This window comes from Columba livia, chromosome 1, assembly GCF_036013475.1.
Source record: "Columba livia isolate bColLiv1 breed racing homer chromosome 1, bColLiv1.pat.W.v2, whole genome shotgun sequence".
Classification (NCBI taxonomy): Eukaryota; Metazoa; Chordata; class Aves; order Columbiformes; family Columbidae; genus Columba; species Columba livia.
In genome coordinates, this window is record NC_088602.1 from 109,994,107 (window position 1) to 110,065,523 (window position 71,417).

At 41.0% G+C, this 71,417-nt stretch overlaps 3 protein-coding genes across 7 annotated transcripts in view; all 3 read left to right on the plus strand.

The window, feature by feature from the left end:
• The first annotated feature begins 2,825 nt into the window (after positions 1–2,825).
• Positions 2,826–37,660, plus strand: VEGFD (vascular endothelial growth factor D). Of its 2 annotated transcripts, XM_005510771.4 has the most exons (7): positions 2,826–3,603; positions 22,803–23,013; positions 26,872–27,062; positions 29,124–29,272; positions 30,564–30,652; positions 35,334–35,529; positions 36,999–37,660. In XM_005510771.4, the coding sequence occupies exons 1-7, from the start codon at positions 3,514–3,516 to the stop codon at positions 37,123–37,125; spliced, it is 1,053 nt and encodes a 350-aa protein (XP_005510828.1). In that variant the 5' UTR covers positions 2,826–3,513; the 3' UTR covers positions 37,126–37,660. The 2 variants fall into 2 exon arrangements, with proteins under 2 accessions (XP_005510828.1, XP_064928744.1); XM_065072672.1 differs by lacking the exons at positions 35,334–35,529; positions 36,999–37,660 and adding an exon at positions 31,925–32,280 and having other exon boundaries at positions 2,907–3,603.
• A 12,632-nt stretch (positions 37,661–50,292) lies between these two features.
• On the plus strand, positions 50,293–59,568 carry PIGA (phosphatidylinositol glycan anchor biosynthesis class A). The gene is made up of 6 exons (XM_065072681.1): positions 50,293–50,449; positions 50,719–51,383; positions 51,938–52,070; positions 53,199–53,331; positions 54,742–54,948; positions 56,384–59,568. Exons 1-6 carry the CDS (start codon positions 50,409–50,411, stop codon positions 56,645–56,647), a joined length of 1,443 nt encoding a protein of 480 aa, XP_064928753.1. The 5' UTR covers positions 50,293–50,408; the 3' UTR covers positions 56,648–59,568.
• Positions 59,569–62,487: 2,919 nt separating this feature from the next.
• The window catches only part of ASB11 (ankyrin repeat and SOCS box containing 11), a 19,684-nt gene continuing 10,754 nt past the window's right edge, over positions 62,488–71,417 (plus strand). Inside the window, exons 1-4 of one of the 4 annotated variants that reach the window (XM_065072707.1) lie at positions 62,488–62,583; positions 63,575–63,628; positions 66,556–66,635; positions 69,480–69,587. In XM_065072707.1, coding sequence (XP_064928779.1) covers positions 69,498–69,587 — 90 coding nt within the window. In that variant the 5' untranslated portion in view covers positions 62,488–62,583; positions 63,575–63,628; positions 66,556–66,635; positions 69,480–69,497. Of the gene's footprint in view, positions 62,584–63,201; positions 63,629–64,815; positions 64,990–65,855; positions 65,936–66,555; positions 66,636–69,479; positions 69,588–71,417 lie in introns of those variants that run through there. The other 3 variants (XM_065072718.1, XM_013369825.3, XM_065072697.1) reach the window with 3 other exon arrangements.

The following is a 71,417-nucleotide window of genomic DNA, read 5'->3' on the forward strand; positions in this document are numbered from 1 at the left end:
TTAACAGTATTTACCCTTGCTGATGCCAATGGAGTTGCTTATTCAGCTACAAAAGTAGAGTCATATAAATGGTCATGAAAATTTTATTCAAGTACTTTTTTATACAGTGCTAAATTAAAAAAAAATTATACAAATCCGAGCCATGCACAAAACTGAGCAGGTGGTTCTACAATAGCAAACTGAGATAAAACAAGAAACTAGAATGTGAGTATTGTTATACTCACATGTATTGCGTTCAGATATTAACTGATATTAACACAGGGCATAGCCCTAGGCGGTGTCTGGTCAGACAAGCAAGTCTGTTTACTGCTGTTGCAGGCAGCCTGCACGTATAATCTCAACATACTTCTGAGTTTTCAGCTCCATTGTAAAAGCATCTAAATTGTTCTCAGAGCAGCACTGAGCATGAAAAATGGTAAGAAAGCTGTGGGAGGAGCAGGGTTGAGATGATGCCGGAGAGAGCACCAATTTGTATACTGAATTGGAGGGTAGAGAAAAGAGCAATAGGGAAGGGGATGTGGCCAGTGGTGCAGATGGTGAAAATAAGCTTTTTCCCCAAAGTCCATCATCAGGCTTGCTCTGCTGTCCTGCCAACTGATTTCTCTTCCTTCGGCTTTGCTTTCATCAACAACTTTAAGCTACATTTAAAGTTCACTGCCGTTAACAAAAGGTTTTTTTTCTTTCTTTGCTAGTTTTTGTGTTTCAATCCTGAGGGAGAGACTAGGTATTTCTTGTCTTCTGCCGGCAGCATCTAATTTGCTATTGTTAACAAGTTTGATCCTGTGCCTGAGGGTCAGTTCAGCCTTCCTGCCAAAAATCCCACTGAAGCCAGATGTGGGTGGAGTTTCTGATGAATGGTTTGCCTCAGGAAAGAAGTAAGTTTGGTCTTTCCAAATGTGTTCGCAATTCAGAGTTGAATTTGGTATTGGTACGTAACAGTGATGAACTAAAACACACACAGAATATTACTGAGGTGTTTTCCTTCCAACATTTCCAAAACAGCCTTGCTTTGTTAGTCCAGTATTGCTAAGAGTCCCTTAAGTATGGGTCTTTCAAGGGCAGAAAGACAATCACCACCCTCATTATGAGGCTGAGACTCCTTGGGTTTGAATTGCTTTCCTTCTTGATTTATAGCAGAGCCCTGTGCTATGCCCTTGTTCTTAGCAACCTGCCTTCCTTTCTGATTTGCAGAACATACCACCACAGGTGCTTTTCACTCTCCTCAGAGAAGCTGTTTTGCTTTGTGTAAGCAGTTAATGCTTGCTGGGCTGATGGGAGAAATTCCATGGCGGGTATTTAAAACCTCAGTGCCACTCCTGGGCTTTCCCTTGCTTCTGCCAACACATAAAGTGCAGAAGTGGTGCTTGTGAGAAGGACAGAAGCAGCCTGGCTGATGAATGAAGGGAAGAAAGGATTGCTCCAGCTTCCTGGTCTGGCTGGTGAAATTTTGCATTAGCCCTTCCAGACGAACAGAGCAGTTCATCCCCAAACTGTGCTGGAGAGAGGCTGGATAAGTATCCCACTCACAAGGCTTTAAGGCATGTATTACTTTATGCCTGTTTTGTGAATCTAGATTTGTCTTTCAAATAATGATCCCACGAATGAGATATATTGATGGTCAGGTACAGCCCTCCAGTCGACTACAGGTCAATAGAAAGTATTTATCATGCAGTCCTGAGAGCACAGTGGTTATTTTTAGTTTGATTCCCTTATGCTGAAGCAGTACATCTGTGGCTGAGAAGTACTAATTTAGTTTAGGAGGCTTTCAGTTCCCACAAGTAGATGTATGTTAGTATCAGGGAGGAAAGGGAGACATTAAACAAGGTGAAGGTTACAGCACAAAAGCATTAGATAATAGGGTTAATTTAAAATTATGGATGATACAGTTTAAGTATTTTAATGGTAAGATACAGTACAGACACAGAATGTCCCTTGTAGTGTGGGACCTGTGGATTTGCGCAAATATCACTGGTCACCTGCATGTAGGGAAGGTATCGGGGCAGAAGCAGGTACACAGAGGAAGGAGCTTTTTCACATCCACTTTGAAAAGGTGAAATTCCTGCTGTCCTTGTATGAACTGGTGTGGTGTGAGTGAGGGAGGAAACCAAAAAATGAGAAATAGATTGCTTTCACAAAACATGACGAAGCTAAAAAAAAATACAGTTACATTTGTTTTTAAAGTGTAATGACTCAGTTAACTGACAACAGCTGGAAAGACTGGATTAAAATAATTTTCTCTCTAATGTCCATTTGTCATGAATACTTAAGAAGAAATTAAACAAACTCATGATAGTTACAGAAGTGTGACTTGTATTTAAGAGAGCTACTGCTTGGACATCAGAGGTAAGAAGCCAGTGCTCTGAAATGTGTCTGTTTTATGTTAACAACTATAGAGTTTGATTCTGCAAACCCTGAGCCATGTAAGAGTGGAACTACTCTCCTGAACACAATATATATTATATGAGTACAGCAAGACGTATTTAACATGCATAATTATCAGAGCTTTTGTCTATTTTGTAATTTTAAATGTTAGATCTCCATTTTCATTTTAAACCAAATGAAAATATACAGTGGAAATAAACAATGAAAATGCATGCACATCTTGGGGCAGAAATAATGTAACCTCATGAGCTTTCATTAAAAAAAAATCAAAATCCTGTTCCCTGTCAAAGATAGTTCTTAGCTTTCCTTTTTCAAATCTATTCAGAAAACCCTATACCACATAAAACAGGACACATTAAAGACAGTGTTTTTCTTTTCTTTCCCTTCCCTCTCTCTCTCTCTTTTTTTTTTTTTAAAAAAAAAAGAAGTAACCTAAAATATGTGTGCTGTGGAAGAGCGTGTGCTGAAGTTTCATGTTTCAGGTAATCTTCTTCAAAATAATGGGAGTCTAGATTGCATCAGTTAGTTTAAAAACTGCTGTGCTATTGGTAGGGACAAAATGGGATTAGAGCCAAAATTTGACTGTGTTACTGCCAAAGTCTGTATCAGATTTAAGACACATGCTTCTGCAAGCTTCCATGAAGGCTGTGAAAAAAGTTTTAATACAGAGTTGGATTACAGCTCTCGAGCTCAAAACATTGGCCATTACACTACCATCTTAAAAGGCTGCTGTAACACAGAGCACAGAATAGAGCAGATTTCTCACAATTTCTGCACCACGGATGGATTTTGAATGCCTCTTTGTGTTTTGATGGAAGATATATTAACTTAATTAACTGGAATCCATACCTTTATATATACAGATACACATTTATTTAAATCCTTATCATGATTTTCTTCCAAATGTATCTAAAAGCTGCTTTAAGAAATTATATTCTCTAGATGGACTCACAATTCTCTTGAGCAGTAAAGAGCCAGATATTTACTCTCTTATGTTGGAATTCTCTGTGAGTTTATAAGAGAAACTCTGGAAGCTTTTCTGTATTGCTGATAGAGAAATGCATTTTGAAACAGACACCTCTAGCTATATGACGACGACTGCATAGCAACCTGTGGATTTTAAACATCAGAATGTACAAACCGTGGGCAACTGTGAATATTTTCATAGTTTCTTTTCTACATCTGTTGCAAGGATCTGATTATGAGAATGGATCTATGAAGGTAGGTGATCTTTATTTGTTGTTATTCTTAATAATTCAAATTGCCAGAATTACATATGTTTCATGTGCAAGGTGGTGGTCTTTTTGCTGGTTTGCTGTTTGTGTTTATTTTGTGATGGTTCAGTTGCACAGATCTTTAGCAGCCGTAGAAGAAAGGATAATCTATAAAGAAGTTAAATCCATAGTTGCTGTTTAATATTTTATACCTTTTTACTAGTTATTATTAGGTACTTGTACACTTCGCCCTTAAGTGAAACTTTTATTGTCATGCATGCAAAATAAAAACAAAATCTAAACAAAAATGCAAATCAGAGCATTTAGAATAGTTGTTAAATACAGTTTTTAATTTCAGGTATTTAGAGTGGCAGGCGTTAGTATCCTAGTATTGAAAATTTTTCTCTAAAAACACGTGTTCATCAGTTGTTCACTTGTTTGATAGAAATCAGAGAAATGTTTTTCTATTTTATTTTTTTTTTTTAATTAGGAGAAATTATCCAGGACTTTAAAATAAGTAGCAGATAGTAACAACAGAGCACATTGCCTGAAAATTAACCTTTCTTTTGAATATAGTGCATGCAACAAAATTTAAGCTGAAACCTCACCTTGAAAGTAGGATTTTTCAGATCTGACTTTCTGTGACAATGTGAGAACATCCAGAACAACAATTCAGAAAAATCAGAACAAAAACTGGAACAAGTTTCTACATGTGAAGTGTTCCCAAAAATGATTAATTCAGTGTGTGGTCCAGAACAAATTATTTGTTTTTCACTAACAGAGCAAAACAAGCTAATGCTTTTGTTTTCAGTTCAGAAAACCTCCTGCTTGCAAGAAATGACCACACACTAGTCTGTGAACTGCAAAGCACGTTGACCTATGTTTTAGAAAAGAAATGCTAAGTTCTGTGCTTAATTGCAGACTGCTGTTGCCAGCACAAGAAGGCAGCAGTAGTGAGCGATGTGTGCCTCAGGATAACTAATGACCAACCCCTTTGCCTGCTCACCATTCACAAGCTTTTAATTTACAACCTCAGCAATCAGTGCTTTGAAGGCATTAGGACCAGCATAATCAGTCTTGTATATATTACCTTTATGAGCTGCATGACAAATCACTGGTTTCTTACATGTAAGAATCACTTTATTTAAATCAGAAAGTGCTTTCTAATATAGAATACTAACCATTGCATAATTGGCAGAGATGATGATTCTGTTCCCACATGGGATACAAGTTTATTCAGCATAATAGTAAACCACTAGTTAGTCTTAATTAAAAAGACTAACTAAATTTTGAAACCATATCCACTTTGCATGGAATAAATGCGAGAGCTCTTCTTGCTAATTTAAACTGGTTTATACATTATTCATTGTGATAGCATTATCTGTCCAATATCTGTACATCTATAATTGTTTTCATTGTAATTTGGCTACCACTCTCACGAAGTCAGCCCAGCCACGGAGTATTGTATACAATAACCAATCACTGCTAGTTTCCAAGACTATCCTGAAGGTATCATGTAGATCACACTAAAAAGCATGTTTCACATGCATTGGCCACCAATTGTCACAAAGAAAATACTTTTTCCACTTGTTATGGCTCTTTCTGTGTAGAGACTTTTGGCTAAGCTGTTGACAATTTTTCTTTTAATGTTTCACATGTATGTTAGATTTCTGCGTTGTTTTGGCATGCATGACCTGTAGGCTTTTATCTGTGTATGTATGTAGATATACCCCACAGAAAGTCCTTCATGTGACAGTGTTTAATGATATAGATGGTTATGCCTACTCTTGCTGATTGCACCAATCTGAATCTGCAGAACACAGAAATGATGTATGGCATTTATCTACCATACCTTATTTTTTAAAAAAGTTCTTTAAGATTAATGGCCATATTGCCTGAATAAAAACCACAAGGTTGGGTTGCAGGAAATACACAATTAAGTTGGCCCAAGAAGGGTTCACCACCAGCAGCCCACTCTGCCCCTGTTATACGAGTTCAAGTAGCTGAGCTCTGCCCAGGACGCTTGAAGTTGTAAACCTGTGGGTGGTTTAAACCATCAGCTGGTGTCAGTGTCAGGATTTAAACTTTCCTCTTCTGGAAATATGTTAATTAATCCTGAGAACATTAAAAATCTTATATACAAGCTGTCGTGGTTCACTGAGTATCTCCGTTGTGCTTGGCTTTTTCCAACCCTTCCAAAACATCATCCACTTCTGGGCACAGGAGTCCTTTTTCTCCCCATGTGCACACCAAGGCCAGTTGTCCCCTGCCCATCAGTCCAAGCCCCTCCTTCCTCTCTCCATTCCTGACCTGTTCCAGTCCTAGCGTTTGACTGGTTTTCCCTCACCCCCAGGACTCAGGGTCTCAGCGTCTCTATAGGTCTCCCATTCAAGCTCTTCGTGTGCCGCCCTCCATCCCACTTGCGTCCTTCTCGGGGGGGATGTCCTGCTTCTCCCTCAGACCATCAGGAGGTCTGTCCCAGTTCCTCAGAGACAGTCCTACTGGACCCTTTTGCTTTCCAGTCACATCTGACCATCCCTAGCTTCTTGCTCTGTCTCTGTGGCCACAACTTCCCAGCTTTCCTTTTCCTGACTCCAGTTTTCAGTTCTGGTCTCCTCAGGTGCTCTCAGCCTCCTTGGCCACATCTTGCCTTCTTCCATAAGTGTTCATCTTCTTCCCCTTCAATAGGAAAATGTGGCAGTTTGCTGTCCCTGGTTGCCCAATATCTGTGGCCTGAGGGAGAGGAAGGGCAAGTCCTCTGCTTTCAGACCCATGGGCTGGACCAGTGGTGGCCCCACGTCCAGCTTCGCTCCTGAATGGAGTGGGGTCAGCACAGACCCCATTTGCTGAGCATCTAGCTGCTAAACCCTGGTAAATCTCTGTTGTTGCTCTCAGAGGTTCTTATGTTTGAGTAGATATTTTCAGAGATAGATGTAGATACATCTGGGCTAACAAAACTTCCCCAGGTGTCAAAACCTCACATCTGTGATCCACAGCAGAGAAACACCAGACATTTGCAAAGATGAGCTTGCCAGAAAATGTTTTTACATGGACAAGGAAGGAGCTTCATCCTTAAGTGTGGTCAAACCATTTTGACAGACAAACCCCCCCAAAAAAAGAAAATTGTTTCGAGGCAAACATCTGGTGTGGAAAGTTTCAGCCTGAACATCTGATGTCTGTCAGAATTATAAACAACTGGAAAACAGTCTCATGATGGGAAGTGGTGGGCAGCCTCTGACTGGGAGCGTGCAGCTGCACAGGTGTCGGGCAGGGCTTCTGAGCTGAACTCACGTCAAGGTTGGCGGCAAGCCCTCTGCCTCACACATCCATTGCTTGGTCCAGGCTACCAGCCTGACATATGAAGTCCTCAGTGAACAACCAGATTTCCACATGGGTTTTCTGAAGACTGAGCATTATGTCTTTTTTTTTTCCTTTTCCTCAGGAAATGCTTAAAAAATTCCATGTTGAAGTTTTATCCTGACAGTCTCTTACGTTTTGGAACCACTCAGCTAGAGAACCACAAACTTCGCTGTCTCTTTTCCTGTCTCTCCCCCACATATTTTTCCTCTCCTAGAGCAATGACAGGCATAGACTACTTTTTCCAGCATTTTAAAATTAGATGCAAAGAGCTATGTCTTATATTCATCAGAGCCGAGATGATTTTTTTTGCCAAGAAAAGCCAATGACCTGTCAGAGCTACTTCTACCTTCCAACACTAAAACTGCCTCTCTAATGAGGCTGCAAGGTCTTGATCTCTGAGAATTCGAGTCCCAGCACTCCCTGCCCTATTCTGCCTTTATGTTATTAATACAGCATTAGGGGGAAGGTGAGAGAAAGGGACAATTGGTCATGCCCAAATTATAACTGACTCATAGCTTTTTCTTTTTGCAGAGGTCTTCTCCCCATGGTGAACCCTCCTTTGGTTCATTAGAGCAAAACACACAGTCAATAGGCCTGAGGAGTATCATTGAACTAGAAATCCGCTTTCTGACCGAGGGTTTGGATATGCTTAGCTCGGGAGGTAAATACGGCTGCTCTCTGTTACATACACTACATTTCCGCAGCTAGACCTTTTGTACTTCTCCATAAAACATCGATACGGCCTTGAGTAGTCATTTTTACCCTAACAGATCTTCTTAGATTCCACAATCTTGTATGGCCACTGTGAGCTGGACAGAGGTGGAAGCCACTTTCCAAACACAGCTGGTACAATCCATGCCCACAGGTGAAACAGCACTTCTCCATGACCCCAGGCTTTGGACCACCTAAGTGGAGAATGTCTTGCCTTTGGGAAGGCATGAAAATACCAAAGAGCCATCACACAACGAGCGGAAGGAATCAGGAAGCTCTTTGCGTCTCTCACTTCCCACAGCCAGCTGCAGTCTGTCTGTCTGCACAATCAAAACCGAGCTCTGTAAAGAAACCTGAGCAGCAGAGCAGTACATAGGATTTTGTCTCTGTAAATACCACTGGCACTGTTTTTCAGACAGATCTGCACAGCTCTCTAACTGCTTGCAAATGTTGCTCAGTTTCTAGAAAAGGGAGATTCTAACAAACCTTCTATCTCATGGGTTATCTTCCTCAAATCAACCCCTGAAAGTAGAGCAAACTGCTCAACAGCTAGAAAAAACAACTCTAAAGGCTGTTGGAAACAACTTGTTTAAACAAGGCTTTTCATCCTCACATCCAGCTTCCTTTCAAAGTTAGAAAACTCTTTTAAATAAAGATTATGAAACTGTGGTTTTCAGAAGTGTTTTATTAGCCCAGCTTTGTCACTACTGCTTTTGTTTCTCAGTGATTGCCATCTCTGATAGGCATGATAAGCTAAAAACATGTGAAAATGTACTTGCTGCACTCCTGCAGAAATTTTTTTTTCCTTCAGGAGCGCAAAGCTACCAGGGAGACTGTGAGGAAAGCCAGCTTGTTCTGACTTATCTGCTACTGCTCTGACAAGGTACAGTGAAGGATAAGAGAATAATTCTGTGTTGTTGCCGTACCAAATGGCATCCGTCCTTGGCTCTTATCAATTTGGAAAGGAAACTAGTAACTCACTGCTACTTTATCAAGAGCAGTTCTCTCTCATGAGAAACAACAAAAAATTCCCTCCCAGCTGCTGTTTCAGTCCTATCCATCTCAGCTATGGCTGTAATGTCTGAGGATAGAGCAGAGATCTGAAAAGTACATGAGGCTGTCCAGATTAATCAGATGCAGCGTTTGAGAAATCCATTCTGTTAGTCAGCTGTTTGAAATGAAGACAGTGCTAATTTAACTTTGACATGAGTCGTGGCTCACATCTGAAACTCTGTGAAACCAAAGGAAGGCAGGAAGGCAGGTTCAGAGGGCAAGTGGAACAACTTTCTGTTAATTTGCGGTCACAAGGCAACCAAAACAAGCAATCAGCTCAGGCTTAGCAAGTGTTGCTGGTTTCTGCTGTATGTTCCCACTTGTGCTTTCTCCCTCACAGGCATTCGCGTTGTTTGTAACCACTGATGTGGTGGTATTGATGCAGGCTCCCACAGGAGGCAAACAGAGAAACAGCCTGCTTGAAAATGTGAAAAAAAACCAAACCAAAACCAACAAAACTGGTGCAGCCTCTGGCATGTGAGACCTCTGCTTTTGTCTCTGCAAATTTTGTTCTGATCACTGCTGTCCCTCCTCCAGACTAGAGCTGAGTAAGGTTCACTTGTGTCATATCTCCTACGGACACCATATCAGTTTGGGAAAAATATGTAAGGTACAGTTATTGTAGGTGGTAACTCATTTATTCTTATTTCCATTAAAAACCTTGTACAGTAGTTTTTATAGTTACCACTAAATGACTGGAATCTGTCTTTCTTTTAGACCTTTCTCTCTCAGGGCAAGTAAGCTGTCACAAAACTGGCCATTGCTGTTTCTTGAGCTTGGCTTTGAGATGTAGCCCCAAGCTTTGCTGAGGAGGGGTCGCCCCAAGATATTCTGCTGCAGTGAAGTAAACTCAACATTATACCTTTCCTAAAGAAACCCTTATTCCTCAGGAATTCCCTGTTTCTCCCACTATGTGCCGATTCCTTATTTACTTCTCTGTCTGCTCCCTACGTCACCAGCATATTTTCGAAATCTTCATAGTTCTTGTTGGGATTTAGGGAATGGGGACAAAATGCAAAGTGCCCCCACTACAGCTGCAAGAGACCCCATTCACCCATGGGAAGACCAAGCAGAATTTATTTTTCTTTTGATGTCCTTGTGAAATAATTATATCTGTATCAATGAATAGCAGAATAATTGTGAAGGGTATTTTAGTTTGCTCACATTAGGAAAAACCCAGCTTCCTGAAGGACACCTGCATATTTTTTTCTATTTTCCCCAAAGCGTGTGACCACTCAGCTAGAGATAGAACGCCATCTAGGGTCCTTGCCACTTCAGCAGCGTCACACTGAGTACAGCAGACATGCAGTTGAACACATGGGATTTGGCAATCCAGTGTGTGTGCCACATGGGTTTGCAAAGTGGTGGCTGCTCTCCTTATTGTCAGGATATCAGAATGGCTTTGTCTGAGCTGTGCTTTCAGACGGGAAGCATGCTGGGTTAGTTCTGAGAATTCATTCTCACTATTTGCATGCAGTTGGGGAGTGAATTCTATTAGAGTCGGGTTGAATTGCAAAAAAGTTGCATCATGTTGCTGTATCATATGTCATGTTGCACATAGAGAATGTGCCATACAAACAGGCAAAACTTTTCACTTTAATTAGCAATGTGACTCAGAAACCACGTTAGGATACTTTCCTGAACGGCTAGGGAAATATTACTTAAGAAAAGTTACAATTCCAGGAAAATGTGTGCATGTGATTGGGGTAACATAAGTTCATTCAGTATTGGCAACGGCTTCGCTTTGTGAAATGGCATTTTGAAACCTGGCTGTCCAATTGGCTAGTCATACTTCCAAAACATTTATTAAAGTGTCTTGGGGCAAACCCAGAAACCCATTAAAGCACTAACTGAGGGAACCGTCATCACATTAAAAAATATCTTCAAGTACTGAAAGAATATATAGTTGCCTGATTTCATTTAGGCCTCTCGTAACTCTGCCACTTCAAAATCACCATCCAAACCCCTGTGACTTCCAAAGAATGGACAAATATCAAAAGAAAGTGACTACAGTCTGGACACAGTCTTTGTAAACACACATAGTATGCTATTTTTGACATGTGTACCCTGTCACAGTGTTAGACTAGCACCTACGTGTATGATGAAGTAAGTGGTGTGTGATGTTTCTAGCTGTGCTCTGCACTGAGCATCACAGCTGCCTGAACAGATTGCAGCACCACAAGATAATACAAACAAGAATACAAATAAAGGCTCAGAAAACATACTGTGAGACTGCCAAAGCTGTCAGTAGCATTTGGGATACATCAATGAGTTACCACTCTGGATATTTATGACAATCCATCTATGTCCTTTCACTGACCAAAGAAATATACTTTGCCTGATCACTGTAGGAGAGACCTAAAGGAAACCTCTCAAAGTAGGTGACTAGGCTTGAACAGAAACTCCATACCATAGCAGACCTATGCTTTTCTTCTATCGGCCTGTCTTTTCCATTACTGCCAAAAAAATGACACACAGTGAATGTTGTTACCTTCAAAATCGCACTTCAGCTGCTGTGAGGGTGTTTCCCATGAGAGCCAAAACACTTGGTTGTGGGAAGAAATATTTGTTTAATAAGAGTTGTAGATGATTGTCAAAATATTTACTGTCTGGGAAAAAAAAAAAAATTAAAAAGAACAAAAAAACCTCACCAAAAACCTCTCTCATTTTGGTGTAAAGATCTAACTGGCCAAAAGTATATAGTTGTGAGAGGTATTTTGATAAAATATCCTCAGTCTCTGATTGCTTTGGACATGAAAAAGAAATATTCTGAGACTCATGCTTTCATAAAATCATGCACAATTCTGACGTTTTCAGTTCTTTACTTTGAATATTTTCGTTCATTCAAACCAAGAATACAGCAACCAAAATGTCTCATCTCTGAGGATTTTGATAATGTCACCATGCTATTGAAGTGCAAGAGGTCTGATTTGTTTGCTGTAGCACCATCAAAGATCTATTATAGTTCAAAAGGCCACTCAAAACATAGAGTAGCTGTTCTCTTGAAGCCATAGTGTAGCTATTATGATTTACTTGCGAAAACACATTGTCTTCAGCTGAAGTAAGAACTGTTTTATCACTACCTTGACCACTAAGTTTAGGAAAGGTGTAATTGTCTCCTGTCTTCACTGAAGGTAAGACTGGAGCCCAAGGAGACAGATTCCAAGGAAGGGAGTCTGGAGGGAACATTTTACTACACCGAATGTCAGAGGTGTAGCAGTCTAGAAATTGCATCTCCTCCAGTTTTGGGTCTTGATAAGATAATGTACTCACAATGTTTTAGCAAAAGAAGCCTTCAAACATTACATCTGTATCAGTGAGAAATGTGACAGTCTCAGATAAATATCTCCCCGTCTGCCCCCTTATACAACATCTGGTAAAACTATTAGGTTTACCATTTTATGTTCCTCCCAAACCCACAAGTAACTTATCTGCCAGTCTTTCTTTCTGTGCTCTGGTAATTCTCCACTGCTCTTCTCACAAAACAGGGCTTTATGCAGTCATGACACACAGGACTTCAGGGTGAAGTGGGGTGATTACAGTCACCCTTTTCTGAGAGGGTGCACAGCAAGGCAAATACTCTTTAACTCTTGGGGCAGAAAGGGTCTCACCTGGGCTGTGCGTGTGGGAAGCAAGAGGTTTTTTTCCAATGCCTGCTCTTCAGTCCTTGAGCTTTATCTGAGCAAGCAAGCACTGACGAGGCTAGAGGTGACCTTCAGGTTTTCCACTCAGAGCACCCTTTCCTCCTCCGCAGGCACAGAAGGAGCAGCTGTCTGGGCATTATGGCCAGGAGACGCATGTCTGACACACCGATATTTCTGGGGGTGAGAGTAACATGGACTCTTCCTTCAATGAGGCGCAGAAAATACTGTAGTAGTGGGTACAGCTGAAAATATTAGCAGGCAAATCAAGGTATCAATTTTCTGAGGGGGCTTTGGAAAACAAAAAGTGCTACCCTGGCACTTTGTCTCTGAGCTCCAAAACCGCAGCTTGACTATCTGATGCAACTCTAGGGTTTCTCAACTGTAACACAGTTCTTACTGATTTTGTATTTGGGAAAAGAGTGTTGAGGCCATTTTCAACCTCTTGAAAAAGAAATTCAGCCCAGTTGCATACTTTTTCTATATACTTGGACAATATAGCTGTACGCTTTCAATTTTCACTGGAGAAAGCACTGTGCTAAAAATGTGACAGCTGGAAATCTGCCTCACAGGACCTAAACTTGTTCCCACAAGTAGCATGTCCCTCCAGGTTATTAATGCTGTAACTGTGATGATCAAGTAACTGGAGAAAGCAATGCACTGAGAGAGCCTAAACTTTCATTCTAAGTATTAGAACAGAACTTATTTGCACACTAATAATAAATAGATAATCATGTTTCTACAGGGTATACAGTCAAGGATGGGAATTCTTGTATCAGAAGTTCACAGCTGACAGAGAACCAAAATTCTGATTCTGTTTGAGCTGTTGAAAAGTAGATGTTCTTTCACTCCTCAGAAATGAAATGCAACGGTGATGATAAAATTAGTGCAAACTAGTATGTGTCAGACATGTGGTAAAGTTAGACGCCTCATGCTAGATGTTTATAGGGTGATGCAGTTGTGTGTTGATAAGGCAGTAAGTCATTCCTGCAACCCTGATGTTTTCAGTCTGCAGAAGATTCTCTTACTATTGTATTACCCATTGTGCAACACCCCAAGGATACAAGATTCTGTATTATAGACAATATTTGTTATGATAAAATTTAGCAATGGTTGAGCCTCTGTTATCTCAAAATCATGGCCCATCACTCTGAGCAATATTTTCTGCATTTCTTCAGTAGTCCCTCTGCATGAATGCCTCTCTGTGTTTTCTGTCATTTTCTACTTTGGTTGTAGATGCCACATTAGGGATTGTCATCTTATTTTGTGTTTTTACTTGACACCATACTCCTAGGAGCCACAGTAATGCTAAATATTCTACTAGTAATTATGAAAATCCCCAAAAGGAGGTCCTCTTACTGCAGAGACTCCACATAAGCTTGTTATCTTTGCCAGGAAAATAGTCAAACAGAAGGCCTTCAGACATCATGTAGATCTTTGTGTTGGCTTCACAGTGGCAGAAGCCACCTTGCTTTCCTGCCAGGAGGGAACAGGACTCTTCCACAGCAGCTCCCTTGCAGTTCTCTGGCCACACCAGTTCACAGTCTATGTGCTGTGAGCCACAACACAGCTGGGCAGCTACGTCATGGCTTTGAGGCAGGGAACGAAGTGCTTTCCTTCTCTGGCCTTCCGTCAGTCCCAGGTCCTTCAGGTCTCGGTGGAGCCACACATCCTGGTTGTTTATATTTGTGTAACTGAGAAAAATTGACTGCTGTCCCCTGTACATTACCTGTGCTTTGGATAAGGAGAGGAGATTTCATCTCATTTGACTTCTCTCAGTTGAGTTGGATTTGGGTCATTTAACTACAGCTGAGCTAGTGACCTGCCAACTCCTCCTTTAGCGTCAATAAAAGAGGCAGTTTGGAGGCACAGTTTATCCAAAAGTCTTTAGAATGAGATGAATGTGCACCCAATGGACCTATTTTTCTCCATTAACTATAACAGGCATCTCAAATAACTAGTTCCTATTCAGTCAGGTGAATGATTTCCATAGGATCAGATTTTTTAATTTTTATTTTTAGTCATTGTTGTGTGTCAGGGAGCTGTAGGCACCACGTCTCTGCAAGTTGAGCCCATAACAATGACCAGCTGATACACTGTCATAAAAACACCTTGGCAAATGCACTACAGAAGAAAGGAGGTTATTTTCCAGTGTAGCATACATAGCAGCAAAGTTCCTTGGTAATTCCTGCGGTGATGAATCATATACTGAATATTTAAACGGGTTTGGGTCTAGTTCTGAGAATAGCCTTCAGGCAGCACCAGAAAGGGGGAGAAATTCAATTCTGGTTGCATTCATTCTTTGTCTTCAGCACGACTCCCCTTGAACTGAATTGAGGTGCTACTGCTGCATTAAGCACACCACCTTCACATACAGGTCCAAAATGTCCTCACATACTGCCAGTACTTCTTGTCGATGTCCAAGAGCCCTCCTGTTGTGATGAAAACTCCTCCCTGGACTGCTTAATTTTGAAAGGTTTATTTTGAACTTAGCTTAAACCTGTTCGGCCATGTTTGTGAAACAATGGCATTCAAAGAATCATCACTTTGTGTTATGCAGCTACAATCTGCTTTCCCTGGCAACATAAAGCTGTCACCTTCTTTTTGTTGCTTAACTTCGGAAAGGGTGGATAATAAAAAAAAAAAGTGTAAGGTTATTGAGAGGTTCCTTAATCATTTGTCCTGGCTCCAGATGCAGTGATAATGTTGAAGATTTCCATTGGTATTTATGCAGTGTTTGCCACAATAGTATCTGTGACCCTAACTCAGAAAAACATTCCTTTTCAGAAGAGCCCTTACATGTGTTTAGCTTTAAGCAGAGGCTAGTGTTCCATTGTGGATAGTGACTGTTAGGCTGCGGCTTAAGGGAAGTAATAATCTATGTAATCTTTCAGGATGTCTGTCCTGGGTCTGTGGGTGTGCCTGAGTACAGAGAAAAATGCAAGCAAGAATTTTCTCAGATTGAGCAAAATATGGATTTTGATCAACCATTATTTTTGCCTTCATATGCACACAAAATATTATTCACTGTGCATATGCTTTATTAAATAAAAATAATGATATTTACTGATGGCTTTGAAAATAATTAATTTTGAGTCCTAGGCATGTCTTTGTGCTATAGATCCTCAAATAAATTTAGAACTTCAGTGGGCCTTTCTTTTACTACTGAATTCCACACATATTTCCTCCATTGTTCAAAGCACCTTCAGGAGATCCTGAATGGGCCAAACACAGTATTAATGCCAAGGCCATTCATGACAGGCTGGAAAGAATGAAACACTCAAAAGAAAAGGGTTCTGCAAACTTGGTTTCTGCTGACTCACTGAAGCATCAATTTGAAAAGGGTAGGGTCCTTTTCTTTAGGCAAGAAAACCTGAAGATTGTCAAGCAGGGAAAAAAGGTGCAAACTTCTGATAGGAGACTGCCAATACTAATTTCTCAAGAAGGGGCTCTGTTTGAACAGTGCAGACCATGTGTGGGATTGTGCATCTGTATGACATGATGAATAAGTCAAATATTTGACTAACATAAATCAACAGGGTAATGAACTCAGTGTCTGATTAAGGCAGATTCCAAGATGGGGAAGGCCACTGAACGTACCACCACTTTTTCTCTTGTTCCTTTCCAATGCTAACTACTTTTAGGGTTTTTCTGGCATCTGAGATTGCTAGGAAGAAGACAGATAGCCCATTACGGTTTCTTTTGGAGGAACAGAAGTTGTAATTATCCAAAAATCACAATACTAACCCACGTTATCATTTCCTGATGTCAATGATGTTGCTCATAGCCCAAATACAAGAAAACAGTTGAAGAAGAATTTTGGAACATTTGAAAGGTCAGTGTTATGAAAAACATAGAACTTCATTTAGATGTGAATCTGTTTTTTATCTCTGGGTATGGGATCAATTCTGACACTTAGAAAAATTACATTAAGAGTAGTAGTAAGCTAAAGAGATAAGAATGAATTACTTAGACATTTGTTACTGAACGTAATTTTTTCTTGTAGGAAATAGCTTAATGTAGCTGGTTGACTACAGGGTGCACATTTATGGGTACTGAAGGTTTAGGACATATGGAGCTTTCCAGTGATATAGCTCCACAGCTAATTTGTTCATTTTTGGAGCATATAAAGGACATTGCCTTGGCCATTTGCCAATGGCTCCTTCTCTACTTTCTTTCTCTCTCAAGCCTTCTTTGCCTCAGTCTTTAACAGTAAGGCCAGTTGTTCTTTGAGTACCTAGCCCCCTGAGCCAGAAGACAGGGATGGGGAGCAGAATGAAGCCCAAATAATCCAAGGGGAAATGGTCAGTGACCTGCTACACCACTTGGACACCCACAAGTCTATAGGGCCAAATGGGATATACCCAAGGGTGCTGACAGAGCTGCTGGAGGTAATCGCTAAGCCACTTTCCATTATCTGTCAGCAACCTTAGCTAGCTGGGGAGATCCCAGTCAACTGGAAGTTGGCAAACGTGACACCCATCTACAAGAAGGGCCAGAAGGAGGATCCAGGGAACTACAGGACTGTCAGTCTAACCTTGGTGCCAGGCAAGGTCAAGGAGCAGATGACCTTGAGTAACATCACACGGCACATACAAGACAACCATGTGATCAGGCTCAGTCAACATGGGTTTATGAAAAGCAGGTCCTGTTTGACCAGCTTGATCTCCTATGACAAGGTGACCTACTCAGTAGATTAGGGAACGGCTGTGGATGTTGTGTACTTAGACTTCAGTAAAGCCTTTGACATCATATCCCGCAGCATTCTCCTGGAGAAGTTGGCAGCTCACGATCTGGATGGGTGTACCTGTGATGGATAAAAAACTGGCTGGAGGGCCGGGCCCAAAGAGTTGTGGTGAATGGAGCCAAATCCAGTTGGCAGCTGGTCACGAGTGGTGTTCCCCAGGGCTCAGTATTGGGGCCAGTTCTGTTTAATCTCTTTCTCAACCATCTGGATGAAGGGATTGAGTGTACCCTTAGTAAATTTGCAGATGACACCAAGTTAGGTGGGAGTGTTGATCTGCTGAAGGATAGGAAGGCCATACAGAGGGATCTGCACTGGCTAGATCAATGGTCTGAGGCCAATTATATGAGGTTTAACAAGGCCAAGTGTCGGGTCCTGCACTTGGGTCACAACAACCCCAGGCAGCGCTACAGACTCAGGGAAGAATGGCTGGAAAGCTGCCTGGCAGAGAGGGATCTGGGGGTGTTGATTGACAGCCGGCTGAATATGATCCAGCAGTGTGCCCAGATGGCCAAAAAGGCCAACAGCATCCTGGCTTGTATCAGGAATACTGTGGCCAGCAGAACTAGAGAAGTGATTGAGCCACTGTACTTGACACTGGGGAGGCCCCACCTTGAATCCAATGTTCAGTTTTGGGCCCCTCACTACAGGAAAGTCATTGAGGTACTGGAGAGAGTTCAGAGAAGTGCAACGAAGCTGGTGAGGGGTCTGGAGCACAAGTCTGATGAGGAACAGCTGAGGGAACTGGGGCTGTTCAGCCTGGAGAAAAGGAGGCTGAGGGGAGACCTGATCGAACTCTGCAGCTACGTGAGAGGAGGTTGTAGCATGGAGGGTGTTGGTCTCTTCTCCCAGGCAGCAAGTGATAGGACAAGAGGAAATGGCCTCAGGTTGTGCCAGGGGAGATTTAGATTGGATATTAGAAAAAAAATCGTCACAGAAAGGGTTGTCAGGCATTGGAACAGGCTGCCCAGGGAAGTGGTGGAGTCACCATACCTGGAGGAGTGTAACAGGCCTTTAGACAAGGTTCTTAGGGACATGGTTTAGTGCTAGAGTTAGGTTAGGTTATGGTTGGACCCAATGATCCTGAGAGTCTCTGGCAACCAGAATGATCCTATGATTCTGTGATTCCATATTTTAAGCTTTTTTTAGGCCAGAGATCATAATTTTGCCACCTGTGGTAATTGTGCCAAGTGCAGTGAAGTCCTGCTCCACATCTAGGTTTCAAACATCACAACCAAAAACTACTACAGTGGTGATGGGTCACATGAGCTGACTACTAAAATCTGGGTCAATCTAAGGGAAGTGGAGTAAGAGCATGCCAGGGAGAAACAAGAAAAACTCAGCCTGAGGTAGGTCTCATTAGACTCCCATCTGGCTCATCTATTAAGGCAGAATATGGGGAAAGGACTGAAATGAAAAACACATAAACAGTAGGATCCAAGCTGTACAAGATGATGAGCAGGGTGGAGAATCGGAGGGGAACCTGGAAGGAAGGACTGTGGTTATCAGAAGAAGCCTAAAAAAGGGGGATAGATATTTCTGAAAAGCAGGAAATAGCATGTGACAGCAGTTAGGAGAAGCAGATGGATGGCAGCTCTGTTCCTCTTGCTTCATGTGGGGAGATGGGTCTCCCAAAAGCTTCAGTGGAGATTTGACCTCTCTGTATGCTTCCTCCTGCTCTGTGGCTGAGTGGGGAGCTCCCCTCCTGTTCAAAAGCTAATTTTAACTGCTGTCCACTCGATATCACTGTGAGAGGGGATAAAGTCCTTGATCGTCACATGAGGGGTAGGTTTGGGACTCTGTCGAACCTAAAACCTTCCTCCAATTTCACATTTTGAAACATTTATTTATTTTTCTGTGCAAAGCTGCACTCTTCTGAGTAAGGTTTTTCAGTCAGACAGAATACGTCTATATCTAAACAGGGCTTGAATTTAAACTGCAGTATGTGAAAGAAGTCTCCACATCTGCATGGTGTGAGCAGCCCTGCAGCACATCATCTGTGGTATCATCTGAAACCATAAGAGGCTCTATGTTTTCATCTGATGCTGTCCTTTTCAAAACAGGCTGACCAGAAATCAATGCTTCAGAAAGACATCATGACCACACGCTATTCAGTGCTGCTGTGCCACAGCAAGAGAGTGCCCGACCGAAGCAGTTCAGCCTGTGGTGTCCAAGGCCACAGTGCTGTACCCCCCTTGACGGGGCTGGTGCACCTTCCACCCTCTTTTCAGTTCTTAAGCTTTTAGTTTTGGGTGCTTTTAAGTTGTAGACAGCTACCTCTATGCGGTCGAAGTGTATAAAAATGAGGGATGTCCTTCAAGACGCTGAACAGTCTGTCTGTGCTCTAGCAAGTGTTTAAAAGAACATTTTAGGTGAGAATACTGTAGTAGTCTCAAAGGAGTCAAACCAAACATGTAAGGCAGTATTCACTGTTCCTGTTTCAGTGCTTAGGCAGATTAGAACAAAATTAAGTGCTTCTCTTCAGATGTTTTATACCCCAGAAAGCTGTGGTGAGATTTATTTGACCAAGGATCCATCACATTGATACCTCTAGTGATCTGGTGAGTCTGAGCTTGCTTTGAAGCCAGAATAAAGACTTTCAATGTGATTTCAAATGAATCATGCTCTAAAAGTGTCTGTATTTCTCTGTCTTGGCTATAGAACGAGCTGAAAGTGACTATCATCTCACAGACAAAATAGATGTCCACATTGTAAAAACCTACAGTTATCTGGGTTTCAGCCCTCCCTTAAAAGCTAGCAGTGCCTTCAGCTCAGCATCTTGCCTAGTGTTAGCAGTGCTCAGAGGGAGAGACCGCACTTCATCTCAGCACTGTCGTTGTTATAGAAAAGGGCATCAGAAAATTCTTTACTAGATAGGGATTCCTGGGAAGAAGTTATAAAATCAGCTGTAAATCTCCACAGGAAGATGTCAAATATAAGAAGAAAGACAGTCATTCTGACATTGTGCAGGTAGGCAACCGGTCATCCCATTAGACTGCAGAGCTTGGATAGGTGTTAGGAAACATGGAGAGAGTAGAAGCAACAGGTTCAGTCCAGGTGTTAATAGCCCAGGCAACACTGAGCAGGGCTGGAGTTGACAGAGAAGCGATAACTCTTTTCCAAGGGCTCTATGGATATATTTATGACGACTACATAGGGAATTCTGTAATGAGCACTGCCACTTCCATTTCCTTTGACTGTGCTCCCCCAGTCTCCAATACATGAAAAATAGTAAAATAAGAGAAGGAACAAGCTGCATACACAGGCGGGCTTTGTAAACACCACTATCATGCGGCAATAGCAGAGGTACATTTTTTGAAGTAACACATTTCAAATCCTCTTGGACATGCATTTTGGGGGTATAAAAATTACTCCTACCACTTGTTCGTCTTCCTATGCAATACTAATCGTGAAGGCATGAAGTCAGTTCATTTCAGTGTTTTCAGTCCACACTAAGAAACTTGTATAGCTTTAAAAATGCAAGAAACCTTAAAGCAGTACAAATTCTTGTTTTAGATAAACCCATAAAGAGGCATGTAGCATATACACTTTTTCTGTTCTCTTTGATCTTAGATTTAAAAATTATTTTACTCATATAATAATTAATAAGAACTCTTGATATTAAAATAAAAGAGATGGAAAAGCTAATCACGAACTACTGATGATTACAAGAAGTGCAGGGATATGTCTTCTAATTTACAGAATACCGACATGTAATTTTATGGGTTTGCTGTAATTTCATTCTAGTTTACAAGTGTCGGATGATGATTGAGCTAGAAAACCTTTTTAAGGCAAAGAGAGAGAACAAAGTCCTGTTAATGGTTAATAGAGTTTGGGTTTAATATCTTTTGTCCCATTACTGTGCCAGCACTGGGCCTATACTCACATGTTTTGCAGGGTCAAGGAGAGAGTTTGTGAGTGAGAGTGAACACAAGCTGCGGTTCTTAGAACAAATGAGTCTTGATGCATTGACCTCAAGCTGAATTTCAGCTTTCCTAGATCAGCAAAATTCTGAGTAGCTGGTTTGTAAAACTGTCTTGAAATTCAGTTTCTGATGCTAAGTAGTCACGTTCTTTCTGAGCTATTTGTCCATAAGCACTGAGATGGGCTTTCCATTTTTCAACTCATATGAAATGTATGAGAAATTATTCACCTATGAAAAACAACCATCTCCATAATGAAACATGGCAGCTTGCTATAGCACGATATAATGTTCTGTATGGGTATAAAAGAAGAGCAAATAGTTTATTCTGAGTTAACCAAATAGGGAACTTTAGGTCAGTGGAAGGTAATTACCCAAAAATGAACTTGGCTTGTGTGTACAGGCTAACATCTGTATCATTGCAAAATAAATGCCACAAATGTTTCAATAACAAATAACAGATGCACTCAGTTCCTGGGTTTCGGATCTCATCTAGAAATGTTCCTCTTATAGGTGACCCATTCCCACACCCTTTCCCTGGTCCTATACAGAGCACTCACTTCAGGTTGCAGGGTACTACACACCTCATGGCCAGCTTCATATTGTTCAACTTTGCCGTTAAGGACTGGCGTTTTATTTATGGGAGCTTGGACTGCAACCCTTTATTTGCAAGTCAAAAAGTACAGTCAACTGCATGACCAGAGAGTCCAGCTAAGAGCACCAGCCCTGTGCAACACAGCCACTCACAATGATAACCTTTTACTTGGGTTGGAACAACAGTTTTCAGCAGAGCCGATGAGTTAGTAGAAATAGATACTCGGTGCCTTGATAAAGGTGCAAACACAGAGTCAGAAAGCATTGGCCAAAGAAACCAGTATTGTTATGGGGTGCTGTGCAATATAAAGTTTCTGTTAAATAGGTATTCTTTTAAGTGACTAATGACTTTGAACTGATGGGGCAACCCTTTGTAGGGAGAGTTCTCCTGTGGAAGTGGAGAATGGTCACGTACATCATACAGGTGAAACATGCCATGACTGCACTAATACTGCTGCACAGCCACAGCACTGAGGCTGGACTGAAGCTACTTTGTCTGACTTGAGCATGACTCACATGGTAGTCAGGATCGGAAATGGCAGACACACCCTGCACTTTGCAGCACATTGAATGTTGTGTTTGCCTGCCGTGGTACTTACGGCATTTTCCAGCTATACTACCTGCTCCTGCAGTGATGTCTTACAGCTGGAACCAGAGTTTTGGCACTTGAACCTGGCAGCTGAACTCATTCAGCTTGTCTGTAGAAACATAGAATGTCCTGAGTTGGAAGGAACCCACAAGGATCATCGAGTCCAACTCCTGTCCCTGCACAGGACAGCTCCACAGTTCACACCATGTGTCTGAGGGTGTTGTCCAGTCTCTTCTTGAACACTTCTAGAAAATAGGGGTGACCCAGGACTCACGGTGGCATAGCTGGCCAGCTCAGGCACAGCAGCAATGTAAACGGTGTCTGCCAGGTTCCCTGAGGAGCTGGGATGCAGGGAGTACAGCCTCCATTCATCAAATAGCTCTAATGGCTGTGATGGAAAGGGCACAAATCCTGCTGATCGGTCTGGCACTGGCCACTGTCAAAACCTGGGACATTCCTGTGTGCTCCTGTTTTCCCAGCTACTCTCAGCTGTCCTTGGTAATGTGCTGCCTTTTTGTACAAATGTTCCTTGTACTGCACTGGGGATAGGCTGTAAAGGTACTGGCTTTCTGACTTCCCCCTTCCCTTCCAGAGGACATCTCTGTCAGCACTAGAGCGCTCAGAACAGCAGATCAGGAGAGCATCCAGCCTGGAAGAGCTGCTTCGCATCACTCACTCTGAGGACTGGAAGCTGTGGAAATGCAGGCTAAAACTCAAAAGTCTGGCCAATTTAGACTCCCGCTCTGCATCACATCGCTCTACCAGATTTGCTGCTGCCTTCTATGATATCGATACACTGAAAGGTAGGTGCAGGTTTGCAGCTGAGTCTGATCTCAGCTTCAGGACCACTTATTCTTATGCAGCAAAGAGTTAGGTTCCAGGGGTTTCCTAGAATACACCTGTACTGGAAACAACAGGGCATTCATGGAAAATTATATGAAAAAACGCCAGGCAACAGCCAGAGAATGTTTCCCTGTTTTGTGGCCAAATCAGGCTTATTGTTCTCTGTATCGTCTCCAAAGGGATGATGTATTATATAAGGATTCATCAGTCCACAGAAAAGAGAGGAAGTAAATGTGCAAAGAACAGGTTGGAATGACTGGCCGAGGGACCAGTCAGCAGCATTGTGCTAAATATCAGAATTTGTTTGCAGGCAGAAACAAACGAGCTTTCCTGCAGGCATAGAAATCTAGAAATCCCCTTTTTTATTAGGTGTGCTATGACATAAGGCATTGTATCAACAGCAGTATCTGTGTGGGAATTGCAGACGAAGGAGGCATTGCCCTAATCCCAGTCTATCTGAGAAAGTCTCTTTGGAGAGAAGCAGTAGATATTGAATGAACCAGCCTGTTGGAGCGAAATAAGGACTCAGCAAAACAAGTCGATTCAATGTGAATCACGCTAAAGCCATTTATTACAGGAACAAGTCTCCTTATATACGCAACTATATTCTAATCATGCGTCCATGCTCCAAGCATGGATTTGCTAAATGAGTATCATGGGCTGTCCATGCGCTGGAGTCTCACTGATGATACGTCCGATGATTCACGCCACGCCAGGACCCCGGTGATTGTGGAACGCCCCTCTTTCTCACAGCAGATTCTGATCTCAGCTTCTCGAAGAGTCCTTGAGATTCCTTTGAGCCTGACTAATTCAGCAACATATCTTTATCTATCACAACCCCTCCACACCAACCAACACCTGAATGTGAGGAATCAAAATCTATTCCCTCACCTGGAACAAAAATGAATATTATTCCTTGTAAGTGAGAGACTTGAGAGGCATTATATGTTCACTGAGGTAAAATAAAAGATGGTTACTATACTTTTGTCCAGCAAATGGATATCCCACAGCAAAACTACACTGTAGCCTAACAAAGGACAGATCAAGTTGTTATTTTTTTTGTTCAGTCTGTACCCTGAAGCAATATGATCATATCACTTTCCTTTTGGGAAATCAGATATTACCGATCCTGTTTCAATATCACTTTTACAATAACCACAGCCACATTTGCGTACCATTATTCAGCTAAATTATGGCTGAGCAAAGGCCTTAATTTGGTTCTTTGAGCCACAGCACAGAAATGCAGACATGAGTACCAGTCTGAAAAGGGTTTTCATATGACAGGCATGGTTCTAAACTTCTCATAGAAATTTTGTATAGAAGTAAAGAATCCAATATACACTGGAAGAACAATTAAGAGGGCTTAAATTAATGACAGATGTTTTGACAGATGTTTTACAAGTCTAAGAGTCCACAGAACTGTTATTAGAAGTAATACCCAGTGTCAAATTCTGTAATTCTCTTTTCACTATTGTTGATTTACTGAGAAACAGCATTTATGACAAATTAAAATATTCCTTTTGTCAATACAGAGCAACAACAGAGGATGTTATCAGGTGTTACTGAGTCAGAGCATATTGCAATGGGCTTTTTTCAATGGCAGGACAATATAACTCTTCAGGTAATAAAGTCAGATGACTGTAGTCATACAGACAGTTTTCTCCTAATTTCTTGGAACAGGGTTGTTTCCTACTTTTCCTTTAAAAGTCTAACTCTAGACACAGAGATGTCAGCTTTCTCATTGAAAGCCAAGCCACTGAAATTTAAGTTAAAAAAAGCCTGTTGGGTCATCTTCTCCATTCTTCCATCCAAAGTGGAATTATCCCGGGACAGAAACCACTTTTGTTCTAATATATTAATATGTTTAAGGTACTAAAGCTCCTTTTAAAAAAAACAAGCCTATAAACACGTATTTCTTTCCCACACCCTTTCCAGTCATTAAGGATTGATCTTTATGCCAAGGGCATCTGTTTTGTTTTAATAAAGTCTTTTAACAAGAAGACTGGGTCAAGGCTCCTCATTGTTTCACTGTTAGACCATCTTGCACAGCACCTCAAACTCCAGTAGGGCTTTGTTCCTCCTTTCTAGAGCTTTAATGATGAATCCACTGAAAGCTCGTGTCACCTTGTCTAACCACAGCCTCCCCCGAGCAGCTCAGCTCACCTAGGACAGCAGCGCTTTCAAGCTGCAGTCTGTATCGGAGCCAAATTTCTCAGCAGATGCCGTGTGCTTGCTCATGGAAAAGATCAGGGTGACCACGGTGCTTCAGAACCAAAAGTGGCATCCACTTCTTTGACCACCCCTTCCTATAACAGACCTTCTGCTAAAGAAGTGGTTAATAAAGGGAGGATGTGTGCAGTTGGAGAGGTCATCACCACTTACGCTCATTGAAGTGACATCTCAAGTGATTGCATGCACATAACTTAACGAGTTTGGCAAACATTTTATTTTCTATTTTAAGGACAAGGATTGGATTGCTGTTGTGGTTAGACTAACACTACTCTAGAAAATTCTGTTGATTTTAGTAATTCTTCTCTTAATTTATGCTGTAACATCAGAAACCAGACCCTAAGCTTTTATTTCTTGTACTTTTTGTGAGACTGGAAAGTGGAGTGAATCAACCTTGGCAAAGGACTTTGCAGGTAAAAACAAACTGATCTATATACATGCAGCTGAAGAAAAAGTTATAAATAATAAGAGGAAAGTCAGGTAGGAAAGATAAATAAATATTCATCCAAAGAAAAGTTATAGTATTTAGATTAACAGCCTTTAGAATTTTTTTTCAGAACTTCCCTGTAAATGTATGCATGCTTGCACAATAGTGGGGAAGTGGACTGCATTGAAAGAGAGAGGAATTTTCTTAATAATACGCAAGTTGCTTTTAATCTTTCACAAGGTTGCTGGAAGGGGACAGACAGGAAAAATGTTTTCCATAATTGTAAGGACAACTTAAAGCATAAGCATTGATGATTCTCCTGTAATTCCACAATTTGAATCTCATAAGTAAAAGCCAAAGAAAGCAGAGCCACTTAATAAGACTTGAGATAATATATTGTAAATGTCACTGCTTTCTCTCTCTGCTTAGTCAGTTAATGCATAAATCCTTCTTGCAGTTAAAATTTGACAGATCATTCTAAAATAAATACTAGCTGACAACAATTCAGTATTTGAAGGATGTTGCAGTGTTTTGAATAGATAAATCATGCCTGAATTCATGTTCCTGTTATTCAAACTCGAGCCCCCTGAGGGTACTGAGGTGTGAGAATGTTTGTCTTGGATTTCATCAGACATTTTGGAAACGGTGCTCACTGGCTCACATCCAGTAGGAGTATTAATACACTCTGACCAGAATCTGTTAATCATTAATGTGGTTTTGCAGTCAGGCCCAGGCTCTACTGAGTCCGCAGAGCGGTACATGCAAAGAGAGGATAAAATGACAATAAGGACGTCCACCCTGGAGAAAGGGAGACCAAGGTGTGGACCAGCTTTGTCAGACAGAGGCCGTGGAGCTGACTAGGGGAAATGGATGCAGTTCTAGTTAACCCACTGGAATTAGTGAAGATTTTGGTCATCCGCATTGAAAGCTGAAGGCGGATAAATGCAACGACCTCTCTGCCAGGGCAGCTGGTGTAAGTTACTGGGATAATTTTGCACTCAGTCTCTCTCTGGGCCTTAGATTGATCCAAGTAAGTGTAAATCGATCCAAGTAAGTGCAAATGGCCTGCCAGCACTTCATTTTCATTTATATAATTCTTCTGCCTCACTAATCAGAGGTTTAACTATGCCATGATTGCTCATAAAAATGGTGTTTTCTCCAGTCATAGATGAGGAATGGCAAAAGACTCAATGTGTGCCAAGGGAAACCTGTGTGGAAGTTGCCAAAGAGCTGGGTACAACAACCAACAAATTCTTCAAGCCTCCCTGCGTGAATGTGTTCAGATGCGGAGGCTGCTGCAATGAGGAGAGTCTGAGCTGCATGAATACAAGTACAACTTACGTGTCGAAAACGGTAAATGAGTCTATTCATCTGCTTTCTTTTCACTCTGGCTCTCCAAGAAAGGAGGGGAAAGAGGATGTTTGGTTTCTGAGATCCTGTTATGAAAGATCTGTCTGCACTATCAAAACAAACAGAAGAATTAACTTTTATCCACGTGGAGTAAATGCAGGCATGCACAATAAGACTTTACATTCACTTTGCATTATTAAAAGTGGTTATATACGCATAGAGATGGAAAACTAAATGCTTTCAATATGAATGCCTTAGGATCTGACTGTCAAAAATCATGAGTCACATTGGAAAAGAAAAGCTCGAATTAGAAGCCAATACTGCTTAGGTGCAACAAGCAGCAAACATCCAAGTTTTAATTACCAGGGCCAAAAAGTGAGCATAGAGTAGCCATAGAGCTTCTTTCTGTAGACCCCCTCTAGTGCCTATGTACAGAGACACCTTGTTCCAGTGGGTGACTGTGAGCAGAGCTCCAAGTTTAGTACTTTCAAGCAGCTCTACGTATTAAACCATGCGTGTTCATACCTACAAAAGGAGTACAGGAGACTGATCCTCCTAGATTAATCTTAAACTTGTGCGACCCTGCTTATAGTTGATAAAAACCTTTGACTTGGAGTAATATACTAAATTCTAGTTATTAAAAAGTTTTTTTTTTTTCTAAATCAGAACAAAGAACAAGGGTAGTTGATTTAGAAAAAAAAAAAATGGAAGTCCTCATGGGGAGCAAGTCCAATTTACTTCTGTATTTGTTTCAGGTTTGTTGGAACGTAATCCTACTGTGTCTGGTTGTACTGAAATACAGTTGGAGTAAAAGAAATCAGGGACCGCCTTTCTTGCATCAATGTTCATTAATTGCTTTCATTCCACACCAGAAGGAGAAAGCTGTTATGAGCTGTTGGCCACACACAAAAGACATCCGATCAGCTTAGGGAGCTAGGTCAGGATAAAAAGTATTTTTTTATTTATGTGGTTTTGGAGCAGCAGTTCATAAGTTTGTTGAAAAACTGCAGTTCTGCAGACTGTAACATTCTTTTAGCATCTTTCAAAATAACTATTCCCTCAAAAGCCCCCAGCTAGGCTCCACTCCCGGATAAGCCACCGTCAGGGCAGATTTACTCCTCTGAAATGAGCGGAATTACTCCTGTACTTGTGAGAGCATTTTTTTTCTTAGTATAAAATACCCACAGAAGGATATTTGTGCCACCTAAAGTTAGACACTGTGACACCCAAATTTAAATATCTAACCAGTCAAGCTTACGAATATTTCTTGACCCCTGAATGTGGATGCAGCATTAAGCTGAGACACAATGGCGTGCAAAGATGTGCCCTGTGCTTTGGTTTCCATGGGAAGGAAGCTGGTTTTTGGGGGCAGAGCTGGTGTGGATGACTTTAGCAGCTCCTATACGTAGCTGGCCAAGGAGCTGTGGCTTCCACAATGCTGCTCAGAGATCACCCAAAACAATTGGGATGTGCTGAAGTTCAGCTGAGCTGCTTGGTTCCTCAGGCTCCTGCTAGTCAACTGAGAGATGTTTCCAGGATGATCCCCTGCAAGAAGCCAGCTGAAGCAGAATGAGTTCTCCTCTATTTACTCATGTTTCTTCCCTCTCTGAGGAGGCCGTGGGGGTTAAGTGAGGCCCCTAAAGATGCATGGTCTAATTACACCCTAGGACAGTTAATAGCTGTCTCCATATGCAGTTGAGATTGAGCAGATGATATAACTGAGAACAAAGTTCTTAACACCTGTATCTTTTTCATTTGGCCCAAGCATCCAGAAGAAGCTTTTGAGTGCTTTTGCAAATAATTTTGAATGGTCTTGAGTGTTTAATAGCTGGTGATAGAGCACTGGGACCACCGTTTTGGCAAGTTCCTACCTTGGTGGGCATCGCTTATTCTTCTCTTCAAAACTCTCAGTGCTTACCTGCTCATTTATACCTGTAGTTACTATCTCTAGAAAAGAGCAAGAGTGGGGCAAATGGTGGGAAAGGATAAGAGGTTTTGATTTAAAACTCCAAATAGTAACTACATCATGCAAACTGAAAAATAAATGTTATTTCATCCCCCTAGCTCTTTGAGATCTCGGTTCCTTTGACAAGTGTTCCTGAGCCCGTGCCAATCAAAATTGCCAATCACACAGGCTGTAAGTGTCAATCAAATACCCAGCGCCATCAGTATGCCATCATACGAAGATCTGTCCAGTACCCAGAAGAAGATGGGTAAGTTCCCTCTTTTACAAACTGCTACATATGTCGTGAAGTTTGAAGTAGGAAAACTATTTTGTTCTGATTTGGTCATTACAAGGGTCCCTTTACTTTCTGTTATCCCAACACTTTTTCCAAATAGCTTGATTATCACTCAGGGTTAGAAAGCTTCAACAAAACCTGGTGAATTGTAAGTGTGTGGACACTAGAATCCAATGCACAGCTGGCTAGTTCAGCAGGATCTGGAGTCATTAAGACATTTAGGTGCCTGAGAGTGAACTTAAAATGCACATATTAGCACTGTGCTCCACTGGTACTACTTGGGTAGGAGTATATACACTTTTTCAACCTGAGATGAGCAACTCTGCTTGCAATTATTTAGCCAGGGCACACAGAGTGCTGTGGTCAAGCTGAAGCCCTCTGCCATACCTCATGGCACATTAGGTCAGAAAAAGTGTGAACCATGGCTTTCTACTTTCTGTTCCAGACCTGGTTTGCATCTGCCAGGCCCATTGGCTAGGAAAAGTTATCTCACATCAAACTTCAAAAAACAGTCTAAAATACCTGTAGTCCTGTTGAGAACAGGCTACATTATTTTAACAAGCACTGTAGGAGCAGAGACAGTTTGAGTGACTCACTGGAAGTCAGCTCTGCCTCTGTCTAGACCTGCATGTAGGCTTGCCCCGAGAGCTGCCCTTCAGTGAGACATCTGGACCCAGGGAGAGGCGGCACTTCAGCAAAGCCACCCCAGCCCTCACTCAGCCTGCTGGCTGCTCTAAATCATCCTTCCTACAGAAATACAGAAGAACCTCAGCCTTCTTCCAGCTTGTGAGGTCCTCTCCCAGAGCCAAGTGCCTAAAAGTCAAACTGGCCCCTCTGGCCCCGAAAATACTCCACTATACATCCTTGAGCATGGACAACTTTAAACCAGAGCTGCACTTTCTGGCAGCATAGCAAAACTGAATACAGTTACATGGTATGAAGACAGAGACTACCCTGGGTGGGGTAGAGCTGTTTTATTGAAAGTGGAAATGTGAAATTGTAGCTGCTTCCTAAGGATGTGGTCTGAAATATGTGCTCTACCTGCTCCTTCTAGTTGCCAGGAGCCAGACAGCTCAGCCCTATCAGCAAAACCATCCAGTCTCCAGGTGTTCTGTTTGCAGCAATAATGCACATAGGTGCTGTACCTTCGCATGGCAGACCCAGCATAACAGTAGGCTCATTTTGCCAAATAGCTACACTGAGGCTCCTAATTTTTTAAAATTCCTATACATACTTATTTATTTATTTATTTTTTCTCTTCTAGATGCCCCTTTACCAACAAACTTTGCCATAATGGTTGGATCTGGGATAGTGACAAATGTGAATGTGTACAGCACCCCAACAGACAAGAAGGTAGAGATGAAATTACAAATGGACACTTTTGCTTTACTATCTCCAGGCTGCTTGTGTTTCATTTTGATTTTGTCTCATTTTTTTATTGTGAGAGTTATAGTTTTGATTCCACATCCCTAGACTGACTTGGCTTAGGGTATACAAGCTCACCTGAAAAGAAACACTCATATGTGCTTATCCCCATCCCATGTTTATGTTTGGACATTTTACTTCCTCTATATTAGCAACCTGAATAGAAAATAGTTAAGAAGAGTTAATGAAGTAGGTACCCTGGACAATTTTTTTATTTTACATGGGCCTTACATTGTATGATGGACACTAGGGAAAACTTTTTAACTGTAGAAAAAAAATATGCCCTGGTATGTATTGCATAGGGAAGGTGCTGAATGTTTATTGTTGGAAATTCTTAAGAACAGACTTAACTGGGAATAAGGTAGCCAATACTAGTCCTGCCTATTAGTTGTAATCAGTGCAAAACATTATATGACTTTTCAAAGTATTTGACTACTTTTTATGATACTATTAAGGTATTAGCTTGGTGCAAAAGTAATTGCAGTTTTGGACTGTGAATATCGAATCTTTATAACTAGACTTAAAGACATCGTTATTAATCATAATAGGAATCACTACAGTTAACAGAATATGGCCAACAAGAAATAAGTTTGTTTAATCCCATAGTATACAAATCCATGCTTCAGGATTTGACGAGCTCTTGGAAAGCATTTTCTGTATGCTGCTGGTTGTGGAAGCGTTTTCCCTGCAAAAAGTTGTCCAGATACTTGAAGAAGTGGTACTGAGTTGGTGAGAGGTCAGGTGAATACGATGGGTGAAGCAAAACTTCATAGCCCAATTTATTCAACTTTTGAAGTGTTTGTTGTGCGATGTGCAATTAGGCATTGTCATGGAGAAGAATTGGGCCCTTTCTGTTGCCCTATGCCAGCTGTAGACATTGCAGTTTTCAGTCCATTTCATCAGTTTGCTGAGCATACTTCTCAGATGGAATGGTTTCACTGGGATTCAGAAAGCTGTAGTGGATCAGACCAGCAGCAGACCACCAAACAGTGACCGTGACTTTTTTTGGTGCAAGTTCAGCTTTGGGAAGTGCTTTGGAGGTTCTTTTTGGTCCAACCACTGAGCTGGTCATTGTCAGTTGTCATATAAAATCCACTTTTCATTGCACATCATAATCTGATCGAGAAATGGTTTGTTTTTGTTGTGTAAAATAAGAGAAGACAACACTTCAAAACAACGATTTTTTTTATTTTCGTTCAGCTCATGAGGTATCCACTTGTCGAGCTTTTTCAACTTTCCAATTTGCTTCAAATGCCAAATGACCATAGAATGGTTGTAAGAGGATCAGCTTTGACAATTGCTCTCAATTGGTCTTTGTCAACTTCCAATGGCTGGACACTACGCTCCTCATCTTCAAGGCTCTCGTCTCCTTTCAGAAACTTCTGGAACCACCACTGTACTGCATGATCGTTAGCAGTTCCTGGGCCAAGTGTATTGTTGATGTTGCGAGTTGTCTCTGCTGCTTTACAACCCATTTTGAACTCGAATATGAAAATTGCTCTAATCTACTTTTTGTCTAACATCATTTCCATAGTCTGAAATAAATATAAAATAAACAGAAAGTAATAAGTCAGTAGCAAAAAAATATGATGTGAGAAAAGAGCATTGAAATGATGTATTACATAACCACATTTATTTAAGAATGTATCCACTATCAAACAGCAAATTTCAGCAATGCAAAAACTGCAGTCACTTTTGCATCAACCTAATATTTAGGAAGCTTTCAAACTGATATGCCATAGGTACTCAGGAGTATGCACATATACCCCTTAAGGTCCATGGAAGGAAGTGGAAGAGGGTAAAATTTACAGAAGTATACACCACTTCTCCCTCTGCTTTTCTTGGAAAACCTCAATCTGTCAAAGAATTTTGCAGGCAATATTCTGTGATGTAATTGTGTAAGTTTAAAGATACTAGCAGTAAACATTGAGTCCTGTATCAGGTTTTTTAAAAATTGTTTTCCTCAGGAAATTGTGCTGGTCGAAGTAAAATTATCATAGCGCTAGAGCAGATGGGCACACAAGCAAGCCTTCACAATATCACAGTATGTTTGGGATTGGAAGGGACCTCAAAAGATCATCTAGTCCAATCCCCCTGCTGGAGCAGGAACGCCTAGGTGAGGTTGCACAGGAACATGTCCAGGCGGGTTTTGAATGTCTCCAGAGAAGGAGACTCCACAACCTCCCTGGGCAGCCTGTTCCAGTGCTCTGTCACCCTCACTGAGAAGTTTCTTCTCAAATTTAAGTGGAACCTCTTGTGTTCCAGCTTGATCCCATTACCCCTTGTCCTATCATTGTTTGCCACCGAGAAGAGTCTGGCTCCATCCTCATGGCACTCACCCTTTATATATTTATAAACATTAATAAGGTCCCCCCTTAGTCTCCTCTTCTCCAAACTAAAGACACCCAGCTCCCTCAGCCTTTCTTCATAAGGGAGGTGCTCCACTCCCTTAATCATCTTTGTTGCCCTACACTGGATCCTCTCCAGCAGTTCCCTGTCCTTCTTGAACTGAGGGGCCCAGAACTGGACACGATATTCCAGATGGCGGAGTAGAGGGGAAGGAGAACCTCTCTCGATCTATTAACCACCCCCCTTCTAATACACCCCAGGATGCCATTGGCCTTCCTGGCCACAAGGGCACAGTGCTGGCTCATGGTCATCCTGTTGTCCACCAGGACTCCCAGGTCCCTTTCCCCTACACTGCTCTCTGATATGTAATTTCCCAACCTATACTGGAACCTGGGGTTGTTCCTGCCCAGATGCAGGACTCTACACTTTCCCTTGTTAAATTTCATCAGGTTATTCCCCGCCCAACTCTCCAGCCTGTCCAGGTCTCACTGGATGGCAGCACAGCCTTCTGGCGTGTCAGCCACTCCTCCCAGCTTAGTGTCATCAGCAAACTTGCTGATAGTACACTCTATTTCCTCATCTAAATCGTTAATGAATATATTGAATAATATTGGCCCCAGCACTGACCCCTGAGGCACTCCACTAGATACTGGCCTCCAACTAGACTCCACACCATTGACTACCACTCTCTGGCTTCTCTCCTTAAGCCAGTTTGCAACCCACCTCACTACTCTATTGTCTAGACCACACCTCCTCAACTTAGCCTTGCCTTTGTGGTTTAACCTACATGCAACAAGCAAAAGAATAAACCATCCAAGGCAACAGCAAAAGCAAGCTGGCAAAAAATTCCTAGACTAGCAAGCTAAAATAAAACTAAATAAACTCATAAACTGGTCTGTTGATTACAATCTCCTAATGTTAACAAGCAAGAGATCAATGGCATAGTGGTTTCTGTAGGACCTGCTCTCACTTTGGATCAGACCACCTGACCATCAGGTTACGTAGTTAAGCCCAAGTTAGTCTTTTCACTCAAGAAAGGATTAGTACTCTATATTTCAGAGTAAGTCCAAAGGACTTTTCAAACTTTTGTAAGGTCACCTTTGAGCATTAAAATTTGCAGCTTGTTGAATTATAGCTTTTGTTGACATGGACTCAAGATTTCCACAGATAAAATATCATTCTCTGAAGTACTTTGTGTTTGGCAGCGGCTGGGACAAAATAACTTAAAATCTGTCTTGGAGGTTGAAACTAAGTGAGACTGAAACACTCTCCACCACTTCACACACGCCAAGATTTATCACCCCAAGGAAAGGGTCTGTCTTGCAAGAATTTGGGACAGATTCCTTCCTCCTTTCCAACAGGACTTGGGTTTTATTCTGCCTGGATATTGGTTTTCCAGCATTAAGGAAATAATAATGAAGGTTTCTTTCAAGTAATGTGCAAGCTTTTTCTGGCCACTGAGATCAGAGCTGAGGCTGCTGAGGTCACAGATGCAGGTTACATTCCACATTCCATAGGTTAAATCCAAGAGCTAATTCTGAAAGTACAGGAAATTACCTTCCCAGTGACACATTATATGCCATGACCTTTAACCAGGGATGTGCTGCTAGCATTTTAATAAAGCTTTCACAAAATGTGTTCCCTTTTTGCTAGGATTAGCTTCATATTGTACTCCAGATGTGTATTTTGAAGGAAGACAGATGAGGTATTAGTGCATTCCCTTGGCTGGGGTTTTGTTTCTGAAGCAAAGTATTTTCTTCTATCTTTAACTGACAAGCATGCCCATGCTCCTTATTGAAGTGATAGACCAGCACACACCTTACTAGACATAGCATTACTTTTGCAAAATTTCTGCAGTATAGGGGCAGTGAAGTACATCAAGGGGCGAGTGTAACAGTTTGCACAGATGTGCATTTTTGTCATGGATACAGACTTAAATCATTTTTGAGATTTTCTTTTAAAAACCTGTTGTCCAGTGAAGATCTTAAGTGAAGGTCTTAACACACAGTCCTAAAATAAAGGGGTTTTTTAGGCAGGGTTCATCCCACAAGAAATAGTAGTATCAGAGGAAGTAAAATAATCAGCGCAATCCTCTCAAGTCCTTTTCTGTGCTGTAAGTTACAAAAGAAATTCTGAATACCAGAATCTTTAAGGAAGTACCTGTGTGAGTCCTAGTGACTGCAAAGAAAGAGTCAATCTCTTCGAAAGCAAGATTTAGACATTTAAATCTTACCGCTAAAAGCTGTATGTGCTATTGCAGGACTCCCTCCTCTTGCTGAGCTGGCTATGTGTGGACAACATATGGAATTTGATGAAGAAAATTGTGAATGCATCTGTAGACAGAAGTGTCCCACAGATTTCTTTCAAAGTAAAGAGAACTGCAGCTGCTATTTGTGTAGGGAGAGCCAGGAGAGCTGTGCTCTAAAACACAAGATATTTCACGCTGAAACTTGCAGGTGAGTGTTCCTTGTCATTCAGTGTCTATGCTGCAAGATCTCAGTTACCTCGTGTAGATGCTGGAGGTGCAAGTGGTGAGTTAGCTAGGAGCCCCACACAGGATAAGATACCTTGCTGCAGTTAGGGAGATAATAATAATAGAGATGGTATTTACAATGCCTGCCTCAGGAGTCTAAGGTTTATTAAATTAACATGTTTTAAAGAAATCTGGGTGAAGGTGCTACTCAACTACCAATATTTATCACCTTCCCCCCCCCTAATCTTAAGGTAATAATTGTTAAAACTGTGCTATGACTGAAATTACTGTGTGACACAGGAGATTTACGGTGAGATACTGAGTCTTGCATTTGTAGGTAGGTAGAATCCATCCTGTGTTCTCTGTCACAGCCGACTGAAGACTCATGGATGCCTGGGGACAAAAGCTCCTTAAGTTGGCACCCACATCATACTGCTCATTCCTTATTCAGTTTGTCCTCAGAGCAAGTGATTTTGTAGAGCTAATGCAATTCTTTACTCATACAAAGCCACTTAGCTCTGATTCCACTGAGAAGGCGGAAAATTGTTCTGCGGTTGTTATACTCCATGCATTTCCCTAATCCTTTTGTGTATTTAGTTTTGAGGTTTCTCTTGCAAAATCTTGATAGAAAATGCCCTTTTAAAATAGTATTTTTTCATGCATTAGTTTATTTTCAAAATTTCCTTCTCAGAAAGCCTTGGCCCCATGTAGATAGTCAGGAGACGCAGGAGCTCTGTCTGGAAGCTTATGTGAAGACAGTCAGCATCCAGTCTCCCTGGGTACCTTAGCTGAGCTGCAGTTCACTGAATGGTGCCCCACAGGGTCCATTCTCATAGACTTCATAGCTTCATTCATGGAGAAGAAGCTGTGGAAGAAGTAACCTTTGCATCTTTAGGTTCAGCTTTGAAAATACAGACAAGCAAGTTGACAATAAGTATAAAATAGAATCAGCAGTGCTGAAAGTTAGCATGAGAGACTTGATCATTGATGTGTTTCACATAGGTGAGAGAGATCAAGGCAATTATTTGTTTATGTGAGTTTGGCTTCCAGAAGTTACTATAGTCTGGGCACAGGACTTTTAAACCAGATTTTTATGCCCTGTATTCCTGGAGAACCGGAGCTGAAGTGTCAGGTGAGTAAGATACTTTGCAGAATTTGAGAGCAGCACCATCTATCTAGTGCTGACACTTTGGGCTTCACTGCTCACAAGAAATGAAAACATTACTTAGGTCATGACTATGGACAAATGGACAGCAGCAAGAGATGTTGCTGCAGGCAAGAAGTGTCAGGCAGCAGTTGTGTCTCCCTGTGTTGTAGGGTGTCGACACTTTCCCAAGGGCTCTCTAGAGAGCACTGCAGTGTTCAGTGTTGAAAAAGTTGAGGACTGCGACAGCAAGGAATGGTCATATTACAAATCTTCTCTCTTTTTCCTTTTTCTCCTTCATCAAACAGCTGTGAGGACAAATGTCCATCCCAACCCAGAACATGCCCGACTGCAAAACCAGTGTGTCCTAGGCATTGTCGTTGTCCGAAGGAGAAGAGAGGTTCTCATGGGTCTCAAAGCAAAGAAACTCCTTGACTGAGCTTTCCCTATTCTCCGAAAATCCACTGCTTTGCAAAGTAGCTGTCACTGACTTTAAAAAAATAGTAAACATGAACACCTTTCACATTAATAGTAGAAGAATGAATCCAGTCTGCATTTATTTATTAGAGTAATCACTAACTGCAGGTGATTCCTCTGGGACATTGTTAATTATTCTCTAAGAGGTAACAACGACCAATGAATTTCTGGCTGTGTTGGAGGCAGAAGTGCCAGTCCAATGTTATATTATGGAAGATGAAGCTGGATTATTGGTAATAGAGTCACAGTCAACAGCGAGTCTTTCTGAAATTGAGACTAGATAATCTTAGACTCTGAATCCTTAGCTAATGCAGCTCCTGGGAGAAACTTTCTTCAGAAATTCAGTGTACAGGATTTATCTTCCAATAGGTTCAACACTGAGTTACTTGATCTACTGTCCAGCTTTGATTATCATTTTGACTTAATTGTACAACTACTGTCAGATGTGCCATATTTAAGTGTATATAAGAAAATAAATACATCAGTTATTCAAGTGGTTTTGGTTTTTCTCTGTTATTTTAAAACTCTGCCCAACAAAAAGAAAATATGCAAAAGCCCAAGCCATCTCAAGTACAGCTTTCTTAAGTTTGTCCCACTGGGACTGACTTCTGTCCAAACCCAGGTCGAAACAAGGTCACTTGATCCAATAGTTTCAGTAAAGAAGAATAGTTTTTCCCACATCTGCCCGACAACTGTGTGTGATTTATTTATTTGTTCCTGGTGTAGTGTGTTAATATCCCTAAGGGAATAATAGCCACATTAGTACTTAACTTTTCAGTGATTTTTGGAAAGGCATGGTACACTAAAAGACAGTTTTCCTTTTAGATTACCATGCTATGAAAATATCTCCTTTGCACTGAAATTCCTTTTACCAGTGTGCGGCCTGAGTAACAGTGTTTTAACCAAACCAAGTACAAGGACAGCATTATTTATGTACTCTACGCTGGGTTAAGAACTGGCTGGAGGGCCGGGCCCAGAGAGTGCTGGTGAATGGGGCTGCATCCAGCTGGCGGCCAGTCACTAGTGGTGTTCCCCAGGGGTCAGTGTTGGGTCCAGTCCTGTTTAACATCTTTATTGACAATTTAGATGAGGGGATTGAGACCATCATCAGTAAATTTGCTGATGACACCAAGTTGGGAGGGAGTGTCGACCTGCTGGAAGGCAGGAGGGCTTTGCAGAGGGATCTGGATAGACTGGAAAAATGGGCTGATTCCAGTGGGATGAAGTTCAATAAGGCCAAACGCCGGGTGCTGCACTTTGGTCACAACAACCCCCTGCAGCGCTACAGGCTGGCGCAGAGTGGCTGGAGAGCAGTCAGACAGAAAGGAACCTGGGGGTACTAATTGACAGGAAGCTCAACATGAGCCAACAGTGTGCCTGGGTGGCCAAGAAGGCCAACGGTATCCTGTCCGGTATCAAAAATAGCGTGGTCAGCAGGACAAGGGAAGTGATCCTTCCCCTGTACTCTGCATTGGTGAGGCCACACCTGGAGTATTGTGTTCAGTTCTGGGCCACTCAGTTCAGGAAAGACATTGAAGTGCTGGAGCGGGTCCAGAGAAGAGCAACACGACTGGTGAAGGGACTTGAACATAAGACCTATGGGGAGAGGCTGAGGGAGCTGGGGTTGTTTAGTCTGGAGAAGAGGAGGCTTAGAGGTGACCTCATCACTCTCTATAACTACCTAAAGGGAAGTTATAGCCAGATGGGGATTGGTCTCTTCTCCCAGGCAGTTAGCAACAGGACAAGGGGGCATGGGCTTAAACCCTACCAGGGGAAATTTAGGCTGGATATTAGAAAGAAATTCTTTACAGAGAGAGTGGTCAGGCATTGGAATGGCTGCCCAGGGAGGTAGTGGACTCGCCGTCCCTGGAGGTTTTTAAACTGAGATTGGACATGGCACTTAGTGCCATGATCTAGTAAATGGACTAGAGTTGGACCAAGGGTTGGACTCGATGATCTCTGAGGTCTTTTCCAACCCAGTCGATTCTGTGATTCTGTGATTCTGTGATTTTTGGAGCCACTGAAGTCAGGGCTGACACAGTCCACAGAAAATATTGTGAGCAACATTCCTGAGCTGGAAGTGATAGTCTTGATGACTGAATCATTTTTTCCCTTTTGCTGAATTCTACAGTTCTACATTGTAATGTGAATGAAGGGAATAGAGCAAATGAAACGACTGCTACAGAGGTGGAAAGGTAGACACCACACAGGGAATAGCACATGGCTCTTTGATGTGTATCTGAAATTTTTGTATATAGGGAAAAAACAGATTGCTTTAAAATAGAGCCAAATCCTATAAGACTGAATTGTTGGACAAAGCTCCAAACAATTTAACATTTCTTTTGTCTGAGTAAAACATTTAGGATTCAACCCTGGATGACTGCCCTAAGCCGTCTGTGATCTATGTCTGTTCAAAAATACCAGCAGCCTGGTTTTGTTATCTGTGCTGGGACCTGGCCTGGGATCCTCTGACCCAGCAATGCAATCTGACCTGCAAGCGTAGTGGGCGGAGCCCCTGAAGCGGGGTTACCTACTGGTCTGCACTGGGCTCACCTGCTGAGAGTTCTCCTCCAGAGCAAAGGCCACCTGCAACTCGCATGCACTCTGCATGGACAAGAAAGGGGACATGACCCCAGTGCAAAATCAGGCAAACCAGCTTATCAGGAGAATCACTTTATCTTTCCCTTGCTCCTCCAAGAAGCTCTAAATTCAGACGTGTACATGGTAAGTGATGCCCCTGAGCTATACAAGGGTCCATCAAAGGAATGACCTGCCCCATCACTTCTCACTCAGCTCAGCTGGGGGCATCCTGATCTCACGGTTGGATTGCCAACAGGCTACACCTTTAGTGCATTCCTCAGAAAGCCAGGGAGCTGCAGAGGCACTGTGCTTTGAAAGCCCAGGTAGATGATGCTGAACCAGACACATAATTGGTGGCACTAGAGTCACATGGAATAAATATACACCTTTGTGCAAAACTATAGCACAGCATTTGTACAGCTAAATTCTGGGGAAAGAGTTAACGGTGGCATTTCCCAGCTTTTCCTGAATTGAAGTTTAGCATCTGGCACCCAGTATTAATTATGCCTGAGTTGTGTCAGTGTTGACCTGTAGAGGCTTCCTCAGCTTTCTGTCCTGCCCAGTAAATATATTAAGTATTTTTACAAAACAGAACTGCTCTGACCTGAGAGACAAGTAAGTCTGCTCCAACTCCAGAAGACTCTTAGATACAGCAGTCACTGAGAGCCTGAAACCATGTTAAAAAGGTTTTCTTAGTGAAGAGAGAGGGATTTGAACATGAACCACCTAACTCCCAGGAGAGTGTAACAGCCATTAGGATACACAAGCTAGAAAGGTGTCATTGCTGACCACCACTGTGAACCTTGCTCTGAGGTTTTCACACCTTTCTAGATCACTGCAAAACAGACCCATGCCTGGAGGTCTAACTCAGGACTGAAGATCCCAGTGAGATGGAGTGAGATTTTGCCATGTCCACAGACTTCATTCAGCATAAGCCTCTGGGTGAATTCAACCCTTAAGCTCAAAATTTTGTACTTACTTCTCGCAGATCAGTTTGTTAAATGCTTAGGTAAATATTTTTTATAGAAACATGCTCAAACAACAGAGAATGTGTGATCATCGAAACCATACCTGAAGGTCAATGTAAAATTCAGCATTATTTTAACATTTAATCCCCTACAGGTTGTTTTACCTGTGAGGGATTTCCATTTTGCAGCAGCAATATGCTAGAAAGCTTGTGGATTTAGAACAGGTCTTAGGCCTACTGCGAAGGTGGAAAAGGAAATTGCTGGTGGTGGCAATCACCAACAAGAGAGATCTAAGCAATGAGCAAACTTAAATGTTTACATAGTTTTTAACTTTCATGGTCATTAGAGGTTCTTAGTCCTAATTTCCAGAAAGCTTATGAATGTACTTCTTCCTGCTTCAAATAGGATTGTCAACTCTGGTACACAGAGCTGAAATTCACACTCAAGCCTTTGCAGGATCTTAGAATCATAGAAAAGTTTGGGTTGGAAATGATCTTTAAAGCTCACCTAGTCCACCTGCCCTGCAATGGGCAGGGACATCTTCAACTAGATCAGGTTGCTCAGAGCCCCATCCAGCCTGGCCTGGAATGTCTCCAGGGATGGGGCATCTACCACCTCTCTGGGCAACCTGGGCCAGTGTCTCACCACCCTCGTTGTAAAAAATGTCTTCCTCATGTGTGGCCTGAATCTCCCCTCCTTCAGTTTAAAACAATTACCCTTGTCCTATTGCAACAGGTCCTGCTAAAAAGTCTGTCCCCATCTTTCTTATAGGCCTCTTTTAAGTACTGAAAGGCCACAATAGGTCTCCCCAGAGCCTTCTCTTCTCCAGGCAAACAAACCCAACTCTCTCAGCCTGTCCTCACAGCAGAGCTGTTCCAGCCCTCTGATCATCTTGGTGGCCTCTTCTAGACCCTATCCAACAGGTCCGTGTCTTTCCTGCACTGTCTGCATGGGTGTGAATATGCACATGCTAACCTCACCCTCAGGTCTTTCACTCCTGGTGCAGCACAGAACCTCACACAATTCCTCTCTCCATTAACCCATTAAACTGTCACCCAGCTGTCCCTGGCCCACCAGGTCACAACGTGAGGTGGAGGTGAGCACACAGACTGTGCAGGGCTGGCAGGGGAAGGGGACACCTCTTGCTGGTGTCCCATACTCCAGAACACCAGACATGCCAGGACAGTACTGCAGTCCTGCAGCCTTCCCCTGCAGCTTAGGACGATGGATCCACCCTCTCTCTGTTCATCACAAGCACGGCACGGTCCTGGGCAGGAAAATAGAGATGCCTCAGAGCTCTGAGTTGACCAGATTCACACTTACCTGTGCCAGAACATGAAAATATCTTTCCCTAACCCTACAAAATCATTGCTTGAGGCTGAGCATGGACTATCCTTCCTCTCCTGCTAGCTCTTGCTGAAGAAAGGCACTTCCATCTTCTGAAGCCTTGACCCACCTACTTTTTGGACTGCACTCCTGTGCTATTGTGTTTGAAGCATGGGCACCTTACAGCTTCTTTCTTTTCCGAAAAAATTACCATCCTAACAGATCACCTGCTCCTAAGGACCTTTGTCAGTCTCTGCATTGCAGGGTGCTGCTCTTTCTATCCCATTCTCTTGCATGATTAGAAAATTACCAAAGCTAGAACATACAAAGTATATTTCTAATGTTCACTGAAATACTATGTGGAAACGCTCAAGAGTTCAAGCACAGTGCTGTAAATGCCATTACTGCATGATGGTCTTCACTGCCACAGCCCCCAGAAGATCCAGATGTCACTAACACTGTTGCACAGCAATAAATGCTTTACATGGAAAACTGTGACTAAAAGGAGGCTCTAGATGGAGATGGAAGCATGAGTAGATATTAGAACTTGATGAAGAGTTATAAAAATTCATAATATTATCTTGAGAAATTCTGGATCCTTTGATCAATTTAAAAATACTCAACAAACTTTAAAATAGAAATGCTTTATGTTATCTTTCATACTGATATATCAGATTTTAATAAGAGAGATTTAATACAACAATTCAGAAGATTTAAATGAGGTATGTAAAATTCATTACAGGCCTGTTTTTTGACTGATGTCATTAGCTCTTAGCCTATGACTCTGAAGGAAGGTTATTGAGCAGAGGAACATTCTCTTTGAAGTTCAAAATGCCTTTGTTAGTGTTCAGCATGACTTGCTTTTTATGTATATGGCCATGATTTACAGATTTCATATCCAGACCAATAATGCTAAAACTTCCTGCTACAGCATGTCTGAATTTTTATATAGTTACGGAAGTCTTTAATGTGATATTTGGATTATGGTCTCTACATATTCATGTGTACAATAGGAATCAGAACACTTGAATAATAATATTTAATTCTAAATAAATGTGCATGAAGTTTCTAATACCATCAGATTTTATGAGTAGCTTTCACTTGCAAGTGCTTTTTGCAGGGAGGTGGCAAGGGTAAAGACTGAAGGAGAATAATAGCAGAACATGCACACTGCATTTCAAAGAGTTAGGAAATCTTTATCTACTTGCAAAAAATACACTTGGCTTCTAAAGGGGCAGAGGTATGTGTGATCTTACAAAATGCTGGTAATGCTGAAGAAAGTCAAGCAGATCTTGAAAGCACTGCTGTCATTTACTTTGAAAGCCATTGTATGTCATGTACTGTGACATTGCTTACAGCAAGCATTTTTCATAGGAAGGATGATGTACCATATATAAACCCTGTCATCCTCATATACATTGCAAACGTATAAACCTATATGTATCCTTTGGGCATCAAGGCCAGCTGACTCTTAAGGTCCCTTCCTGTTTTCCAGCCAAAAAAAGTGAATCTGCTTCTTGGGTGTTTTCTGTTTGTTGGGTTTTTTCTTGTTGTTGTTGTTTGGTTTGTTGGTTTTGTGTTTTATGTCGTTGTTTGTGTACCACCGTAAGCCAGGACTTATGCTATTTAAATTAAGAGTTACTTTGCTTTACAATAGCATAAAAAAAGGGAAATGGTGAAAATTCAACCCAAAATTTGTTGACGCTCCTTCAGCTGCCAGTTTCCTTCATATTTTCTAAATAACTGATAAAAGTGTTTCAACTTTAAAATATCAAAGAGGCTGTCACCTTTTAATTTTGGACTCATGGAGTGACTTAGTCTCTCTGAAACTACAAGGTGGTTATCAGAACATGTGAATCGGTGTTCTCATTTATTACAGTCTACATTAAAAAACAAACAAGTCAGGGGTTACAAATGATGGATGGCTATTCATTTTATTTCTGCCAGGCTCCCATGTCAGCTATTGCTCAAAAACTTCAATAAAAACTTTTCACTTGGGGGATGGGGGGGAGAAAGTCTGTTTTAAATTAAGTTAAAAGGAAATCACTCCTTCAGCCAGTAAAGCAAAGTGACTACATAAAAGGATGCTGTCAGGGCTTAGTCTGTATTTTGACTTCTATTCCATTAACGCCCTTCTTTTTTTCCACATTATCATACTTTACAATACTACTTAATGTGAAAGGTCCTCCCAGGTTGAGACCATTGAGGATCCATGAGTTAGTGTGAAATCCTTCATTTCTTAAGCATCAAAAGCTACCTTTCAAATGTTTATGGTTGAACAGTCAATGATTTAATTCTAGTCTGCATTAGTATATGCTATATATTTAAAAATACAACAGTGGTTAAATAAAAGAAAAAATCCAATTATCGGGTACGAACACAAATTGTGAAGAAGGACACAAAACAGGAAACATTCCACCTAGTATTCTGCCCCGCTTGTTTTGATAAGTGGTGTGTTTGATTGGTGAAGGCTGCATTGCTAATGTGTTGCTTAGTATCACAGGCCCAGCTGAAAGAGTGATGCAAGATACCAAGACTAACCCTTCAGCTTCTCGTAGGTGACCCATTGGCAAAGAGTTTAGCCAAAACTTTCCCCTAGCCCCTTATCCCCCTAAGCAAAGTCATGCACCTCTTTTGGTCCTCTCTTGCTCCCTATGAGTGGGCTAACTGTTCAGAATTGTGTTTGAACACTCAAATAGGGTTGCATAGTGGTTATTCAGCTTCACTCTTCAGAATAAAACAACCAATCCAAGCAATTAAATGCAAGGAAAAGATCAACATATTCACAAGAATGATATAACACTTCTTATCAATATTTTCTTGTAGCTCATTTATGAAGGCGTATCATGAAAATCCTTCTAAAGCCATCCAATCTCTCTGATCTGACACTTCCCTGTGCACCCCATTCTAAAACTCTACCCACAGCTCACTCCTAAAGTTTTCATAGCTAATAATACCTGTGCCACTTTACGTGTCCCCTGGAGGCAAATCACCTTATCACCTTGCTCTGCTCCACATTATTTAAATCAAACTCAGAGCACTTGTTTCTGATCTGCACAAAGCTTGAAATCTGTGGCTTCCGCCTCAAATCTTAAGAAAGCTGGTGTGCCTGGAAGTCTCTCTGAGTCTTACCAAATCTAACAGACAAACAAAAATTACTATTTTCTCCAGAGACTTTACCTTGTTTTTATTATTAGATATTCAAAGCTACAATAACACTATCAACTTAGAGAAAGCCTGCTTCCTGTCATGGATTTTAAGTATAATCGCAATAAATTATTTTTACTTTATAGTTTAAATCTGTATATAAACTATCAAAATATTGGATATTTCATGTTTAGTTTTTATAAGAAACTCAGTTTTCTTTTAATCCAAACTACAGACAGCAGGTAGTTACTACACTAATGGGTAACATGAGCACAAAGAAGAGTGTTGATAATGTTCTGGAGCCTATGTGAAGTAGGAGCATTAGTCATAGCCAATAACACATACTCGGTGGACATTCTTCAGCTTTACACAGAGAATATTTTTGCATCCCCACCAGGATAAACACATTTTAAGATTCCAATAGCTCCATCTGCTGTTGTCAGTGCACCTTTTTCTTTTCCTTCATCAGAAGTCCTTACACTTTCAGTTAAACACATTTGGTAAGCATTTTAGTACTGAAACCCATCTGAGAGTTCTGGCACTTCTGTTTGTATTGACTCTATGACATAGATTCACAAATTTTTTAAAAGAGTTCATCAAATACAGTCTTAAAGGTACAAACAGAAGATGTCTAAGACAGGCCTTCTCTTCTAATGCAGCTGATTAATAAATGCTAAAGAACTTCAATGTGACCTCAAGGCTGCAGAAACAGAAATTCAGATCTGCAAATAAATAGACAGTAAAATCTAGTAAAGCTGAGAAAAAAAAAAAAAAAAAGTAAAGCCGAGTCTAGTCTGGCCAACACGCTGTGGCTTCATAATAACTGATATGAGATCTGTGTGTTACTGTAACTAATTTGATCCAGATGAAGTGACATGTTAATATACTTTTGAAATAAATGTTTTAAGTATGAAAGGTTAACAAACTGCAGTGTAGCCCATGAAAGAAATGAGCATTAAATATAGACTAAAGAAAAGAAACCCTTTCTACAGTCTGTATTAACACGTCACGTCATCCACCTTCTGTGAGATTTCACAAATATGGGAGAAGTACTGTATGAAAACCCAGCTGCTTGAATGAGAAACCCATTTTTCTTGGCTGCTCTCCGGGTGGTACCGCGGCCAGATACAGGATTGGCTGTACTCAGCAGAAACCAGGCAAACCCAGCCTTTTAAAGGTACTACAGAAACCTGTTAGATCCATATTTTTAATTCCTAGCATCAAAAATAACTGCAGAGGTAGACAGTTGGGCTTTCACTCCCTCTTCACAGGAATCTTAGCAGAAATTACAGGCTCTCCAGCCTTACCATATAAAAGCAAACCAAAGAGAAGACAGTTCATTTTTTGCTTCAGGACAAAGATTCCAAATATTGCTTACATCCTCATTTTGGAGAAAACTTAGTTCCAGCAGAATCAGAAACTGATTCTGAATCAGAAACACTGTGGTTTTTCAAACAGGGTGCTGGGCTGTCTCTGGCTCTCTCCTGCTTGGTTTCACTCACCAATCTCGCTCTACACTTGCACCTATAGGCCATGATTCTCCATCCGGCAGTACTATTTTTCACTAGTGTTCTCCACTTGAGACTTCCAACAGTTTCTGTTTTCCTGAATCCTAGGAGAGAAATGTCCTTCACTGTGAGCCAGTTGTGCACTCTCATACCACTACTGCATGTCATGAAATTTCTTTGCCAGGAGTGTTACAGTTCCTCTCTCATTGCATCAGGCTCTGGAGCAGCACTGCTTCACAACTCTGCTGTGAATCTACTTTGCGAACAACTGATTGCCTCTTTTTCTCAATTAGTACTGTTTTGAAATAATAAATGTGCATGCAACAAATGCAGTAATTTAAAACTTCTGCTTCTTACACACAGCAAAGTCATTTCACCAAACTGATCATTTTTGCTCAAGACAAACAGACAATAGAAGCAACACTGTCTACCAGGCTGGGGACAGAGTAGCTAACTTGGCATGAGAGGAGGCTGAGAGGGAGGGGATAAGAGCAGAGCACCTGGCAGAAAGTTTTCCTGCCTTTTCAAGAACACTGAAGTGGTCTCCTTGAGGCAAGATGGCATATGCCAGCAGAACAAAGCCACTGGAGTCTCCTTAAGTCTCCTCCATCTTCTCTCTCCATTAACTCGATTTATGAGGTGCTTTAGGGAGCTTTTGAGGGCCAGGCTTGGAAGCAGTAATTACTCTGCTGTCACTGGTTTAACATCTTTACTTCACATTTCCTACAGTCTCACTCTGACCTTGTATGTCCTTTAAATGAGGGAGTGAATGCATTGAGTTCAGGCATTTGGAAAGGAAAAAAAACTTGACTCTCTTTTCAGCTGTTGGTCCTTTCACAACAGCTTCACCTCAGATCAGGGCAGGACAGACTCTGGTTCTGCCCAGAATCAGTGGCAATTTTATGAATAAACAACACAACAATACAGCCAGTGAAAAGCATGTGATACCACATTCTCATAAAAGAGCCACAGACTTAAAATTTAGGAGGCAGCTTTACAGTAGCAGATTCCCTTCCCTTCCCTTCCCTTCCCTTCCCTTCCCTTCCCTTCCCTTCCCTTCCCTTCCCTTCCCTTCCCTTCCCTTCCCTTCCCTTCCCTTCCCTTCCCTTCCCTTCCCTTCCCTTCCCTTCCCTTCCCTTCCCTTCCCTTCCCTTCCCTTCCCTTCCCTTCCCTTCCCTTCCCTTCCCTTCCCTTCCCCCCTCTCCCTCTCTCTTCTCATTAAAGTATTTCCTAGGCTTCTTGGTAGACAAATTTTTCAGTTTGAACATAATCCTGAGAAGAGGGTGCTGATATAAGGGGATTGAGTTGGGCTACAGACAGGTATGACATTAAGCAAAACCAGACATGTTTAATGAAGAGCACAGATGTCACACCACCGACGCTAATGTGACAGACCAAAGGCAGGAAGGCTTGACCACAATACTTTTCCTGACTTCCTTCAGACAGACATTCAGAGCGTATGGCCAGCTTCTGAGAAAGCGTCAGCTCCTTTCCAAAGTTCAAATAAATATACAGGGCAAAAACCCCACAACTGATGTGGCATAAAAAGAGGTTTCTGAAATAAAGTGGATCTGTCCTGTTGAAGGTTTTGTAGGTTGGTGCCAGTATTTGCACAGTGGTTGGTCAGCATCTGTTTATGGAATACATCAAATCCCACTTATTTGGCAAAAGAGAGGATCTGCTATGTTGTATACCAGTTAAAATTTCTCTTTGGATTTTTAGGCTTGCATACCAAGAATTACAGTTTCTCTAGAGAGCACAGAAGAAGGTATAAAAATATATACATACATAAATAATTTTCAAACTAGTTAAAACTGTAAGTATTGTTTTTCTGACACCTTGATTCTTCAGGGCAGCTTGACAAGAAAAAGGTCACCACTGTCATTTATAACACTAGAGATCACATCATGGGGTGCTGCAACTGAGAACCTTCAAGTGCCTTCCTTCTTCTCCTGGCACTATTCTGGCACTATTTTTTTTATTTTTTTATTTTATTTTTTTTTTTTTTTTAAATTTATTCCTAGATGGAACTTAAGGCAGCTGCTTTACACCCAGGCTCCAGTTTCTGCTGAAAACTAGGATCCCTATGGCTCCCTGGTCCCATTTCTTCTCCTTTCACAGCAGGATATCTGTCACTGCAGGTGAGAAGCCTCCTCCCTTCTGTCCCCAAACTCAGCTTCTCATCTGGAAATTCAGGTTCTTGCCAGACTGGAGGAGCAAGATGATGAAGTCAGATTTGCCAATACTGTTTTTTTCTGAACACAAGAAAAATTCAAAAAACAAACAATGTTTTTCTTATTCAGCACAATAATATCTTTCAGTCATAAAATGAAGTGCCTGATTTCCTCCTTGGTCCTTCTTGGGATCAGCATCTCCAAACCACGTCTCTCTAAGCTCCAGCCTAACCAGGAATCCACCCAGCACTGCAGCCCAGGTCAGCTTTTACTGTCAATCATGACACACATATTTGCATAGGAGTGATGACAGAAACAGATCTAACAAAAGTCCTTTCAGAACTATCTTGGCAAGGAGAAGTAGCTGCCCAACATAATTTTGGGAACATGTAGGGAGCACATGAACAACCCTGGCCTGGTGAGATGATAACATCTTTCTTGGCAGTCAGTAGCAGTCAGGCTGGTGCTCAAGCCACTAACAGCTGATTGCAAAGCTCCTTGAGATGACCAGGAACACACAGCCAAGCAATGCCAGCCTTGTGTGTGAGAGCACAACTCACACAACCCAGCTGCTTTTCTCAACTTTCAAGCTCCTGGACTGTCTGTAAAAATCACTGTATTTTTATTTTCAGTTAGAGAAAGCAAGGTCCCAGCACTTGTGATTGAAAACTTGGTAACATTCTGGGAGTTCAAGTTGTGACTTAGCCAAAGAGTATAGCAGAAGAGCTTCTCCACTGGAGGCAGGCCAAAGCCTTTGGAGCTTTAAGGCAGCTCTACATCCCGAGGGAGTGGCAGGAAGATGTGCCAGGGGAGGTTTAGGTTGGGCATGAGGAAAAGGTTCTTCCCCCAGAGGGTGGTGGAGCACTGGAACAGGCTCCCCAGGGAGGTGTCACGGCCCCAAGCCTGACAGTGTTCAAGAAGAGACTGGACAACACCCTCAGACACACGGTGTGAACTGTGGGGTTGTCATGTGCAGGGACAGGAGTTGGACTCGATGATCCTTGTGGGTCCTTCCCAACTCAGGACATCCTGTGATTCTGTGATTTCACAGCGTGCCGCTCACTTTTTTCATACCTTTGGGTGACACTTTTCTGTGTACAAGGTGTGTTGTTTTGTTTTTGACAGCAAGTGGCCAAGGCAGGCTTCCCACCATAACAACGGCAACACTGTTGCAGGAGAGGGTTCACTCCGCTCCCTGGGGCTCGGTAGTGCGGCCCAAGCACCAGCGAGACACCCAGGCGAGACCCTCTGAACCAACCGCCCGTCCCGCACGCCGCGCTCCCCGCCCCGCTTCCGTCGCGTCGCCTCCCGTCTCGTCCCTTCCCCCGCCGTGCACTCGACGTCCTGCGGCCGCTCCGATTGGCCTCTTCCTTTAACGCGTGCAGCGGCGCAGAGCGGCGATTGGCCGCGGCGCTGCGACGGGCTGGAGGCGGGAGCGCCCGTTTCAGGCGGGGGACGCGGGTGGGCGGGGAAGGGGAGTGTGGGAGGAATAGTCGTGCGGTTGCCGTGGCGACCGGGCGGCCGTGCCCGGAAATGGGATGGCGCCGGGAGGCGCCCAGAGGACGCCAGCGGCCGGCAGGTACGTGTTTACGTGCACGCGCGCCGACGCGCGCGCCCCCGCCCCCCTTCGCCATTCCCCCCCCACCCCCCCCAGCTCCCTCGAGGTGGCCGCCGGTTGCCGGGGCGATCGGCCTCTTAAAGGGCCCACGGCACTGGCGGGAGCCTCGGTGCGGCCTGCGCGGGAGGAATGGCTGGGCCCGGCGGTGGGAACGTCGGTGGTGAGCGGGGTTGGGCGTCCTCGCGGGCGGCCGCAGGCAGGTGATGGCGCCTTGTGGTTCCCCCCGGCAGGAACAGGCCCGGGATGGCGGCCAGGGTGCCGGCGGGGGGGGCGCACACTGTCTGCATGGTGTCGGACTTCTTCTACCCCAACATGGGGGGCGTGGAGAGCCACGTGTACCAGCTGTCGCAGTGCCTCATTGAGCGGGGCCACAAGGTCCTGGTGGTCACCCACGCCTACGGCAGACGGAGGGGCATCCGCTACCTCACCAACGGGCTGAAAGTCTACTACTTGCCCCTGAAGGTGATGTACAACCAGTCCACGGCCACCACGCTCTTCCACAGCCTGCCCCTGCTCAGGTGCGTATTTGTGAGGGAGAGGGTCACCATCGTCCACGCCCACAGCTCCTTCTCCGCCATGGCCCATGATGCCCTCTTCCATGCCAAGACCATGGGGCTGCGGACAGTTTTCACTGACCATTCCCTCTTCGGGTTTGCGGATGTCAGCTCAGTGCTGACCAACAAGCTCCTGACAGTGTCCCTGTGTGATACAAATCACATCATCTGTGTCTCCTACACAAGTAAGGAAAACACAGTGCTGCGAGCAGCTCTGGACCCTCGGATAGTCTCTGTCATCCCCAATGCTGTTGATCCCACCGACTTCACTCCAGACCCGTCAAAGAGGGATGATAACACAATAACAATTGTTGTTGTCAGCAGGCTTGTTTACAGAAAAGGTAATGTGAGCTAAAATGTAAGTTTATTTTACATATTTTCTTCTTTAGGGTATGGTAAGAAGGGTCTTGGTTAGGTGCCACCTACGCCATATCTGTGGTATGGATTGGGTTTTCAACAGGAGTTGTCAGGAGTTGTCAGGTGGCAGTTCTGAGCTTTTGTGTCTGTGTTTTCAAGAAGAAGAAATGCACATTTCAATTTGCACATGCTGGGTTTAGGGGTATCTTTCTTTTGTACCATTAAAGATATTGAAAATTAAAATTGGTAAAATGGAAGGTTTGGCTCATATTTGGGTTATGATTTAGGTCTTAAGCTATATAAGTGTAGTAACTTTTTTTTAATTAATCAAGGAACAACTTAAGTGATTTTTTTTCTGTGGTATTTGTTTCCTGATAGTTCACAAGTTGTCTTTTTTTTCAGAAATTTGCATTCAGCACTGTAACTGTCTTCAAGAGACTTTTTTTTCTTTTTCTTTAGTGGAGTTATAGCAGTAGCCTACAACATAAGTCCTAAAATCAAAGACAACAGCGGCTTGCCCTATGTTTTGTATTCCTAGGTATAGACTTGCTTAGCGGTATAATTCCCGAGCTGTGTCAGAAATATCCGGAGTTACATTTCTTAGTTGGAGGAGAAGGACCAAAACGAATCATACTGGAAGAAGTCCGGGAGAGATACCAGCTACATGACAGGTTGGTTCTTTGCATGTCTGTGGCCTTTCAATGTACTTCAGGGGTAGGGAAGACAATAGCAACACCCTTTCTGCCTGCCCCTCTTCCCCTAAAAAAGCTCCAAACCCCAAAACCTTGAGGCTGGAGCCAATTACATCTATTGAAGGCAAGACAGATAGACCAGACACTGACTGAAGACTTTCAGAGCTGTACTGTGATCCTGCATGTTAACTCATAGGAATAGACTGTATGAACCTTCACTCGAGTCAGAGGAAGCTGACTTAGACATAAATTTATCATATTGCTCTCTGAAACTTTGGTGCTTGGATCACATATGACATAGTCAGCTAGTTTGCGTGACTGCTGCTTGTGAGGGTGACTGCTAGTAATTTACTCCAGTATGAAGCTCTTCAGGGTACTGTTTATCTAGTATGTGTTTTTATGGTACTGCAAACATGTTCCTTTAGTGCTACTGTGTTACCAAAATGTTTCTGTGATGCATATGCACTTGTATATTTCATTGTGGTTTTCTTGTTATTCAAAGACAGTTTTATGTGGCAAGGACAAGGTTGTTAATTTTTCATTTTCTTTTTTCTGTTTTCTGTTGCCTGCTCTGTTCTTCATTTCTCTGGATGGGCAATAAAATTGTTTGTTAGTATTATTTTCATTTTGCCCTTTTCTGTTTCCCAATATCTCTTCAAAATAATAGGTCCTGATCATTGTATCCTAAGTACTTCTCCCCAGTGCCCAGACTTTTATATTGATCAGACCTCCCATTGAAAATTCAGAAAATGGATCTAAATGAAGAAAGGATGACAGGTCTTAATTGTTAACTGCATGAAAACATGTTCTCTAACAGAACTACAAAGCTCAGTAACGATGTTTAGAAGTAGTGCCATTAAAACAGAGCAACTTCTCTCAACTTTCTTTTCAGATGTTTCTTTTAGTGTGAAACTAAGAAGCAGAGTCTCCTATTTCTTCGTTGCTGGAAAAAAATTTAGAGAAAGTGGAACAAACATCTGTGTTCCTACTCTCGCTATATAAGTGTGAACCATTGGTACATTTTTCAGAATATGCATAACATTATACAGCATTATTAGAGCACAAATCTAATGTTTATCTAACTTTTTTTTTTTTCCTTATATTCAGGGTTCGACTCCTAGGAGCCTTGGAACACCAGGATGTTAGAAATGTTCTAGTCCAGGGGCATATTTTTCTCAACACTTCCCTCACTGAGGCCTTTTGTATGGCAATCGTGGAAGCAGCAAGCTGTGGTTTACAGGTATATTAAAAACCAAACAAACAAACCCCCTCAACTATCTAGAATGCATGTATCCAATTTAAACAAAGTTCATCATTAAATACCACGTGCTTGTAATATTTGATTTCATCTGAGGCTCTGTCTTTACAAAGGTGAGCAAATATTATCCCCATTTACAGATCACCTAGAAGCTGAGGATTAACCTTAACTGCTTAAGCTCCCAGAAGAAACTTGTGCAGAATTGGGAAAAGCATGTAGATCTGCTAATTCTCAGTTCTTTGAAATAATCAAACTGCCTCTCTAAAACATTATTTTGTATGCACTACTTTAAAGAGTTTTGAGGTATCTGATGTTCATGAAGGTTTACTTTGACATTGCTGTAAGAGCAGTTGCAGATAAATGGTGCATGAGCATGGGTTGACTTTGGTCAGTCAGACATACTGAATTACCAGACTGAACTATTGAATTAGAACTGTTTTCTTCCTGCACCAAGAACTGGCATTTGTTTTCTTATATTAACTGAGGATGTATTGGCCTTACCACATAGGGATTCAAGATAAGAAGGGGAGAGAAAGCAAGTAGTTGAAGCCCTTTACGGACTATTTACAACTCAGACTGACAGCTCTAATTAAATAGACAGATCTAAAGAACTGAGATTCTCACATTAAAATCTAAAGAAACTTTTTAAAAATACAGGCCGATGAGAGTATCTAACATACAAGAAGTGTAGAAAATGTGAGGGCCTTTTTTACCTCAAATATCTTTGTAGTAGTTACTGTCTAGTTGTGGCAGTTACTCCTGTGTGATCCGTTTTTCCCTGTAGAGGTTGAAAGTTTTCCCATTTCCTTATTGTTGCTTGCTGTTTTAAGAGATGATTGCATAACATGAGCCTTAGTAGTTTCTGATTTCCCTTTAAAAATAATAATTCAGATTGAAGTTACTGAACTTTTAAAGAAATTCGTATAAATGTTCAGTAGTTCTGAAAGGATCAACTACAGGTGGATGTCATAAAACTGTCCTTTCCAAGTAGAGGTAACAGTTTATGTAAGGGAGTATAGAGAGTAAGTCCAAAATCTGGTTACATAGATTAAGTTGTGTACTGTGACAAACAACTTTAGAAAAGATGTCTCATAAACCATTCATTAGACCAAGTCTTATGTTTTATCATGCTATCAAAGAATCATTCTGAACATTGTTAAAGATAATCTGCTGTGCTAGGTGTTTTCTAGGGCCTAGACCTTTAGTTCACATACACGTATAATTCACAAAACACGATATCAGTGTTGCCTTCATGGCAACCACTCTTTTTTTCCTCCTTTTTTTTTTCCCCTATTCATCTTAAGTGCGGCATCTAAACGTTGTGATAGCAGTGTCATCGCTCTATTTTATTGCTATGCAACATGTGTGCTATTTCTTCTGTTTCTTTCAAAGGTGGTGAGTACAAGAGTTGGTGGGATTCCTGAGGTGCTTCCAGAAAATCTGATTATTTTATGTGAACCCTCCGTGAAATCTTTGTGTGACGGATTAGAAAAAGCTATTGCGCAGCTTAGATCAGGAACACTACCATCTCCAGAAACTGTTCATAATAAAGTAAAGACATTTTATACATGGAGGAATGTAGCAGAAAGAACTGAGAAAGTATGTATAACCACTTCTTCTAACTTCTCTTAAAGTACATTTTGGAAACAGCTGCTTCTTCAAAACACTGCTACGTACATTCTTTGTCTAACCTTTCAGTGTAATTTTTTATTGTGTTTCTGGTCAAACATGCATGGCTTAAAAAGATTCAGAAAATACTTTTTTTTTTTTTTTTTCACAAATACATTCCTAGATAGGTGGCTTTTTTCTATTTGCATTTTTTTCTAAGCCATAACTGCTGATGAACATTCTGAAGAACATTCTAGATGACTAATTTTTTCTGCCACTTGCTAACAAGTGGTTTAAAATCATGAGAGGTAGTTTAATGCCAGTAGGCTGAATATAGCTAAATTTATATGAGGCATGGATGTAATGAAACTAAATTATCACACTTTTGAAATCGTATTTCAGGATTAGAACTGAGCTTCTGTCTTCAGCCCCTGTGTTTCAGGCAAGAGAATAGCTGAATCACAAGCCTCTTAATTACATTGTTATGTACTCAGATACATATCTCTCAAGTCTCCTTGAAGTATCACGTACAACCAGTTTATTTTGTAATTTTCAAGTATTGTTGGTACAATTCATTTAATGATTTTATAACTAAGCAACATTTCAATTGCAAAGTTTTTTATAGAAGTTAGTCTAGATTTCAGTTTCCTTTATAGCTTCTTCTTAAAACAAAAACCTCTGTGAAGGAAAATGTTAGTGTAATTGGAGGACATACGTATGGAACTTATATTGTACAAAAGACAATTGTTAGCTCATTAAGTGATGTCTGAAAAAACTCTGTATCCTTTAAGCCTATCTTGTGTGTAGCGGGTACTTATATTTCTGTTCTATGAAACATGGGATTATGTGTGTGTGTATATATATATTTTTTAGCAGTTGTAACATGTATTTGCTTTTCATATTCATTGAATTTGGAGAATTTTACTAAGAATTATCAGTACTTATTTAAATAAAAGTCAGTGTGGTATTACAACTGGCTTGATTGTTCAAATACGGAGATTTGGAAGACTGCCAACTCATCTATGAGTTCATGCATCTTTGTGTTGAAACTCTCGTAATTGCGTGTTCAGACTCTTTTACTATGACTGGTGTGAATATGAGATTAACACCCATTCAATTAATTAAAAAAACCCAGCCCTCCCTATATAACTTTAAAAGAGAGATAAATTATGCAGCCTTCCGATTTAGTGAAATGCTCTTGAGGTCTGTCAAAAAAAAATAAAATTATTTTCCTTGTTTTCCTTAAATAAATTAATGAAATTTCTAGAACAGTACTCACAAATCAACATTTAAAATCTGCAAAGCTTATTTTGTGTTAATCGTTGTCCGATCTAGTAGTCAGGAATAGCTAATTTATTTTGTATACTGACAACAAAGTACTGCCTGATTTTTGAGGTAGATCTTAACTTCCTGTCTCTTCTTTTAGGTGTATGACAGGGTTGCAGATGAAGTGGTTTTACCAATGGATGAGCGACTTAACAGACTAATGTCTCACTGTGGCCCAGTGACTGGGTGTATTTTTGCTCTTTTTGCTGTTTTAAACTTCCTTTTCTTGGCATTTCTGAGGTGGATGACTCCAGATTCTGTTATTGATGTTGCAATAGATGCCACAGGACCTAAAGGAGCATGGACTAAACAGTATTTTTTGAGGAAAAAAGGAAGAGTTAAAGAAGAACTTCCGAGCTCCTGAAATGCTCAAATGGAGAAGAAAGAACACATCAGTCACTAAAGGTTTTAATGCTTGCTGATAGAGACATTGCTCTTAAAACTCTTTAGTTTCTTTCTGAAGTTATTGGAAAGAAACTTGGTTAAATGTGCTACCTCAATTTAAAATTATGTTTTAATTTAGTTTTGGATTCATGCAAATTTATATGCCTCTCTTTTGCACTTAAAGCTGGGAGGAGAACATGGGGTTTTATATGTGTCAAAAGTTTTGAGACAAAAATATAACATATTTCTCGACAACTTGAATATTACAGAAAGTGACTGTAAACTGTAGTGGTATTTGGGAAAGCAAACCAGAAAAAATATTATCTTACAGTACTCCCTGCTAATTCCTGATATTTACTGTGATTTTTATTTTGACATCCATTTAAAATATTTACTTAAAAAACCAAAAAACCACACTTTTTCTCTTCTAAGATGAAAATCACACTTGAAATTAGTCATTAAGTCTATTACCGTGGAGATTTGAGAGACTTGGTTCTAGCAGTTGTGTCCCAGTGATAGTGTTTTGCCTGCACAGCGTTATTATTTTGAAGTTCTCCCCTTGTCAGAATTGAATCACTCTAGTGCTAAATCAAAACTCCATCATGAAGTTTTGATCTTTTCAGAGGTGCTAAATTTGTTCTGTTCACTTACATGTGTGAAAGTGATGTAAGCTTACAGCCTTTTTTTTTTTTTTAAGTACATAGGTGAAGATTTTATATTATTTTAGAGATAATACAGCCTTCGGAAACATCTCAGGCCTGAAAATTCCTCCAGCAGACTATGCCAAAGTGGGAAGTAACACATTTGTGTGTGTGTGTGTGAGAGAGAAATCTGTGAAGGGCTTAACAAGCACCATCGTGTTTGTGCTCTCGCTCTCTCTCCTTATTTTTCTTTATTTTATTTTTATATTTTGTTCCCCTTATGACCAAAATGGCATTTCTGTCCATCTCTTGGAGGGACAGTGTTTACTGTGTGTGGTTGCAGTTAGACCACATCAGAGACACTGTCAGACAGGTTCTGCAAGTGAAATCTTGGGAAGGTGTCCCTTAAATGGAAATAACAAATAGATATGTTTTTCGTGGAGAGGGAAAAACCAACCAAACAAAACCAAACAAGTGGCTCCTTGCATCTGTTAGCAGTCCTGAGTAATCTACACCTGGGACAACAGGCGGCACAACATGTGAATGAATACATGAGAGGCGGCATTTATCTCATTTACGTCAACCACCTAAACTAAACCTTGCCCTGCCTAATGCACTGGGTTAATTTAATTTTCCAGCATCACTGAAGACTAAACGTCTTACGATTTTATGACTGAGTATTATGTAGTGTTGAGCACTGTATTAATATTAGAACTGCAATATGAATATACTGTTTTCAAACCCTTGAAGGGCAGTATTTAAAATGTAACTTCTGTTAATATCATCTTGTTTGTGTAGAGATGTAGTGACCCAACAACTGACATTTTATAATTTAATAGAACATATTTTCATGAAACACAGGAAGGTAATGTGAAATAAATGCCATATACAAAGTCTATTTTCTTTTACTAGAACTTTTAGCCTTTGATATGTAATGTACAATATGTATTGTATTGCAATTTGAATTTTTCAAACTATACATTAAAGGTAGAGGATAGCTAAAATGGTGCCACACGGATTATGGATAAGTGGGTAGAACTAAGGTAACATTTAACTTTTTCAACTTTTTTTTTTTTTCATAACATTCAAGTTTATAAAAACTTTTTAAAAATACTGATTACCATTCCAGGGAAATGTTACATATATTTTTTTAATAATATTTTGTTGATTCTGTTTTATTTCTTCTTGGTTTCTTGCAACATATATGAACAAAAGTAAAATTTTGAACAAGATTGTGAGAATCTATTAAAAATACTTCTCTCTTTTGTGGAACTTTATGTACTTAGGAATAACATAATAAAACCGTGTTATAATCCTGTTTACAAGCGAAAGCGACAGTTTATCTAAAAGTTTATTTATCTTTCCATAAAGAATCAATATATTTCATTAATATGTGGGAACATGCAATTAGAAAGTACAGAAATATCCTCCATACTGCTTCTTTCTATTACTGATGGTTGGGCTTCTTATGAGAAAGACGATGATTATAAAACTTTCTGCACAAGCTGACACAAAAATTTAATCCTGAACTGATTTAACTATATATATGCTATTTTGCAAGTAATGTAACTCTTATTGTGCGTAACTCTTTGTGGGACTGATTCACTTAACTACCTCGTGCAGTGGAGTAAAGGACGATGTCACTGAGTCCTTCACCATTTTGAAAAGTGTAAGTGGGTGAAATGGAAGAGTTTAAAATAATCACAGTAGTAAAAAAATGGGTGGAGATAATGAGTGTATTTTAGGAATAGGTATTTAGAAATAAATCACTATTTAAAAAGTCTAAAATGTTTCAGTTGTGCTTGTGCATAATATTTGATCGTTATGAAATACTAAAGGAAATGTTAGCAAATGGAGAGTGATACTGAGTCATGTCTTGCACAGAGCAGAGCCTCCTGCGTGGAGGTGGAAGGAAACACCCAAAACCTTCTATAGAGAAGGTCCCTCCCTTTCCCAGAAGGGACCACTGATCCACAATTAAATTCCATCCCACAGGCACAAGCCAAAATTGTTTTTCTAATATGTTATATGCAAACACTGTGAATTAAGGTATAGACAGCATGTTGGTAATTGAAACTTGTGCGTTGAACCAGAACAAGTATCCACTAAAGTATGAATGTAAGATTTGTCATTCAGACTGTGTTTTAGGGATGTGGGTAGATCTGTTAGAAGGTAAATACACTGTAATGTACTTATTTTTGTGGTCAGATTTTTCTGCATCTTTTAAAAATAAACTTATTTTTTCCCCTTTTGCTGTTTATTTCTCCTTGCTAGTCATTTTTTTCATATATGCTTGTAAGCAAATAATTGTAAAATTGCATTTATGTTACTCCAGTAGAATACAGACTTTATGTAAGTAGATTAAAAAAAACAATCTCAAAAGAAAATGGTTTTACAAACTTTTTAAAATTAAAAAATATTGAAATATTTGTAATATTTGATTTACTACCATTAAACTACTCTTATCATATTTGTTGTGCAACTTTTATGACAGTAGCACATCAACTTCCACAGTTTTTCCTAGTTATGTTGGCATTGACATAGTTGGATAAAAGGTAGATAATTTTTATTAAGAAAACGCAAGATGCATTTCTACACTTGAATTTACCATAGTTCTGAAATTATGCATTTTTCTTGTAAACTTAAGAGGTAGATTGGATTGTTTTCAGATTCTGACTTGCTTCAACACTGCCATAACTCTGGAGATGATATTTGTGCAGGATTCACTGAACTGTAAGTGTGCATAGGCTGGTTGTCCTGTATACGCCTGGTTGTTTCATTAGGGGTGAGAGACGTGCAGCTGGAGCAGTAGCCCTCCCCTGCTAGCACAGGTACTGGAGGCAGATGGGGGCAATTAATTAATCACCTGATGGAATTTGCTGCCTTCCTGCCCAGGCAGCAGCAGGAGCTTAGGTAATTGGGTGTTGGGTGGTGCAATGTTGGGCAGGCAAGTGAGGTGAGTCCTTCATTTGCTTGTGTGAGAGCAAGTGGTGAGTCACTCTATCCATCTCTTTTCAAAAGGAGGGATTTTGTAAGTGTGCTGATCCAAGAATCCAAAAATGAGGCAAGGCTTCTATGGGAAGTAGTGTAATTTATTAGATCAAACTGCTAAGAAAAGAAATGGGCTCTCTTCCTGTTGAGATAAAAGTTTTCTGTCTCCTTTTTTTCCCCAATCATCTTACTTTGATTGAATATATTTGATATTAAAGCCCTCAACTAAATGCATTAGAAATTCACTAATGAAATTCATAGAATGTCTAGCATAAGAATAGAACAATACCTCTCAATTTATTTGAGAATATGATCTCTCTAAATCTTTATTTCCTTGCCAAATTCTTCAGGTCCCATCTGACATTTCTCATTGTTGGCTGAAGTTAAGGTGAACCATAATGAGAATGAGTTGTCTTCTAAGCTGGACTGCCTTTTGTGCTTATTCCTTGCATGTTTGTAAAGTCAGTATATATAAACATTAGCTTTCCTGTTCTTTGGAGGGTCTAGCTAAACTTTTTCATTCACCATCTCATGACAATTTTATTGAAGGTTTAGTATATTTTCTGGATATTCTGATGTGACAATTTAGTAATTAACTGAAAGCTAGAGTGGTTCATTGAGCAGTTTGGGCATCCTGCAGGAGTTCTCAATAAGGCATGTTTGTTCTTTGGAGGGCTGACTTGTTCACTCTAGGCTGTTGATGGAGTTGCATAATCCATGTCATTCAGGTCACAATGATGCCAGCCAAAACAAGGGAGGGAGGAAAGATGAGATTCCTGTTTCTGGGTTGTCGTTGCTCTTCTGTTGTGTTATGTGTGTTCTCACACTTATGTTGCTCACCTCCCTCTAGTTTCAGAAATACCAGACATGTCCAAGTGATTGACCAGGTCTTGCTGTGGCTTACCTGACTGCCACCTTCACCTGTATTCAGACTTCCCACTGTGCCGTTCAGCCATCTTCCCACTCATTATTTTTTTTTTAATCCACCACAGTACTTTTCCTAGTGTCCTTGTGCACTAAGAACATGAGCTTTTCCCAAGTGACTCCATCATTTAACAAAAAATCTTCAGTTGTCTTGCTCTGAAGCCAGAAGGGTGATTTTTCTACTATGTAAATGGAGCTTGCCCTTCTGGAAGAGTCATGTTCCTGTGACTATTTCCAAATGGTCAAACCTCCTCATGGCTTTTTAGACTACCTGGGGAGCTTTTTGTTATTGTCAGAGTTTCATCCTCCTTAAGGGATAAGAGAATTTCAGTGGAAATCATCTGATCTTCAGTTTCTTGTATTCTTCTGAGGGTCATGGGCTTGTCCAGTTCTACCTACTATCCGGAAAGATGATTGTGAAAGAAGATCAGTGGATCTCCTTTGCAAGCAAAAGTCTGTTGTATGCTCTTTCTCTAAAAAGGTGCTGCTACATTGTATGTCCTATTCAGTATCAGTTTTATGGATCCTACATGAGAAAGTTTTCTCCATCATTTAACCTGACCTTTTCTTTGTAATGATCTTAATTATTTTTCTGTTCTTTTACCTGCATCCTATATTCTGTTCTTTAAAGCTTTTGCTATTCTCCTGGATTCGGGAGGGGTGTTTTAATTATCTCATATTTTTCTAGGGCTAACTGATCATTGTGTTTTGGGTCCACTTATGTTTGCTAGTTTCTCCTTTTTGTTTCACAGTTGAACAAACTTAACTGTTTTTCTCTGATACCTTAACTGAACTTCTCTTCCCATGTAATATGTGTCTTCAGGTGTCTTGTCCTGTTGCAAATGGTATTAAAGTGGCTAAAATTACACATTTTTTTGGATTTGTAGGTGTTATCATTTCTACAGGTATATCATATTACTGTGGAAGGAAAAGTATATGTGCTATTTACGTAAGGTGTTAAGTTATTGCTAAAAAGGTAATATATTTGTTTAATGCCGAATTTCATAAAGAAGTGGTTCACTTCAAAAATGAAAAAATATCTTGGAGTTGTTTTTTTTCAGTCTGCCTCCACATATTTTATATAGAATTCTGGTGCACCTGGGAGGGCAGAGTGCTGGAAACAGCAAGGTACTGAGCCGGGTGTATTGCTGCAAAACAAATTTCATTTTAAATGTCCAGGGAAATAATTTGCTGTAAAATTTCCTTCTGAATATCCATCATCTCCCTGGGATTGCTAATAGAGGAGAGTCATCCTGCTCTTTGCCTTGACAGGTGTTGTAGGTTGAAGGGCAAGAGAGCCTGGGCAAGGAGCTGATCCAAAGACAGAAAGAAATCTCCCTCCTGCTGTACATATAGGAAGGTAGGGTTTAAATGAAAGGAAATGGTGTGTTCTACACAGATTCAATTAATTACATGCAGAAAAAAATACTCTTTTCTTTATGGAAGGCATGTGCCTTTAGAAAGGAAAAAGCACAGTTAAAGAAAGGGTGCATCTTCTTTTGTTTCAAATATTACACCTTTGAAACGATGATGGATAATGTAAAAATATTTCAATTTGTTTAAAACAGTAAGATGGTGTTTACAAGAGATATTAATGGGTATTATTATTTATGCGTGACTGATGGAAAATACCAGTATGCTATCATGTGTTTCTGATTACACCCTTTCAATATATTTTTTGCTTCATCTAGAATTACTTTGACTTCTTAGCCCTGGCTTTGAAAATATGTGGGTTTATCTCAGATTCTTTCATGATGATGCTTTCCTTTGATATGCTTGCCTTTGTTCTCCATCTAAGTACCAGCAAGACCTGTTACCAAGAAGGGAAAGACAGAAAAGTGTTATTTTTGCAGTACCTCTGAGCAATTTCTGTAGCTTTACCAGTGCAGCTTTTGCAAACAGAACTGCTAAATCAAAGAATAAATATAAAGTGGATGAATAGGCTTTCAGGAGGTATGGAGAGCATCTCTCTGAAAATTTATTCTAATTCATAAGTGTTTGGAAAGGATTTTCTGTTTGTTTCCTGTATGTCACGGGATCTTCAAACTATCTTATCCTTGGTATTGTTATTTAGTATCAAATAGCCCATACCAAATTAAACCAGACTGTATTTTTGGTAACTGAGGAACAGCAGGTTCTGGAGGGTTTAAAATAGATGACATATGATACCAAGAATAGCCCGGTGCAACTTAGCAGACCTGAGAAACTATTCAAAGAGCAAACCAAAATGGAGGGCGGTTCTATACTCCATGCTTTCACTAACATTTATTTTGCCATTTTTGCTTTGTTTTGTTTCAAGCTCTTAATTAAGATTTCCTTGGCTCTTCTGACCCATTTCTATATTGTTAAAGGCAACAGAAAAGAGGCTGCCAGGATAGCAGAAGAGATCTATGGAATAGTCCCAGGTAAACTGAAAATATAGACACTCTAACATTTAAATGTACATTTGCTACATTTTTTTAACTTTAGGTTTTAAATCACTGAGTTGCTCAAAATGAGGAATCTGTTGCTAAATGCATGGATGAATGTTTTAACCCGAAGTGCCTTCCGTTTCTGGGGTCTTTGCAGTGTCAGTATGTGTTGGCATGATTTAGGTGTGCAAAATATGAGACTTCAACAATCACGCAGCTAGAATGAGGATAACATTTGCTCAAGGCGCTATGGTAAATAAAAAGCTTGTTCTCGGAAGCAAGGCATTATTTAAGTGGGGGTTATAGACAGTTTTACTAAATAGCTAGCTTTACTGCCAGAGATCATTTGGGAAAAGTTTGAGAGTGTTGATTTTCTGAAAGGAGATATTAGGAGGATATAACTACTGACTTTATGAATTCAAGCCAAGAATCCTTGTTTTGTTAAATCAGACTATAAAATGAATGCAGCTAAAATCATTCTGCAAAATATACTGCATGGGAATCTATTGTGCTCAGTAGGCCATCTAGTACTTTATTATTATTAATTATTTTTTTCCCAAGTGATTCTATTCCTCCATATCACTGTCATAATAATGAACAGACAAGTGTTTGCATGCCCGGTAATTCCACTAATTAAAATGAAGCAGTGTTTTAAATTTACTTCTAATGAGAAGATATTTTCCTACTTGAAGATTCATATCAACCTTGTGACATCAGAGATTTTTATGTAACTCATTTCTTGGGGATTTGCTTCATGACGAATAGTGCTGCCATGAACAGGCATACGAACATGAGCAGAACACAGGTGGTGAGAGGTATCCATCCAAAGCAGAGATATTAAGAACTGGCCAAGAGAAATACTGCAGCAAAACATTTCTTACAGTTTTGTACAGGCATGTCTCTCTCTGGGTCATTGACCATTTTGTTATTCTCTGGGATATAACTACATTCATTTATTACTGTCATTTTCTTCTAAGTGCCTTCATGCAGTTGTAGTCAGGCACGTGGAAAACAGCAGTTTTTCCTTCATGTAGGTTCTTATCAAAGTGCCTTGAAGTTTTACAGACTGCAACATATTTTTATCTGCAAGTTGCCATTTGCAAAAAGCCATTAAGGATAATCTTTCAAAACATAAGATCATGTGATGCTGTTGCTGGGGCACTATATTGGATTACAGGCGGAGCTTCACAGCCTTTTCTCTTTGCAGTGAAGCGCTGCAGCAAGGACAGCAGCAGAGCTGCTTAATCTATCTGTAGAATTTTTAAAAGACACAGTATTTTCAGACATGTCACTCACAACTATGAAGGGAAGATGTGCCCCGTATGGGACTTATATTTGCCACACGTTTCAGGGAGGTAGGTTGGTATGCAGCAGCATGTGTTTTCATGGTGAGGCATCTGTGTGCGTACACATGCATCGTGAATGCATGTGACATGTGCTTGCACATGCTATATATACTACATGCATTAAAGGTTAAACAAAGCACCATAGCTCTGTTGTCTGAGTTACTTCTGAATCTTCCTGCTGTTTCAGGACCCTGTTTTTTTGTCACTTACAATGTCTTCTAACTTTTTGAACTGAGCTTGCCTATTTCAGTCATCAGCATGATGAGGGATGTGGGTTTTTTTGGATGTTTTCAGGAAAATGTTTCTTGGTCCCAGCATGGTTCCTGTTTTCATCATTTTGCCTTGTGCATCCTACTTGGTCCTTAGGAGTCTGGTCACATACTGCACCAGCTGGTCTTTCCATGCCAGCTTTTTGCCTTAAGAGCCCAGGAATATCTCCTTAAATAAACAGAAACAAGCATAATAACTATAGTTAAAATTGTAAGCCTATGAGTTGAAGGGTAACAAAAGGAGACGCCCTTGGCCAAGGCTGAAACTTCCGCTGCATCCTTGGCCTAAAGTCCCCAGGGATGTGTCTGTCCCTTTCATTGATTTCTCCCTGCTTCAGGTAACACCTGAAACAGAGATAAATCGCCCTTTCCATTTCCTCTGGTGTGTGGCGTAGCTGAAAAAATTAAACAGGACAAGTGTTTCAAATACTGTGCTCATGGGGTTCATGTACAATAGACCGTGAATACAAACACTTGTATTGCTTCTGTCCTGTGGCACTGTTAATGCAGCTGGCCTTTGGAGAAATACTTACAACACACCTTGTTGCACTGTGGTTATAAATTTTAATATAGGACAACTAAATTTTCTCTCTATTTGAGTTGCAGGGATTTAACCTGGGCTGACTGACTATGCCTGTAGTGTCTAGGCTAAGGAATTGTTTTTCTTGGCACACAAATAGATTAAGGTAAGAAAAGGGACAAGCTAGCCTACATGAAGAAGTTTGAACCGTTCAACAACTCAAAATTATTAAGGAAGAAAAGTAGCGCTTCAGGCACAATATATTTTTCCATGTCTTTTCTGAAATCTTCCAGTGAGGAGAATGATGAAATCTGTTACCTGGTAGTCTGAGCTGGAGAATATTATTTATGAAATTGTCAGTTCGGGAAATAAAACTTCCAGGGACATGCCAGAGTTAATTTGATGGACAAGTCATTAATATGTCTCCCTGCTTTGAGTCTCTTAATGAAGTACATGAGAAGCTGGAATACGATTTGTGACAAAAGCTCCCTGGGAAACACGCAGCACTAAACTCACGGTCTCTGTTGAAGCACGTTTTCAGATGTTTTTAAAAGTTCTGCCAAGAAGCTTTTGTTTAGGTCCCTTAGAGAATGGCTGCTTTTCTCAGGGGTGCTGAGCCCTCAGCTGCTCTGCTGAAATCAATTTATCATTTTCACAGCTGATCCCACATGGATTTCAGTTGTGATCTGCATTTACACGCAGCTGTTTTTCCCCTGTCCTCCCAGAATCTACCTTTGCGGTTTTTTTTGCTTACCTAAATTAACTTTTATGCTTTTGCTGTTTCAGGCAGCTGGGCAGACCGGTCCCCTCTTCATGAGGCTGCCTTTCAAGGACGCCTTCTGTCTTTGAAAACCTTGATTGCACAGGTAAAAGCCCACAGGTAAAGGTTGGGAAGCAGCATAGCTTCTGTTGAATTGCATCTGTGAGTTGGTAACAACCTGCAGCAGGGAATAAGAAATACAGTTGTATAAATAATATACCCCTGTACATGCCTTTAGGCATGAATTAATTTGCTTAGTTATGATGCTGGGGACTAGCCCAGGAAAAAGACTGTTACAGCTTGTGCCTTGCTGTATGAAAAATGATGATCCTTGGGCTTTCGCAATGATAAATCATGCCACTGGACTTGAGAATAGGGACAATATATACATCAGCTATTTAAAGAAATCGGTAGAAAGATGTAAAACTACATCTTGCTTGATAAAACAGCAAGCATGGTCTTCCTAAAGAGGGAGCTGTCAGCCTGAAGCGGTTTGCTCCAAATGAAACTGAGGGTTCAGGAGAAAGAAAGTAGGAAAGAATATACTAGAAAGGACAAGAAGCTGGATACAGTAGTGGGCAGCTGCAAAGGGACAGGTTATGGTTCTTCATGCTTTGCCAACCATCTTCCTCGCCACCTCTGCTTAAGCTCAGTGTCCTCATCTGGCATGAAATGAGCTACTGCCCTTCCTGCTCTCAATCAGACAACTGCAGGGAAATTAATTCCCTGAGTGTAGTAAGCTCTGTGATTTGGCCATCAGACTTTTTATATTCAAGGTAAATAATTTTTACCAGTGGGGCTGCAGCTCGAATGGATAATATTCTTAAGGAGTGGAGCTGCCAGTGTGACAGCCTTTGCTCCAGACATTGGCTGAGGCATGGCTGCAGCTAAAAGAGGTTGTTGTTCAAAGCCAGTTTAATCCTTCCCATGTTCTGATCCCTCTTTCCTTCAACTGCTGCTATGAAATGATTTTTATGGGAAAGGAAGTGATGAAGGTTAGGGATAATAAGGAAGAGGGCTTATTCATTCAGCACTTTGCTGGTTTTCTGACTCTATTTCCATTTATACTGATCTTATACCATCTTATTAGGGAATGGCATTTAGTGTTGTGGTTATACGCTAGATACCTCAGTTATACAGTGGTCATGGTTACACACTGGAGAAGCACCCCATGTTGTGGTTATACATCATTTAGTTCTACCTGTTCTTCTCACTAAGACTCTTAATTTTGGGAGTGAAGGATGAAGGTCCTTGCTTATGAAAAGAGATCAAGGCAGCAATGTCTGCAGAGATGGAACTGGAGCTGATTCACCACAGTGTGACAAATGTAGGGACAAAGCTGTTCATAGAGCAGCATAATCATTGCTCGTTTCTTCTAATGTAGTTACACTACTTGCCTAAAATTAAATACGGAGCTATACCTAGGGTATATGTGGGAGACTCAGAAATCTCTGCCATAGGACCACAGCTTTCAAGAAAGCCGGTGAGGCTCTTGCTCCCCAGGGAATGTCTGGACATAAGGGGATGATGGTGTGCTGGATTTTCAAAAGAGCTCAAGAACTCACCCCTGCCTATTCCAGCACCAAAAGAAGAATTTGATTTTTCACATACATTGAAAACAACGTTTAACAGGAGCGATGGTTAGCAAACAGCTATAGTAAGATCTAGAAATCATTCTCCATCTCATAATGAAAGGGATTGCTGTTTACCCAAGATACCAATACTTACTTATTTGCTTGCAATGACTGCATTTCATTTGTTAAAAATATGTATCTGAATAATGATTGAGAATAGCTCTCTTCTTCTTATCAGGACTCTCTATAAGACATTTTGACATTCCTCTTGAAGGAATATGTTGATCATTAAATATGAAACATCTACACAATTAGAAAAATGGAATAATCTCTACATTTTTTTCAAAGTTTTATCTATTCTCCTGGCACTGATGTAATTTGTAAGAAAATTTTAGGGACAGCTTTTATGTTAATACTTTCACATTACTGAAAAACAATTGTTTTTCCATCATAGCATTTCTGTCTTGAAGTGGTTTCTTTTAATGCTCATAGCGTCGGGACTGGTGACTTTTACACTGTTACATTGCTCAGAGATACTTATTTCTGCCTATCACATTTTCTACTGTGTACCATAAAGTGCATTGCTGCCATCTTGTGAGCTGCCTCATTTATAGCACATCAGGTGAAGACCAACTATGTTATGAAATACAAGATACGAAGCAGAAAGTTGAGCTGCTTCCAGGCCTGTTAGCAGGAGATTTAGCTGTGTTCTGGGAAAACACATATGACAATTGTTTCCTTCTTTGTGAATATGTCTGTTTTCTGTTTGTGCAGGAATAGATGTAAGAACTGTCATTTAGGCTAATACCTGTAATGAGTTATTTGTAAATCACATTTCTTTCCCTCCAATGTAAAATGTGTTTGGGTGGTCAAGTAAGAGGAACAAATTCGTGGGTGGGATTTGTCTACCGTTGTACTTACCACCTCTGAGTGAGACAAACTGGGCACCCCATGCAGTCAGCTGAAGTACTTTTCGGACACAATTTGTCTGACCCAGTAGAAACAGCTGCTTTAGCACGGGATGAGTCATGCCTGAGAGGAGCCTGTTTATCCTCACTGAAGGGGCCGAGGGCTCCAGCTGAGCTGCTGATACCTGTACCAGAGTTGTTCCCGTTCAGGGAGCTGAGTCCCACCAGCTGTAGCTCCTGGTGCTGTCCTTAATAGGGGAGGGAATACCACCCTTATAAGTTAAAGAAACATGATGTCTTCTATGCAATTGACCACACATTGTAAAGTACAAGAAACAGGAGACACAACTTGCCCTTCCATCCTCTTTAACCCGATCACCATCTTTGGGGACGAGCACTGAAGCACTGAACAGCATTAATCCAACCAAGCCATGCACCTTCTCTCACACCCCCAACCCTCCCTCGCAGGGTTTTGATGTGAACCTGATGACGACAGACCGTGTGTCGGCTCTCCACGAGGCCTGCCTGGGCGGACACGTCGCCTGCGCGAAGGTGTTGCTGGAGAATGGCGCTCAGGTGAGTCCTGGGGATGCCGGCAGGGACGCGGGTGCCTGGAGCACAGATTTTTGGAGGTCAGACAGGCCACTTGCAGGGCAAGACCAAGCTGTGGGTGGACAGGAGCATCTCAGGCAGAAATGGGGAAAAATAAAACCCGTCTTTATTTATATAGGTGAAGGGTTTGCCTTCCCTCTGTGGCTGCTTGGGTCACCCCGTTATTCTGTTTTCCCTCTGTGTGTGGAATGTACTCACAATTAATAGAAAAGGAATGAGAGGTGCTAGGTGAAAATAACATTGAAGAAAATGACTTCCCTCCTTTTTTCCCCCCCCCATAATGATCACCGGAATGAACTCCAGTTTTCTTTGTGATAGTCTGAAAGTCTCATGTAAGTAAAAATAGATTTGTTTGAAGAAGTGAAACACTTTATCTGCTAATAGCATTTCCTCCAGTTGAACGTAAGCTGGAATACATGTTAATAATGGAGATACAGGGATGGATGAAATATATAAGAAATATGTAAGAAATATATTAATTCAGCTGAGTTTCGAAGTACAATTTATTTGGCAAGAAACTGAGCAACACCAAAACAGGCAATCAAACTATCCTCTGCAGAAGAAAATACTTTTGTTAAATTCCTGAACTGTATGCCAATTTCAATCCCTTAGAAAGATTAAAGGAAAACCCCTTTCTGCTCAGTTTTACTTGATTTTGGTATGTTAATGGCAATGCCTGTTTGTAACTCAGAGAAACATCTCTGAACTACCTGTTGCTTTTTTAAGTAAGCAGCCTCTTCCTGGTATAATATATAACTCTGGTATTCCTTTGGTTTTTGCATTTCCCTAGCTGTCTATTAATAAATAAAGTCAACAGGCCCTTGTCTAACTTCTGGGAGAACACGTGCCATTCTCCTTTCTTGTTGTGGTCTCTTTTTTTTTTTTTTTTTTCTTTACTAAACCATTTACTCCACAACAGCTTACCATTCTTTCCTCTTTTACCACTTAAGCCAGTGGTATTATTCACTTATCTCCCTGCTTACTCTTGGCTACCACGTAATTTTGCAACACGTAATTCGTCTGAAATACAGATACCCCCAAAGCATAAAAACTTTTTTTTTTTTTTTTTTTTTTGTAAATCTGTGCAGGATGGGGGATAGTTTAGCTCAGCAATTAGTAGAAGAGGAGGGAAGATCAAGGAAGAGGATAGGATAAGATCTGTAGTGATGATGCTGTTGAAACAGAGTCTTGATCAGAGCCATGCAGTTTCAGGAAGAGCAAGCTGCATTTTGGGCTCTAAAATTTGATCAGATAGATGTTTCTTGTAATGTAGTACTTGGTATCTCCTCATACCATGCTGACTTGCCCACCTCCTGGCCTCGTTATGATTCTTTTCCAGCCAGATCTGTTCCTCCCCACTGTTTTTCCATGAAAGTGAGCAAGCAGAGGAGACACTAGAGAGCAGGGGCTGCATCCTTCAGTGACCTGCCTGATTTGCAAGTGCAGCTTCACATGGGGAATGTGGCCTCACACTGGCTGCTGCATGGTTGGAGCCTGCTGAAAATGTGAGGACTGAAACACTGGAAATGGCAAGGACTGGCTTGTAACTGTGGGAAAAGCACCTTGTGAGAAAAACTTTTAATTCCTACAACACCATAAAGAAGTCAGTAGTTCGAATCAACAACAAATGATACCAAGGAAAGTATCAACTGCAGACAGTTCACTGCTGAATTATCCAGAATAAACCAATATGTTCTTAAACATCACTGCCTTTCTCTGCTTTAAAGACAAAATATCTTGCTAGTTAAATTGTGTGAGCTAAGGTAATTCTACCTGGGTGCTCTGACTTCTTTG

What these genes read in the sequence shown, in the direction of transcription:
- PIGA (XM_065072681.1), top strand. Translation starts at nt 50,409, where the DNA reads ATGGCGCCGGGAGGCGCCCAGAGGACGCCAGCGGCCGGCAG. An exon ending in AGATACCAGCTACATGACAG is followed by an intron (nt 52,071 to 53,198) that starts GTTGGTTCTTTG and finishes CCTTATATTCAG; the next exon opens with GGTTCGACTCCTAGGAGCCT. An exon ending in TAGCAGAAAGAACTGAGAAA is followed by an intron (nt 54,949 to 56,383) that starts GTATGTATAACC and finishes CTCTTCTTTTAG; the next exon opens with GTGTATGACAGGGTTGCAGA.
- VEGFD (XM_005510771.4), top strand. Translation starts at nt 3,514, where the DNA reads ATGTACAAACCGTGGGCAACTGTGAATATTTTCATAGTTTCTTTTCTA. An exon ending in CAGTACCCAGAAGAAGATGG is followed by an intron (nt 29,273 to 30,563) that starts GTAAGTTCCCTC and finishes TTTCTCTTCTAG; the next exon opens with ATGCCCCTTTACCAACAAAC. An exon ending in TTTCACGCTGAAACTTGCAG is followed by an intron (nt 35,530 to 36,998) that starts GTGAGTGTTCCT and finishes TTCATCAAACAG; the next exon opens with CTGTGAGGACAAATGTCCAT.